Below are 72089 nucleotides of genomic sequence, written 5' to 3'. Positions count from 1 at the left end.
TATTCATTAATATGCATTTTTCAAATTTGAGTATGTGTATACATGAAGCCTTATTTTGAAAATGGCTCCACTGGAAGTACTCATATATGTAGTCATATTCATTTTTCAAATCAAAATAGGTTAGTGTAGAAAATAAAATAAATAAGGGAATAAATAAATGCATTTTGTTTTTTTATGTAAAACTAGTTGTTTTTTGTTGCAACATGCTGTGAAAATCAACATCGGTGATAATTTTTTTTTTTTAAATTAATTTGTGTATGTAGATGAATCATAATGGAAATAATAAATTCTACAAACACTCATTTTCATTTTTATCACCAATTTGAAAAATTGTTTGAATATCATTTTTTTGGCTTGCGGGCTTGATGAAATTTTTGAAAAAACAGTCGGGACAGTCATGTTTTGAGGGACCAAAAGGGAATATTTTTAAAACCTATTTCTATCCTAAGTAGCTCTTGATTTCTACTTTCCAACCCAATTTTAATCACTCAATTTGGATTTGAAACGAGAAAGTTAGAACCAAAACATTGATAGGATGTCTAGTGGGCAGCTCAGGAACAGAGTTGGGACAGTCGGTTTTTGGAGGCCTAAATGAATGAATTTTTTAAAAAAAATTCTATGGTAGATTCCCCTATGAATCTAGTTTACAAGGAAATTGGAATCACTCATTTTTGATATTGTATGAGAAAGTTACGATCAAAATGTTGACTGTCTATCGTAAATCAGCACTCTTAAAACTCTGTCTTTTCGACTGTTCCTTAGAGTATTTGACCTATCAATTCTTCTTGTCTTCAAAACATGTTTCTATTGGAGATAAATAAATGAATCTACTTTCATTTCCATTTTGAATCACTCGAATCTAACATCAAACGAAGAATCTATGCTTAAAACATTCACTGTTGTTCTAAGTGGGGTAATCGAAAATGACTATGTTATGCAGGTTGTTCTAAGAAAAATTGGCATATCATATCATTGAATTTTTAAAACTTGTTTCTGTTGGAGATACACCTTTGAATTAGCTCTCATTTGGCTTTGGAATCACTCAATTTAGATGAAAAACAAAGACGTTGTGATTAAAACTCTGTTTGTTAATATGGTCGACCACTGCTCTCCCGCAGGTGACAAATAAATTTTACTTTGTTATTTTCTCAGTGGATTTGTTATACAAGGTAACTACTTGTTGTTTTTTTGCATAATTCTTGGATTAGGGGAGCCTGATCACCTCTCTTTCTCCATGATTTAATGTTTTATTGCAGGTAGACACTCGTTTTTTTGCAGGTCCTGGGAAAATAAAGAAGGTCAATTTATGGACAAGTGATTCTTGAAAGACATTTTATGAAACAAGGGAATTTCATCCAACTCATTACCCAACAGATTCATAATAGAAGAAATGAAGAATTGATTTACATTTGAGGATTCATGTCTTGTCACTGTTGCCAAAACATTTTTCAAAGAGATCATTTTTTTTAACATAATATCATAGTTGTTGTAACTTAATTTATTTATTTACATACTATTTTTAAATAAAATGTTGTTTCTTTTCTAATTTCTCTTATATTTTTTGTTTCAAATGTTGCTTCATTCAAACTGTAACCCATCCTCAACATCAATACCCTGAACAACTAATTCATTTTTTTGCGTGTTTGCATTTTATGATTGTGCATTTTGCTGTTCTTTTTCAAAGGAACAACACTTTCATGTTTTTGCTGTTCCTTTTTTTTGAAAATAACTTTCACGTTTTTCTTGTTCCTTTTTAAAGGAACAACACTTCCACACTTTCACGTTTTTGCCACGTTTTTGTTGTTCCTTTTTAAAGTAACAACACTTCTGCACTTTCATGTTGTTGTTCCTTTTAAAGAAATGACACTTCTGCACTTTCACGATTTTGCTATTCCTTTTTAAAGGAACATCACTTCTGCACTTTCACATCATTGTAAAGGTACTACACTTCTGCACTTTCACGTTTTGTTGTTCCTTTCTGAAAGGAACAACACTTCTACACTTTCACATTTTTGTTGTTCCTTTCCGAAAGGAACAACACTTCTACACTTTCACATTTTTGCTGTTCCTTTTCAAACGAACAACATTTTCGCATTCTTTTGTTGTTCCTCTTAGGGAACCACACTTTTTCACATGCATTTTTTTGTTGTTCCCTACAGGGAACAACACCTTTTTCGTGTGTATTTTTTCTTTTTGGTGTGCATTTCCTTCGTTGTTCCCTTCAAGGAACAACACTTTTTGAGTGTTTTTGCTATTCCTTCAAAGGAACAACACTTTGGGAGTATTTTCGAGAGTAACCCTTCCTTCCTCTTATGGGATTATTCCTAGTTCATCTTAATCACATTTTACTGATTCTCTTTCATGGCATGAAGTACACTACTTTTATGAGGACAAGAATTATGGATTCTATTGAAACGAGTTAATATCATTCACGTTATGATCTTTAACATGACAGCTCCTTGATGATAGCTTATTTTCAAAAGGGACACAATTATTTATATACTATTTTACTGCATTGTTTTCTGCTGTACATGATACTGATTGATCATCTTAATACCATGCTGGTTCCACCCTTCCTGGTTACAATCTTCTCTGTCTGTAATAAATGAGATTATGGGTATATTTTTTTCTATTGACATGTTCAACTTCTTCCACCATCCCTGCTCTTAAGGAGTACTGAGCCTCCCTCTTTTTATCATAAAAATTTGTAATAACAACAAAATTTTGTTCGCAGATAGAGGATAGGGGGTCTCATTACGAGCCATCTTACCATGTTCATAAGGCTATAACAAAATGACATTCCCATTATGGCCACCACACCAAGGTTATGATCCATTGGATAGCCAAATTATCCTTGGAACAGGAGGTCTCATCACGAGCCGGCCTGATCACTTTTGCTACATCCCAGTGAATGGCAATGTGGTTATCTAGTTACCACGTCGGCAAACTGATCTCTTCTATAGAATAGCATTGGGACTCTCCATTTATAAATTGAGGATCCTTGCTCATATGGGTTAAAAATCAACCCTGCCGAGGCTATGGACGCGTGCTAGCAACAGAGGTTCTGTTTATGGTATTGAAGTTATATCTTATCTTCAATTATTATTATAATACCCTTTTCTTATTTTTTCTTTTTATCGGAGAAGTTATTTCCTTAATTTTTTTTTCCTATTTTGAACTTTTACACATGAGAAATTATTTTTTGATCAATCATATCATTTTTCAGTTAGAATACCGTCATCAAAGCATATTTTTAGCATATTGCTGTCCTTTTTCTTTTTCGCATAACTTATCATCAATCCAAAGCATCCTAGATCTTTTATTCATAACTATCTTTACACACTCTGCTCTCATTATAACCATAACTCTCGATTTCCTATCATTGATATGTGTACTCTGTTTCATTTACTGTTGTATTGTTCATTCCCTTGCCTTGCCGTCAGCACAACACCTTTCATATGCTTAATGGTCATGGAATCTCTTTTCCAACTGGAGGGGGAATGTATGCATTATGGGATTGCATGCGATATGATTACTGCACTCTGCCATCACTTGTTGATTTGATAAAATATTAGTATTTCATGTATACAAAAGTTTTTCTGATTGAAATTTTTGCATGCATCTTAAACTGTTGCTATTCAAAACTAACACTATGGATTCAAGAATATTGTATGCAAAATAGTGATTTGTTTACAGGAGAACAACAAGTATGCAGGGGAAAATCTATTCGCATCATTGCAACTAACAGAAGAGGCTCGAGCAACTCGCGAACGTGAACAACTATTCAAACATGTTGTGCTTGCCGAATTCCACCTTTTGCATCACTTTCAGCACCAACTCTGCCTACATCAGCTTCAACAAATGGCAGTATATATATATATATATATATATATATATATATATATATATATATATATATATATATATATATATCATTCTGGAGGTAAAATAACATAATTTTCTGATTTATTACAAATTTAGGAGAATTTAATGAAAATCCATTTTGAGCATCATTTATCATCCTTCATTTCACATTTTTACCACTCCCCAATTTTCAGCGGCATATCATCTTTCGGTTTGGGGGAGTGTCGCTTTCATTCATTTCTTTCTTATGACCATGTCATTCATATTCTTTATCATCCATTGCTATTCTTATTCATTCTCAACACCTCCCTTATTCCATGTTGTTTTACACCAAGCATAGCATTCAATAGATGGTAGCAACCACCTAAATTTGTTTTCTAGCATCGCATGAGGGCATGCTAATTCTTCAGAGTGGGGGAGGAATTGCTACGCATGATGGATGTTTTCTACTTTATTTCTCATTTAAGACACACAATTTCATTTTTACACAGTGCAGAAATTGATTTCCATAACATTTTTAAAACTATGAACTCAATTCTTGTGATTTCTGAAAAGCACAGACGTATCATTAAAATATACAAACTCAGACAACTTCAAGTTATATTAGTTCATAATATTTCGGAAATCATGCACTATCACCTACAGCCATTTTGTTTATATATCATGATCCATGCATCAAACCGATCTGATTTTTGGATCATAGAGGCATTCATATATTATAAATTCACTTGCAACATTTCAACAAAATCTGGTTCGTAGTTTTTGGGAAAATGGTTAATGAAGGTTGTTGTCACTTATATCATATTTTGCTGCAACTTCATATGCACATAACTTGAATGTCAATGTAAAAATTGTTATGTCTTCATCAAGATTGCTAAAATTGAATATTCATTAATTAAGGAAGAATTCATTTGTTCCATCCATTTCATGAGCTGAGATGAACAAATTTTTTATTGCTTGGTTAACACATGGGTTTTGTCTTTGGGTTGCATGAGGACATGCAATATATTTAGTTTTTTTTTTGCATGAGGACATGAAATATATTCGGTGTAGGGGTGTGTCGAACCGTGAATACGACCACTTTTTAAGCACTTATTTCATCCATTTTTACTCTTCTTTATCATGTCATTTATTATAATTTATTATATAAATCCATTTTATAATGATTTATGCTCTTATGGATGAATATTATTTATTCTCTTTTATTTCTAATAAATTGATGATTATGCATGATTTTATCAATGATAGTTTTAATAAATTGGTTGTAACATTATTCACCATTTTTAGCCTCCAATATAATTTCTAGATTGAAGATTTGATTATTAAATATTCCAACTCAGAAATTCGCTGGAATAAGAAGTGACAGTTTTGCGATTGCGATTCTGGGCAAATGAAAAAGAATCTGAAAAATCCGGAACATGGGTTTTGTCCAGAACGAACCAAATTAATGTATTGAAGGACGGTTTGCCCAAATTCAGCTTGTATTGAGAGAAACGCAGGGTTCTTTGAGCATGATTTTCTCAGATTTGTTGTGTGGCCGTTTTCCAAATTTCAGCTGTAAAGCCAAATTCGCCTTGCTCTTGTTGAAACATGGATGGAAATATATTTTCTTGTTAATCAACTGGTTAGAAACAATCCAATATTGTTATGAGAGATCATATTTACTATTTGATTTCTCCTCTTTATGATTATAAAATGAGAGTATGTATGATGGATTCAGAATAGAGGATGGCTGAGAGAATGAAAAATTATGATTTGAGAATTAGAGATTCAAAATTAAGGATTCATGATTCATGATAGGATAGGAGGAAAAAGGGATTGTTGCATGTTGTAATTCTCAAGGCTTTTGCTATTGTAATGCCAACCAAGTTTAATGATTAATATATCATTTGGGAGTTGTTCATTCTTCTCGTCTGAAGTAGCAGCATCCGCTAGCGGCTAAGGGCCTAGCCTCTGGTGGATTAAGCTGCTGCTGTATTATATCTTTACGATTTATGTTGTGTGATGGTTTGATTTAATTCTTCTTCCTTTGAATCACATTGCTTCACAGTTTCATGTTTTTACAGCGTGCTGTTATAGTATTTTATGAAATTGTTTTATTGCACAAGTTGTGATTGAATCGCGTCGCTGTTCTTTTCCATCATAACAGAGATTATTATCCTTTTCAATGTATATTTTTATGTTGTTCATTTCAAATGTAAAGCTTCGCTGTTCATTTCAGAGTTTGATATTCATTACAGATTGTTGGTTATTCGATTCCATTAATTAGTGTTTGTTGTTCATATTTATTAAATATGATTCGTTGTTTAATTCCTTTAATTACAGTTTGCTGCCCATTTACTTTGCTGTTCATTTTTGATTAATTGCAAAGAGTTTGATTTTAAATAGTTTTCCTAATTTAATTTTAATAACAGCTTTAGTTCAATTTTCATTTCCTTTTAATTGCTTTAAAGCAGGACTGTTAACTGTAGATAACATTGGTTATTGCTTCTTCATTCTCAAATTGATTGTCTTGTTCCAGTTTGATTTCAATTGCATCAATCTCTAGAGGAATGAGTTATTGCTACTATATCCTCGATTGATGTTTGCTGAGTGAATAGTTGGATTTCAGAGCATTTGAATTTATGTTGTTGTAGTTAGATTTCTTTTTCAAGCATTCATTTATTTTTGTATCTTAAGCACTATACTGCAAAACATTACTCTTGAGTAAATAGCCGCCTCAGACTGAGTACACTCTTGAAATAAAAATTCGTCCCTGGGTTGACAATTAATGTGAAGATAATTAGGAGTTAAAAAGACACCTTTTATCGCTCAACAGCAGATGGAAGCACCTTCTTCGATGACAGTCCGGTGGATGGTCTTCTCATTGATGATTACCTGAATAAGAAAGGAAATCTGATGAGGGAGGCACAAAACATGGTTCTCTAGATCAAAACATATCAAATTGGAATCGGTGGGATCGATACCCCAGATAACTGACAACAAAGATTTCCACTGTGAGGGGCAGCTTTGGAGCACCTCGAAAGCCGACATATCTGACGGCGCCTGAGCCAAAACCTTAATAATATTATAATGTTGAGTGGCTCGAGCGTTAGGATTTTACGACATTTCCACAGCACACCTCGAGAGAGTGACCGTATAGCAGAATCAGGGTTAGGGCGCTCAATATGAAGAGGGCCAGAACTCGGGGTAGAAGAAGGAGGTGCAACTTCTTTCTCTTTCCAAGCTGCCGAAGCAGGCATTTGATAATCTTTCGATCTAGTAGCCACATTAATAGGTGTACTCATCATGAACACTTGAGATCTTGAGGAAATAGATGATTGGGGTTGGTCTACCATTTGGGTCTGCTAAGACGGAAATGGCTCTTTGAGGACAACGGGGGTCCGTTTGATCAAGCGATTAACTTCGGATCATCGAGGACAATCCTTAGTGTAGTGATATTCCTCGTAAATGAGGCAGGGATACTTGGGTTTTTGTTGCGAAGATTTGCCAGCAGACGATTTGGGAGGACCCTGTTTTGGAGCATCGACTTTACCATTGCATTTTCCTTTCTTCTTACCCTTCGAGGATTTGTCTGTTGTAGTAGACTGGCTAGCGTGGACCTTTGAGGTTTTACCAGGGCCAGGAAAATTCTGGGACAAACTATTAGGAACAACATTTCAGACTATCTTCTGTTTGGAAGAAGATTTAGCAGGGGTTTGGGATACTGAACCAATAACTCCATCGACATGAGGTACAACTTGTGAATTTGATGCTGCGGGATTGAATGATGGCCACAGTGCATTGGGTAATAAATCATACAAAGTTCCAAACTAAGAGTAAACTAGATCCAAGTACTAGGCACGAGCGATGGCTTGCTCTTTAATAACGCATCCAACCATAGCTATATTGCGAGAAATTGGGGCCACGAATGATTTGGTGAACCATTCAGTGAGCAACTGATCAACAATCTAAAATTTGATTATGTGATGTCTACGTCTCCATTCATGGATATGAGCAGAGATGTGTGTTGCATTATCTTGCTTAAGCAATGTGAGCATATAGGTGCCAGTTTCATAGCAAACCAGCAACAGAAAATTCATGAGGATAGCCATGGCTAAAGAGTTAAATTCATGGTAAGTACGTCAAGGCACCTCGATGCACTACTTGGCTGCAATGCCCGTGAGGGTCCGTTGGAAAAGAAGGAGACGAATGGAATCGTCAACATATGAGTTCGACAAGCACCATTGGTGATATGTTATCACATGGGCCTGAGGATCTTATTTTGCTTTCCCTTCGAACTTTGGGGAATCGCTTGGTATCCTGGACGGCACCAGAGCCTAGTATGGCGAATGAAGGATTTGATCATTCGTAAGGTGAGATACATCTGGCAACTCAAGTGTGGCCAAAAATGGCAATTAGGTATTAAAAGGCATAGGAGGTCAATAAGTGGGTCCAAATGGAGGAGCCCATCCATGTTGGTAAGGATTTTGGCCCCATAGTGGGGGATTTTGACCTTGAATACCTTCGAACTATCCAGTCATAGGTTACTGATAAGAAACATACAGGCTAAAAGGATGTTGAGACTGTTGACCTTGGACATATGGATATGGGACCTGTTGTCCTTGAACATATGGGGGATGAACCTGTTGTCCCTGAACAAGAAGATTTTGGACCTGATGTCCTTGGGTATAAGGTTGATACACTTGTTGCCCTTGGACATAGGGATTTTGTACCTGCTTCCCTTGACCAAAAGGATTTTGAACCTGTTGACCTAGGGCATTAGGGTTTTGTACCTAATGCCCTTAGCTAGAAATATTTTGGACCTGTTGACCTTCGACATTAGGATTTTGGGCCTGCTCCTGTAGGACTTGACCTTGGCCCTGCCCTTGCAAGGGTTGCCCCTGATGATATGTATACAAAGGTTGTTGTTGCCTTGGTTGGTTTTGTTATTGCAAGGGTTCACCTTGCGTTTGCAAAATGTCCTAGACGCTGCATAGGTTGGCCCTTCGAGGACATCGATTGGGAGGTGTGCGGAGCATATTCCATCTGATGCTGCACGGTTTGTTGCAACTGTTGCAAGGGTTGACCTTGCAGTTGTTGCAATTGATCTTGCTGCGGGATAATTTTCCCTTGCAGTTGCGCGGATAGCCCTTGCTGCAATAAAGGTTGGCCTTGCGATAACAAAGGTTGCCCTTGTTGTTGTAGAGGTTGTCCTTGCTATTGCAAGGGTACTTGAATAGTGCCCGGGAAATTATCGAACTGAATTTGGCCATAACCACCCTGGAAGGTGGATGAGCCAGGTTGAATGTACTGCCCAAACTGAAGGGTGTAAGGTTGATTAACCATTCCTTGAGAACCATATGGAATGTAAGGAGTTTGGTATTGAACTTGAGCATCATAGGGTTGCTGATACTGAACATTGCTCAACTTAGACGAACCAATGGAATTCTAAACCTTTTGGTATTAGACATTGCTCGATCCAGTAGGATCAACAGGGTTATGAATGACACCGCAAGAAGGCTGGTTCATACAAACCATATGAGCTTGTGAGCCACTCGTATTGGTGGCACCTGAAACCGTAGAAACATTCAGGTTTTTCCCCTGAGCAGTGGCACAGGGTGGCCACTAACAGAGACATTCTTTGAAACTGTCGATTGTGCCTGACGTGTAACTAGGATTGACGATACAAGTGTCTTCGAAACGGTGGGTTTCACCAGGACTGAGGTAACAACCTGTTGGGAAGTCATGTTCACAACGAATGGACCTGAAGTAGGCATGGCACATGATGCCCAAACAGGGTTATGGTAAAGTGATGAGGCACTAGGTGCACCTGAAACCAACTGTGCCAAAGACACATAGTTGGGTGCCAAACTGGCAGGAATACCCCCGGTATAGGGGAAACCCTTAGGAGGAAAAGGCTGCTCTTCCTCCTCAACATGTGTGGAGTGGAAACTTTGAACTCATACAGAGAGATGACTGGAGCATCGCCTTTGGGTTCCATATCTGGAAGCAAACGACGACGAATGGCCGAAGAAGTACAAGGGGATTGTTCCAAAGGAACACCTGGATGGTCGTATAGGCTGTAAGGACGCTACGGTGATATCACAACATGGTCAAACAGAAGATTCAGAGGGTAGATAACCAGTCCAAGCTGACCATCAGTGGTCGACAAGTTCTTAGGGTTTGAACAGGGTTGTCCGGAGATTTCGGGCTAAGATCAGCAGCTGACCTAGTATCAAAAGTAGGCGGAGGATGAGATGACAAAGATTGAATTCTCAGAACAATTCTGAGTTCAACATATTGGTCCTCGAGTGACTTTGCTAACTCAGGAAAAGGCTCCTCAGACAATCTTTCAGATGGAGGAGAAGAAGAGGAACTAGGTGAGCCAGATGGTTCAATCGTGGTGACCTGTCTTAGTCGACATAAAAATTAACTTCAAGGCTTTAAAATGTTCTTTAAGGGAAACTCATGATTTGGTCTCAAAAAAGACTAACAGGGTGTTATCAGATTGTGGGCAATCAATTATTAAGACACATAAAAGACTAGTGCTCTTTCATTTTTTAAGAGTTGAGAAAGAAACAAAGATGACTCTATCACTTTTGATTGGAAATGAGCTCGAAAGGACAAGTGCTCGAATGATCTTTTAAGTTTAATAAGTCAAAAAGATAAAATTACTACTTTGGATGATCTAGGTAAACAGGATTACCAGGCAACTGTGAATTGCAAAATACCTCACGGCGAACTGAGAAGTATGAGCATGCAATCTCCCTGAATGATGTGTTCGGTGTATCACGTTTGTAAGGCGGCCAACTCGGCTTCCTAAGGATTAAGGATTGCAGCCTAGAGGGGTCTCCCGTTATATACTCAACGGTATGAGGAGCACAAATCCGTACTAGCGCTGTCTAATGCCAAAGCTAACGACAACTGCTAGGTTTAAAGATGCCGGAACAAGTCTCTAGCCTAGAAGTTCTAGATATGATCGTAAAATGTCAAATTTGCCTTAGGTTAATTGAATTCATTTTAAAGTTGATCTTGAGTTATGTTTCAGTTTTCAAGTCTTAGCGATGTGACTTGAAAAACCTTAAATGCAACTAAATGAAAAAATACCCTTTCAATTCGATGAAATGCCTACACCAGAGAGGGTAGAAACTACACAATCAAATGCAAACAGACAAGCAACTAAAAGCGAAATGATCTTTCACTACCTTACTTTTTCAAAAAATAAACTAATGAAAAATGCATTCCAATTCCTAATTTCCTGACAAGCACATATCTAACAGTCCTTTCAAAAGAAAAAAGAGTTCTTTTCCTTTTTCAAATACCAATGGAGTTCTAGTCTTTTAGTGATGCAAGCTATCGTAGCACAATGATGCAACAAACTAGAATTTCATACTTTTTTCATGAAAGAATGGAATAAACTTTTTGCATACAACACTTCAATGAAAACGTTTTCGAGACAATTAGTTCTTCAAGAAAATGAAAACATGAAAAAGAGAGGCTCATTTAGACTAATGGAGTACTTACTTTACCAACAACAAGACAAACAACGCAATCCATGCTGGAAAATCAACATTTAGATAAGAAAACGAAAAACTTTTCAAACTTGTGTAATAGAAGTCAAAGTCGTAAAAGGACCGCAAATGAAATGCAAGGAGTAAGTACACATACAACTTGACTTACTGAGTTCACAAATAGCTGAATGGATGACAACCTAGATGCCCTAGTATCACTAACCACCCAATGCCTCAAGAAATCAAGCAGAAAGATGATAAGTCAACAAGAAAACAAAACCAAATGAAATGCAGCTTTCTAGTGAGGGAGAAAATGGTTTAAAAGGCTTACAAGATCAAAATCATAAGAGCAAAACACACTGGCCAAGATTGGGGATAGACCCTAATATTCACTTATAGCCATCAATGTAACTTCCTAACTGAAAACAAGCGCTAGAGGCTGGTCGGCGCAACTATTTCTCAGCAACTCGCGTTGATTGGTGCGACTATCAGCGGATTAAGCGCACTGATCAAGGGAGCCAAAAAAAAAAAAAATTGAAATAGGGACCAGATCTGCTACTATGAATTTCAGACTCAACCCAGTAAGCAGGAGAAAAGACAAAGAACCAAAGGGAGAAAGTGGAACTAGGAAAGTTCACATGAAATCATGAAATCCAAGACAAACAAAAGGATTGGTATCCCTAGTGGAGTTGCCAATTTGTGGTGAAGTAAAATTATAAGTGCAGACACAAACAAATTTCTCTAACTTGATAATGGGTCTAGCCACAACTGATACATTCTATGGAAGATTTCCTTAGGTTAGAACCAATTAAGAGGGCCTACCTGTTAGTATGCTTATCCCGTTTGATGATGTCCTTGCTTTCTCGCTCCAGATATCTCTCGCTTCCTTCTTCAAGCACCTGAAACAAGTAAACAACAACAAACAACAACAATGTTAATAGACAAATTGCAATTCAACATACTTAACAAGTTAAGAAAAATTAATCCATGAATATGTAAGATGAAAAATCATGTAGGAAATCAATCGATAGTTGTATATTAAATCCAAGAGAGATTACAACTATTGCCTTGACGTTGCCATTCTCCTTTAACAAAACTAGGTTCCCACACACTTCTATTAGCATTCCATGATGGCCTCAATCAACAATAGTTTTAAGGCTCTTCCCTTTAGGCCTCACTCCAAATCAAAACACACTTCTCCCTCACACAACTAGAGACCTACAACTATGAATAGCTTGTTTGTTCACCCCAAACCAAAATAGCACTAACACACCAACATCAACACTAGCTTGTGCTTGGGAAGAAAAGAGGTTTATATAAGATGAATGGATGGGAGATGGATCCTCTTCTCATGAGAAAAGGTCTTATCCCTTGAGTTAGTTCCATCATTATAGGGGAAAGGAGCCAAAACTGACATCCTCGACCCCATTCGGCCAAACCATTTACCAGACTTCAGTTACGAAGCTTCTAGAGTTGGAAGCTTTGGCTCTTAATTTAAAAAACTTTCCATAATAGGACCGGCGTGATTGGATCACATCTCAGTTGCTCTGGTCGACACTAGGGACTGTGCTAATCTCTTCACATCGGCACCAGGAAGATAAGGGTCATTAGCGCCGGTCTTGTAAACTAGGAAAAACAGAAGTTTCAAGGGAAAAGGTGCAAAAGGAAGTTGATCTGCTCATGAAGAGGGACAGAATGAGGGTTTCTTCATAAAGAGAAAGCATGTAGGGTTCACTGTAGAGGACCTCCAAGATCAAGGAACGGGGAGTATAGGGATAGTGACAAAATGTTGTGTAATACCTCCACTGGGTCCACATAGGGTTAGTTTTCCCCTTCCCCTTTTCCACACCTTGGGTAGGGTATGGAATTATTGCCTAGAGGTTGATGCAACTGAAAAGAAAAGTAAAAGCATAATTGGCCATGTTCAATAGGAAAATGTACCACAAAACGCAAAATATGGCTAGGACAAACACATTTAGCATGTGGGAAAAATTCAGTACATGAGCTCTACCCCATGATTATGTCCATCCGACTGGTTACTACAGGCCCTAGATGAGTCTCCTTTATCATTTAGGAACCCATGATTGTCCCAACCCCTAGTGGGAAATGAACCACCCTACCTTAAAGGAGGTATCCACTGCTATATCTCGCACATCATGCTATTACGCCTTTTGCCCCGAGCAGTTAATTAAAGAAAAATCAAAAAAGGAAAAAGGAATATAAAGAAGCTAGGTAGGAAAATCAAGACCAGGGCACCTCATGTACCATGATTTCTCCCGCTTATACATTATAAACCCAAGTGTGGGCTTCCATTTTACTAGTTAACCTTGTACCCCAACATGTGACCCAGGGTTGCCCCTTTTCATTTCCTACTCCATTCATCTCTTATCACATGCCACCACGTTTTAAAGGGTGTACCTTGGACATACTATCCCATTTAGAAGTAGAAACCACCTAATATGATACTTGGTTAACCCCATTTAGAGCTCGGAGACATTAGCACATGCCAAAGACCATTATTGAAGGGCATGCCATTATGAAGTCCCCACCTATTGTTCATAGTTTGTAAGCTCTTTTACTCGATTTCTTTGATGACTTGATGAACTGGAAAGCTATGGGACACATTGGACCTTATGAAGGATTACAAGTGGTCTCCATCTTGGGTTTGGTCTCCCTATACGGGATCTTCACCATCCAGAGGGCTACATTGGAACATGTAGGGTGTGTGTTGAGAGCCATGAGCCTCCATAGCAGTAGGAAACACTTCATGGATCCCCAAATATGTTGAGAGATTGCTCGAGGTTCACATATTGAATGAGGAAGATCCACTTGGTTCACCTTTGCCCAACTGGCCCCATAGTTTCACCATGCACTTAGCAGATAACCAAGGACTTGTATGCTGATGTGGCATCACTTACACAATAATTTGAGCCTTTAGAGATAGTCTAGAGGCATCTTCCACCTAGTTGGAGACCCATGAGGTCACTTGTGTTCCTTCACACCCATTGGGAACACCACAGGTTTATTATGTGGAGAACAAGGGCCAACCCCTTGTCCATTACATTTGGAAGTCCTATTCATTATTATGGCACTTATGAACTTCATTGGGCTTCTTAGAGAGCCCAACGATATGTATTATTGATCATTCGATCTTTTGATAGGATTATTATGTTATTTATGAGCTAATTTGGCGAGCTTGTCACCAAAAGTTAGTTATTTTTAGTTATTTTCATATTATCTTCACAACCTCCAAAATTTGAGAGTCCTCAAATTGTTCGAATTTAAACACTTGACAAAACTCCCCGAAAACTTTTCTTCCCTTAAATGTCTACAAGTGTTGCAAATAATTTATTGTGATGGTTTCGAAGAATTACCCATGGATTTGGGGGAGTTAAATCAGATGTCAAGCCTAACTATTGAAAAGTGCCCCAAGCTACGGGAGCTACTCGGATCAATTTAAAAGCTTAAATATTTACAAATATTGCGGCTACCTCACTCTGTCGGTTTAACATAATTGCCATAAGTTTTTGGATCTCTGCGCTCTTTGTGAAATCTTGATTTGAAAGGTACGGGTTTGAAAATGCTCCCTAGCAGTTTTGTGCAGCTTTCTTCATTGAGCTAGCTAAACCTAAGTTCGTGTAAAAAGCTTCAGGATTTGGGCAAGGACTTTCATAGTCTTCCATCGTTGCAATATGTGGAATTGAGTTCGTGTCCGATGTTACAAGGACAATGGACAGATGTGATAAAGAAGGTGAAAACCATTAAAGAGGTGGACATTAGAAAAAGCCAAACCCTGCTTCAAAAATGGCAGGGCCTTACTGATCCGCCAAGGACTTTCTAGTGAAAATGAAATAACGAGGAAAATCACATGATGATCATTGGGAAAGAAAGTGCACTAAATCTAGTTGTGTTGTGCTTAGTTTCTAGATAGTTCGTCTTTCTTCTGTTCTTATATGCACATAGATATAGTTTCTATCTTTTTTTTGTTATTATATGCATATAGATATAGTTCCAGTCTTTTTTCTGTTCGCATATTCATATAGATATAGTTTCAGTCTTTTTTCTGTTAATGTGTTCCATGCATATAGACATATAGTTACAACCAGAAATTTGAAAGGTCTTCTCATGTTAGCCTTCACATTTTCTGCCCGCTCTATATATTTTAGGAATAGGAAAAAGTTAGTTAAATGTATCTTTCGGGCCTTGTTTAAACACATTTTGTGTATTAGGGTGTGCTGAAAATAATGGAAATTCTGTTAAGATTATGATAAAATTTGATAGAAATTTTCGAGTTGTCAAAATTTAAGATTTTGCATGGCCTCTCGATTTTTAATGATGCTGAATCTATTTTCAAAAAAAAACTTTTCAAACATTCCAACCATCTAATTTTTTTTTTTTAAACCAAATTCTAACCAGAAAAGTGTCGTCTAACCAAATTTGTTTTTAAACCAAATTCTAACCAGAAAAGTGTCGTCTAACCAAATTTGTGGTGTCAGCAAAGCAAAGAGAAAAAAATCTACCGATTTGCATTTACAGGTTGTTTATGGTTTTCAATGGGTATTTGCATTTACAAGTTGTTTATGGTTTTCAATGGGTATATGCATCAATCCATGTTTGTATGCAATACCACCACCCAGTGTATGATTGTGAAGACCGATATGAGCAGCGTGCGCACTATGCATATGATTTCTTTAGCTGGAATTGCTGTGTACAGGGGCCATGGATTATACAGTCTATCAAATGCTGCATTGTTTAAAAACTTACAGAAACCCAGCGTCTTAAAAATAATGTTTCAGCAAAGGTTTTGTAATGGATCCAAATGCACACTTAATTTAATGTCGCAATAAACACTTTCGAATGAGCACTTAATAACTAACTAAATTTAATGTCGCAGCAAAAACCTCCGATTCAACACTTAATAACTAATTGACTCTCTCTTGGATTGGCTTTTGTAGTTTTGGACTCTATGTTGGTATGAGTGCAGTTTGACACTATTGAAATGCATTATACAGATGAAATATGTCATCTAAAATAACATTCTAATTTATAATACAAAAATATTATTTTATCATAATAATTAAAGATTATAAAATAAATTTATATGAAATACTTGGTAGAGGGAATTTAAGGCAAAAATGTATTATTAAGTTTAATTAATAATCTCATTTTTTTCCAGTAATTCTCTTCGCCCTATTGAGCTGATAGTTAGGTGTAGGAAGTTATTGGCAAAATTATATTATTAGTTAATATAAGCGATATTTTTTTGCCAGTAACTCTCATATAAGGGCCAAGTGAGAAAAAATGTTAGCAAACATGTATTATTAATATAGGGAAAAAAATTAATCATAATAATTCAAAATTATAAAATAAATTTATTTTAGTCTCTATTACTATTAGGTTTGGATACACATTACTACACAAAGGAGACTTTTAAGACAATATTTGTGACAATTTTTTAGTAAATTGTATTTGAGACAACAACAAAAAACTTTTAAATTGCCTAAAATTTGTCTAAGCAAATGTCTCAAATTATTGTTTTAAAAAATTGTCTTTATAAAGACAATATAGAACATAGGTATTATTGTCTCATAAGAGCCAATTCATTTTTGTCTGTTAAGAGACTATAACTACTATTAAAGACATATTGTCTCTATATAGACAATGTCTGTTTAATCTCAATTATTGTCTCTCTAGAGACAATAAAGTATACTCTTTAGAAACAAAATATAGAATGTGAATATTTTTGTTTCTTCAAGGATTAATTCATGTTAGGGCACGATGAAATTGAACCACCAACTTCTCACTTACAAGGTAGGTGCTCTTCAATTAAGCTAGCACTGATGAGCCTTAATATTGCAACAAGAATGTTGCAACTCCCAAGGCTACAATCTTTAATTATCAACCTAGGGTTTGTACAAACTTAAAAGGTGTCAATGCTATATGATTTGTAGGTTAAAGCTCTACTCAAGTTACTCTAAGGAAATAGACCAAAGCAAAGTATACAAAGACCACTCTATCAACTGAATCTAGATTTGCAAGAAAAGGATATTGCATAAAAGGAAAGTTTTAATCTACTTGTAGGAATGGAAATGCTACTCTACTTAGCAAAAATGTAAAGGCTACTCTACTTGCACAAATGTAAATTTTGCATCAAAGGGAAACCTACTCTATGAATAATAAATAACAATGCTTGAAATGGAAACCCTAGCTTAATAAGCATAGAACAAAGAAAGGAAGCCTAATCTAACTCACATTAAGTAAAGCTCATGAAATAAACCTTCAATCACCACATTCAAGAGAGATTATATCCTTTCAATGAAGTTCATTAAGTGCCTCATAAATTAATAATGTAAATCATCACTATCCTATCCAATTCATGAACCTATTTACTAACCCTAATTACAAAAATGAATTACAGTGGTAGAAAGGTAAGTCATAAGTGGTCTTTGGTCTTCCTCAATCATAGTTTCAGAGCCTAAGGGTCATCATTAAGGGCTAGGAGGAAAAAAATCAAGCTTTAAGGACAATTCTGGTAAAGTTTGGAGAGCTTCTACATAGTGCTACATGATGCTACAAGATTGCATATTTTGCTACAAGATTGAATCTGTGAGCATTTTGAGGGCTAAAAGGGAGATTTGAAGGTGTGAAAGGGTAATGGAAGATAGAATAAGGTTGCATGAGGTCCTTTCCAAACTTAGTACCCCTTAGGGGCCCATCTTGCACAAGGAGAAATGCATATAATGGCCTTCAATAAACCAGAAATGAACTCTCAGTGAACAATGTTTTGAAGGAGTTGTTACGGGGGAAATAAAGGAGTTGGTGGTATGATGAGGAGTGAAAATGACAGTATTATACCCTGGAACCACAAAAGTTACTTAATCTTTCCAAACATCTAGAGCATGTTAACAGTGCAAATTGTAGAAAATTGAAATATCAAAGAAAAGAAATCTTACTATTGTATTAAAAGGAAATCTATCTTGTAGTCCCTGCACAAGACCTACAACCACAAGAGGTTATGCTTCCTATGCTTAGAGAAAAATGCTAAACCAAATACCAATTTGTAAAAAACCTACATGCAAAAATAAGGCTAATCAAAGACCTAACTACTGTAGAAAGGGAATAATTATATCTTTTTGGCTTGCCAACACAATATTCTCCAACCACACTTCCCACAAGAGAGGTGATTAACATACCTACACCAATTTTTTTTCCCATAAACAAATTCTGCTAGAAAGGAAAGGAACTATTACTAGGGAAGAAAATGCATGAATATATTACAAAAAGAGAGAGATTGGAGCCTCAGGGTTGGGCCCTAACCCAAGGCGACTCAATCCTCTAAAGAAAACTCAGATGTAGGTGTGGTAGCAGCTACAACCAACTTCCAAAACTTTTCCTTCACTTTGTTTTGGAGCCTCCCTCCTCAAAATGTTAGCAACTTGCCTTGCACTGCCCAAGTACTTGTGTTCTCATTTAAGTTTATCCTTCACTTTACAGCTCATGTTTGCTTACTTGCTTTGTTTTCTAACCACAAACTGACCCGCGTGACTTCGTTTGCATCTAGTTCTTTCACTGCCTTACCAAACTGCACAGCCCTAGAGGGAAGCTACCCTTGCCCTCAGGAATTGCGTAGTGCAACCTAGCAATGAGCTTGGGCTCTAGAACTGCGCAGACCCAGATAACAGCTCGTCTTCAGTTAGGAAATTGTGCAGGGCATGAGAGACAACTAGAGCCACTTAGCCTAGGAATTATGCAGAAGCATTCCTTCAGTAGCTTCTCGATGCATGTTCCGACAGGTTTCCATGTTCCCTTTAGAACTACGTAATTCCTCCAAGCATGCATGGAAGCCCTTCCTTAAAAAGCAAAAAACCAAAAAAGCAAAACACATCCCTAAAAAATAGGGGTCTATTTTTAGCAATAGGACTTACACTTGAGTCAATTTTAGAAAATTGTCGCCACTTGTCTCTTTTCCCTAGATTTTTGGCATGCGTGTCATAAACTCTAAATCAATCAAATATATTTATTGGATGCTGCCATAGCTCATTTTCACATTCAATCTTGGACCTTTGGCATTCCCTAGGCATATAGGAACCTTCGGCACAATCGACACAACTTTTCTGGGTAAGTTTTTCTTTTCAAGTCTTTTTCTTCTTTTTTTGTTGCTTTTGTTTCCTTGGCTTGTGTGAGTGTTGTTTAACATGTTTTATTGAACGACTGCTGGTGTTTTAGTTTGTTTTAACATGTAGAATTGTTGCTTCAAGTTTTTCATTTCCTTTCTTAAGTGCCGCATGCATAACTCGGTTTTTGCACTGATGGTCGTCATTGCGAAGACTCTCCCCACAAGCTTCGTTCTTCGTCCATTTGACTGATTCCTTCTTTTGTCTTGATTGCATGCATGATAATTCACACATATATGCATCATCCTTCATTCATGCATTCATACCTACTAGTTTTCAAGTTTCCCTTGGGTAGATCTGGACTGCTTTGGCCCAAATCTAGGTCTTCTTGGCATGCACTGTGCATTTTGGAACTCAAGGCTCTGCCTTGGCTCCAAGAATTGCGTAGAAGCTATCAGTCACTAGCTCCAACTGCGTTCTAGCAATTCTAGGAGACAGTCCCTAGTCTTTCCCACTGGGACTGCATAATGGGCAGTCCCAACCAGCACCAAGCTAGACTGAACTGCGCATTGCATAGTTCCAATCCACAACAAGCCACACTAGACAACACTTTGCATAGTTCCATTCATTAGTACCTCTCACTGGTAGCTGGGACTGCGCAATGCATAGATCTAGTTGACAGTCCCTTGGCTCTAAGAGTCACAACTGTGCAATCTTTCCCAACAATCACCCAGTTTGTTGCATGATCGATCCTTGAAGTGCTTTGTGTTTTTATGCTGACATTTTCTTACCGTGAATGTCCTCTCTATCTCTAGGTACATTAATTGTTGAGCAGTACAGGCATCATGGTTTCCAAGAGAGTTGGATCAAAGGATATTGTAGAGAGCTACACTGGAGATATGGTTGAACAAGTGTCAATGAACTTGCATATCTATGCAGACACGTAGTTGTTCGTAGAAAAGGACATGAGTATTACATGGCTACAAATAAAGGACATATTTGTAGGAAGTTTCAAAGAAGATCTAGAAGATCGACAAGTCTATGTCAAAATCCACAAGTCAAGCTTATACAGGGTTGCATGCAGGTATCCCGCCTTCTCATGCACAGATATCATTCATTATATTGTCTCACATACCGATCCTGAGATGATGATAGTGAGTAGTTCCAGTGGAACACATCTTGCCACCTTTAGGATCAAAAACTACAATCACTTGTATCACTTGCCAAGTTGCCACAACTGGTGAATCACATGTATGCATTGTTATATACTCTCAAAAACAATGCGCACACTAGAAACATCATGAAGCATTGGGTAAAAGAGCCATCGAAGTTCAGAGAGACACCCAACTAGGTCTACAAGACAAAGTAACTTAGGAAGGCCTACCAACTCTTGGTCATCTTTTCATGTCGTTTATATGGTCAAGAGAGCACAAAGACCTTTTCGCAGAGTTTGGTGGTTATGTTGGATCAGTTGGAAAATGAAGGAAGACCTTTCAAATGGTCAGCCATGTTGGATCTTCAGATGAAAGTGCATGTGTCTAATGTCGGGAGTCTACCTAAGGATGAGTTAGCAATATTTTATATGTCTGCATACCTACTCGATGCAATCTGTTCCCAACAGTAGCTACCTGGCATGGGTTGGACATGGACACAATCAGATGATGTTGTGAACATCTATTGCAAGTTTCTCTCTGAGTGCAGCTACCAAGGAGTCATGGTGAGGTTGTCTGACCACTTCATCACCATGCTTTACAGGATGATCTTCGAACATGATGCACCTTGCATGTCCCAAGAAGTGATGCAGACATTGCTTAACATTGCAGATTGGTATGCCTCACCCGATGACACCTTCATCAGAATGTTTGGCGGAGAGAAGCCTTCACATGAGCTACCAAGGTTTTCCACGGACAAGATGGGCATGCAAGAGGTTGCATAGCACATCTCAATACGATTATCAGTAGGACTGCACAGGAGGAAGAAGGCACCATGGCCTACTCTTCCTTTGTGGATTGGATTGTACGAGATCCGTACTTTGAAGGATGTGGATGCCAAGGTTGAGGACTTGAAGAAGTTTGGGTTCAACACCAACAGTTTCAATCTGTATGATCCCCACTTCATATGTAATAACCATAGTGTGAAGGTGTACTACCCATGGATCCAAGGGGCATGTCAATGGCTAGAGGAAGATCCTTGGATTTATTGCTACAACTCCTCTAGGTTCAATGAACCGGTCAGCATAGCGCTAGAATGAAAGTAGCACTGCGGGCAGTAGCACCAAAAGAAGCAATAACAATAACAACATTGAGAAAAAAATCGGAGCAAGACAAAGGTAAGAGGAATATTGCTGAGAGCACAGAGGCTGTGTTATAGACATTTTTGGGCACTACAACCCCAAGCATGAAATGTCCATAAACCAAGGGCTCTTAAGTCCCTAAAAGTTTTGTTCTAACCCCTAAAGGAACAAGGTCAACAGATTACAGCTTCTCCCAGAAGTTCTCCATGAAAAACTGCTCAAAATTGGTCAAAACAGGATCATTTCAGCTGCTCCACTGGCCAAGTGCGTTGCATCTCACCTAAATACACTGTGTGGGTGCGTTGCATTTCAAAAATCCCTTCTATGGGGTGCGATGGGCGAGAAATGACAAATGGCAGTGTCATTCCGTGAGGTGGAGAGGCAATGGAAGCTTCCAGAAACTTCTCCTGTGACACTTGCCTCATTGAATTCGTCCAAGGATGAGTAAGAGATCATCAATCTCCAAGTGGAAGAAAGAACTATCAGAGGGAAGACACTAATCAAATCATGAGCTGACTCATCTCCATTACAGATATCTATATATGGATCCCTCATCCCAGAGATCCAAAGGCTGGAATTTTGCATATTGTAAGGAATTGTTGTTGGGTTCTTGAGACAAACATCAGATTGTTGGGTGATATAAGCTTTGTTTGAGGTGAAGAGGGGCTTCTTTGCTGGGAGGTTGATGCTGGGTCAGAACAACTAGTTGTAACTCCTCTTGGCTCTTTCTTGTTTATCAATAAAAGCTATTCAAGTTTTCCTTGATGCTCTTGTGTCATTGATGTTTGCTACATTTGCATGGTCAATTTACATCTGATCCTAAATTGTTTATGATTATAGATCCATGTCTTTGTATAGTGCTATGCTACTGTGATATTATAGGTACTTTGTGAAGCTGGGAGTGCAAGGGAGCAGGTAGCTAAAGACTATCAAAGAAGAGAGGAATCAAATCAGGAGATTAGCGCAAGACAGAGGTTGGTCTTTCTGTTCCTCTCTATCTATAATTCATAAAGGAAAAATGAAAGTAGCTTTTCTCTGTTTGTTTCTAAGGCAGCTGTCACACCTTAGTGGGATAGAGCAGTTCTATATAGACACTTTTCCCTGTAACAAAATGGCGACTCCGCTGGGGATAAATTAGTTTGTTTGTTTATCATTCTTTGTTGTCTATTTCATAAACTTACAGGTAACATTCGAACTGCATTTGTCATAACAAATGCAAAGTAGATAAATGCTACTTCAATCCATCTACTGGATCTGTTTATGATTTAAACAACTGATTCACAAACTATCTGATTGCCCATGTGATAGCTCTTAGATCCTCCTTAGATCTACCCCTGATTGTTGCATTACTGATTGCTTTTTGCTTGGCCAAAACCCAAGAACTGAACTGCAAACTGTGACCCGGAACCCAAACAAAATCTCGTTTCTGGCCCAGCGCAGGTACTGTTCAGAGAATCTGAACTTCAGCGCACTTCCCGAGTGGACAAGGTGCACTGCATTTCAAATTCTTTGTGTTACAGGTGCACTGATCAGACTAGGCTCTGTGCAGTTTTGGTTTCTGTGATTCATTCTTTCCAGTTCTATTCCTGAATTTTGCTGCCTGTGATCAGTAAATGTCTGTTTGAAACCCCTTTTCCTTGCTGTTATTCCGCCTCCTTTGTACAAAAGAACTGTAAATGTTTTTGTGTGTTTGTTGAGTCATTTTCAGTTCTCCTTTGCAAAAGTAGCATAATCGTACTGTTGTCCTTTGATTTGAAACTGTCGCAAGTGTCGATTTCAATCGTAGGAAAGAGTTTGATTGCTATTGATGGTCGATTATCCTGTTACTATTTTTTTTGGTCTGAATCTGTAATTTTCCAGTGTCAAGAACAAGTATTCATTTCAAAATCGTAAGGTGTTGTGATCGTCTCCATTTTTGATTTCGAAAAGAAACTTGTTGATATTTATTGCTTGAAAAGAAATTCAGATTTGTGCATCAACTTTCTTTTTAGCATTCATATACTAAGAAAGTCGAAAACAAATACATGCATGTACATTTGCATATAGACAGTCTGATTGGCTTGATTTAGGAAAGTTCATTTAGAGTGTGCTCTTTGCTCTTTGTGAAAAGATTCTGTCTTTCTTTCCTTAGTAGCTAGGATTTTCATTGCACAAAGAAGATAAAAGTTTGTTTATCATCTTAGATTGCATTTTAGGAATTACATCTACATCTCGCGGTGAACCTGAAAGGCAAACTTCATAAACAAGATCAACTCAAAATAAATTCAATGAATCTAACAACGCTTTGGAACTTAACGCACAACATTTAGAAGTCTAGGTTAAAGACGTATTCCGGCGTCGTAAAACCTGGTAACTGTTGTTCTCACTGATGGTTGGGTGATTCCTCCACTTTGAGGCGATAAGTGCCAGTACGGACTTGTGCTCCCACGTACCGTCGAGTATATTTTGGGAGACCCCAATAGGCTTAACCATTTATCCATAGGAAGTCGTGTCTGCCGCCCTATCGATCGCAATGCACTGAACACAGCATTCGGGAAGATTGATTGCCGTACCGTAAAAAGTATTATGCAGTTTTGTGATTGGTTTGGTAATCCCTCTACTGTTATAGACATTTTTGTGCCTTACAGCTCTAAGCAAGAAATGTCCATAAACCAAGGGATCCTAAGTCCCTAAAAGTGTTGTTCCGACCCCCAAAGGAACAAGGTGAACAAATTACAGCTTCATCCAGAAGTTCTCCACCAGAAACTGCTCAGAATCAGTCAAATCAGGATCATTTCAGTTGCTCCACTGGCTAGTTGCGTTGCATAGCACCCAAATACACTAGCTAGGTGTGTTGCAACGCACCTAAATGCACTACCAGGGTGTGTTGAGCGGGAAATGACAAATGGCAGTGCCATTCCGCGAGGTGGAAAGACAATGGAAGCTTCCAGAATCTTCTCCAATGACACTTGCCTCACTGAGTTCGACCAAGGATGAGTAAGAGGCTCTCAGTCTCCAAGTGGAAGCAAGAACTGATAGAGAGAAGCCACTAGTCAAATAATAAGCTGACTCATCCTCCTTGCATACATCTATATATGGATCCCTCATCCCAGAGATCCAGAGGCTGGAATTTTGTACATTGCAGAGAATTGTTGTTGGTTTTGAGATAGATATCAGAGTATTGGGTGATTTATGCTTTGTTGGAGGTGAAGAGGGGCTTCTTTGCTGGGAGGTTGATGCTGGATCAGGAATCATCAGTTGTAACTCCTCCTGGATCTTCTTGTTATATCAATAAAACTATTTGAGTTTCTCCTACATGCTTGTGTATCATTGATGTTTGTTACATTTGTATGTTTAGCTTAAATCTGATCCTAAGCTTTTTGTGAATATAAACCCATGTATTTGTGTAGTTTTCTTCTTCTGTGATCTTACAGGAACTTGGTGAAGCTGGGCAAGTAAGGAAGCAGGTAGTTGGAAGCTATCAAAGAAGAGAGAGATTGGATCAAAGGACTAGCGCAAGACACAGGTTGGTTCATCCTATTCCTCTTTGTTTATAGTTCATAAAGAAGAATACAAAAGTAGTTTTCTCTGTTTGTTTCTAAGGTAACTGTCACACCTTAGTGGGATAGGGTCGTTCTGAATAGACACTTTTCCCGTTAACAAAATGGCGACTCCGCTGGGGACCGTGTCTAATTAGTTTATTTGTGTTTCTCTTGTTGTTTGTTTCATAAACTTAGAAGTAGCAATCGAACTGCATTTGCCATTAACAAATGCAAAGTAGACATCTGCTACTTCAATCCATTCACTGGATCTGTTTATGATTTGAACAGTTGATTCACAAATGATCTGATTGCCCTTTGTGATAGCTCTTAGACCTCCTTTAAATCTACCCTCTGATTGTGCATTACTGATTGCTTTTACTCGGCCAAAAACCATAGATTAAACTGCAAACCGTGACTCAGAACCCTGATAGAATTCTCGTTTCTGCCCTAGCGCAGGCACTGTGAAGAGTTCCTGCATTGCAGCGCAGTTCCCGAGAGGGCAACCTGCGCTGCAATCCAGTTTCTCTGTGTAACAGGTGCGCTGATCAGCCTAGCCTTGTGCAGCTGAGGTTCTTTGCTTCATTTTTTTTTTCAGTTTTGTCTCTGATTTTTGCAGCCTGTGATTAGTGTATGTGTCTGTTTAAAAACCCCTTTTCTTTGTCGTAATTCCGCCTCCTTTGTACAAAAAGACTATAGATGTTTTTGTGTGTTTGTGGCGTCATTTACAATTTTCCATTGCAAGAAGTAGAATAGTCATACTGTCGTCCTTTGATTTAGATCTGTCGCAAGTGTCGATTTTGATCATAGGAGAAAGTTTATTTGCTATTGACAATCGATTATGCTTTTACTTTTGCCTTTGGTTTGAATTTGTGAGTTTCTAGTGTCGAAACGAGTATTTATTTCAAAATCATAAAGTGTCGTAATCACCTCTACCTTTTTGATTTCGAAAAGAAGCTTGTTTGTGTTGGTCACTTGAAAGCAAATTCAGATTTGTACATCAACTTTCTTTTTAGGCATCAATATTAAGAAAGTGAAAAACAAATACATGCACATGTGCATTTGCATATTGACAGTCTGTTTAGCTTGATTTAGGAAAGTGCATTTACAGTGTGCTCTTTGCTCTTTGTCAAAAGATTATGTCTTTCTTTTCCCTTTGTAGCTAGGATTTTCATTGCTGAAAAGAGATAAAAGTTTGCTTATCATCTTTAGATTGCATTTTAGGAATTACATCTACATCTCGTGGTGAACCCAAAAGGCAAACTTCATAAGAAATATCAACTTAAAATAAATCCAATGAACTTAACAACGCTTTGGAACTTAACGCACAACATTTAGAGGTCTAGGCTAGAGACGTATTCCGGCGTCGTAAAGCCTGGTAACTGTTGTCCTCACTGATGGTTGGGTGATTCCTCCACTTTGAGATGATAAGTGCCAGTACGGACTTGTGCTCCCACGTACTGTCGAGTATATATTGGGAGACCCCTATAGGCTTAAAACCTTTTATCCATAGGAAGCCGTGTCGGCCGCCCTACTGATCGCAATGCACCGAACACAGCATTCGGGAAGATTGACTGCCGTACCGTAAAAAGTATTCTGCAGTTTTGCGATTGGTTTGGTACTCCCTCTACCTAGATCTCCAGAGCAGTCCCTTTCGTTCCTTTTCAGACTCCTTAACGGAAAAGGTCCATCTGAGCACTTGTCACTTCAGGCTCATTAAAAATCGAAGGAGACTAGAGTCATCTTTTGTTTTTTCTCGACTCTTAAAAACTGAAAAAACAAGTTGTGTCAAAGCGTCTAAAAATTTATTTTAAACGGAATATTCATTACCCCTTTCCTACGTTGATCTTTGGGTTGAGAAAATGGAGCCTACCAACCAAGGAATTCCCCTTGGTGGAAATCCTAGTCCTTTCTCCTCTTGGGGAGATGTTGGTGCGCCCCATATGGCCACATTGTCGCTTCCAGGACTGACAATTGGCTTGCCAGTATGGCTCTTCTCAACCAATTTCGTTCAGAACACCACTATTCCTGAACAATCGAATCAGCAATTAGACGATTCCAGAGTTGCCCACCAACCTTCTACTTCCTCTAATTCTTCCTCTCCTCCTTCCTCTTCGCTTGATGGGGTTGGCAAAGCCAAAAGTCAAGTTCCTAAGGAGAAGAAGGAAAAGAAGAAGAAAGAGAAGAAGAAGAAGGAGCCAAAGGCGAATGGGGGAAAATGAGTGTCGTCTAACGAAAATCCACACACTGCACCGACCAGGCCTAAATCGCCATGTGTCATTTGCAAAGGAGACCACTTTCACAGAGATTGTCCTTGCATCCCCCGGATACTAAGGGACTGGTCTCCTCGTTTGCAAAACCCGGTGTCGTCAACCTCTGGTGATCATGTTGAAAGCACACCGTCAACTAGTGAAAGTGAAGCCCCAGGACAAAAAGGGAAAGCCAGATTTCCTTGTAAACTGTGCGAAGGCAATCATGCCGTCCACCGTTGTCCCTTCTTAGACGAAGCTAAAAGAGTTTTGGATGATCGTCCGGTTTCACCGTTAGGACTCCCTCCTGGATATAAAAAAACTCTTGCCGAGTCCGTCACTAGTTGAGAATCTAGCTGGCCCGCTCAGGTGGTCGGCTGAAGCACCTATCATTGAAGATAAACCAACTGAATCCATACTTGACGAAAGTCAAAAGGTCGAGGCGGCAGTTGACCCGGTCTTGCCTTCAGAGGTTTTATCTTCAGATGATACAGTCACTGAAGAGAACAAGGATGACACCGTCCAAATTCTCTTCATCAACACAGACTCCGACGAACATAGGGGCAATCTACCCATTCCTTTACCGCAGGAAGGAAGTTCGTCAGAGCCATACCCGGCCGTCTACTCGGTCCCACCTCCAAGCAACCTAGTTGTCTCCTTCGACTGGAATCAACTAGGCAGACCCCGCCTACCAGCAAGTGTACCATTCCGAATTATCGTTCAAATATATAGAATGGTCATGGCTGGTACCATCATAGATGAGGGGGCTTCTGTGAGTATCCTTTCCTCTATTGCTTGGAAAGCGCTTGGTTCGCCATCGCTTTTGCCTGAGATGAGAAATCTGACAGGCTTTGATAAAGGAACCAGTCGGCCTTCAGGGATCCTTCCCGATGTGCCCATAACATTGAGAAGGAAGACAGTTCGCATGAACGTCATGGTAGTTCAAGGACCCTTGGATTATAACCTACTCCTTGGACGAGACTATATTTATTGCATGGGAGCCATTGTCTCCTCACTCTTTAGAGTAATGTGTTTTCTGCACGAAGGAAGAGTGGTCAAGCTCGTGGACCAGCTTTCATTTCCCGGATCACGCATAGCAAATAGTCATATACCGTCCCTAAATGGTCTCTTCACGCAAGAAATGTCTCAATCCCCAGTCCGTCCTCCCGATGAGCGCGAGTAATTCGGAGGGATATGACTGAAACCCAGGGGGCATGCGTCCTGGTCTGCTTCGGCAAGAAAACTTCGGGTATAGGGTAGGTTTCTGCGGGAGAATATGACTAGTCTATACCCCGTCCGGCGATGGAAGAGGGGCTATTCTAGAATAAGATTCTCTTGTCAAAGTTATGTCCGTTGGCGGACGTCATCACTCACCTTTGTTTATCTCGGTAGACATCGCCAAAGAAGTGTTTTGTTTGCACCGCGAATAGAACAATCTTTGGGTAACCTGTAAGAGGTAGGCCTCTCCTGATAGAACAAATGTTTTGTCTGCAAATTGAGGGGTAACCTTGAAACCATATTTTATACCTGGGGGCATGCAAACCTTTTGGAGTGCAAGCGAAGGGTGACTATTTATTTTTTAAATTTTTAGGACCTCTAACCCTTTAAACTCGTAGGATTAGTCGTCACCTAACTTGCATAAAGAAAGGATGTGGGGCAAAAATCTAAAAATTGCCATTTTTATGAGACATTCTTATCATATGACTGGATTAATCGAGCAGTTTTAGCACATAGTTCAAGATCGTTAAAAAATAAACATAAGATATGAGCAAATGTTTCCACCCGCGTTTAAGCTCGTTAAAAATGAACTATTCCCCGGTAATTAACCACCGTGAATGTAGTACTTCAGCCATTAAAGCCTTGGTTGTGTTTTGCACCGTCACCTCCACTTTTCATTGGCCGATCATTCACCTCCATTTGATTGTTTACCCTTTTTGAGGAACAGCTGCGAAGAGTGATTTCACTAGCCATCCTTGTGACACTGTCGTGATTGGAAAATTCCAAACCTTACCTGGAATCAGCTGCTACCCATTTTATCACTCGTTCCTCAAAAGACGAGTCTTCTTTAAGCTCTTTTCAACTGACTCGTAAAATATGAAAAGATTGCCGAGTTTTGGCCTTCCAGCTCATTAAAGCGACGGGAAGTGCTATCCCTCCTCTAGATTTTAATCTTTTTGGACCTGAGGGATTATTGCACAAAAAGATCGAGCGTTTGTTTTGTTCGGCTCGTTAAAACTATCGAAAATTCATCCCTTCTGTATTGTTTTATACTTTTTCAGACTTAAGGGATTAGATGACGAAAAAGGAATTTTGGAGTTACCTTTACGTACCTTTTCAGACTCTCTAAAAATGAAAAGGACCGAGTTATCTTTGTCGTTAGACTCGTTAAAAAGATTAATAGCGACAAACTTGTCTTTAGACGAGAACGAGTTTCACTATCGCTAGGCTCGTTAAAACCTAGCGATGGGTTTGCCCGAAGGGCAAATTATAGAACAAGCATATGTTATCCTCCTCAAGCTTGACAAAAATAAAGAGGTACAGGTCAGCAATGACTGGGGAAAATTGGGAAGAAAACTCAAAGAATCTTTATTGGTAGCAAGTCGCTCTTGAACATGACACTTCCACTCCGTGTCTGAGTCGGGTTGGGTTGTTTCATTCGCCGGTCACATCACCATGGTCACGCCATACCATCCACATTTGGGGTAAATGCTACCAATCCATCACATAAGTGTCGCCGACATGTTCAAGAGAAGTCATCCAGAAAAGTCACCTGTGTCCCATCCACTACCGTACATTATACTTCATTCTTGCATGACCGCCATCCTGAACCATATATCATCAGATCGTTTTCACCTCCATCAAAAACATTTGCTCCGTTCCGTGTCATTGATGTGGGATTCATTAAGGCCCTCCTTTGACGGATCGCTTCTTGTCGACATCAGCTCATTATCCAAGAAGTTGATCTAGGAACACCCCATTCAGTACTTTGAAGCTTGCATGCCTCAATGGCAAGATTCTCACTTCCGGCGACAGGTATACATCAATGACCTTCGACCGAAAGATTTTGCGTGGTGTTCGACGCCAAGTCCTTTATTCACACCACGTGAATTGTACTGCAGTACCTTGAGGGTCATCATCATTATCGGTGATTCCTCTCGCGCTTGTTAATAGTTTACATCATTGACTGGTAATCAAGCGATGTCTTTCCATGTTCGACTTCAAAACATTTCTCACATGGATCGACTTGTACTTCGAGTGAAGATCGGACGAGATTGAAGACCCCGGATCTAGTTTCATCCATCCGGGCTGCGATATATATTCAGGAAAATAAAGACATTGAAATGTACAGCATTGCAGCACAGATAATCATCCTACCAAAAGGATGATGGCTCTATCAGAATCGTCAGTCTACCATCAGACGATTGTCTGTCCTATGTACATGAAAATGAATTTATAAAGCTGAGCATGGGAATTCCCGCCTCAGCTAGATCATGAAAACAGTATGAAGATAATGTATTGTATTGTATCTTATTACAGGTCTCCCCCCAGCATTGAAAGAACTTCGGATCCTCCTAATAAAGCATTTCACCCGATAAACGGCCTCATACTTTAGGGGGCAACTGTTATAGACATTTTTGTGCCTTACAGCTCTAAGAAAGAAATGTCCATAAACCAAGGGATCCTAAGTCCCTAAAAGTGTTGTTCCGACCCCTAAAGGAACAAGGTCAACAAATTACAGCTTCTCCCAGAAGTTCTCCACCAGAAACTGCTCAGAATCAGTCAAATCAGGATCATTTCAGCTGCTCCACTGGCTAGCTGCGTTGCATAGCACCCAAATACACTAGCTAGGTGCGTTGCAACGCACCTAAATGCACTACCAGGGTGCGTTGAGCAGGAAATGACAAATGGCAGTGCCATTCCGCGAGGTGGAAAGACAATGGAAGCTTCCAGAATCTTCTCCAATGACACTTGCCTCACTGAGTTTGACCAACGATGAGTAAGAGGCTCTCAGTCTCCAAGTGGAAGCAAGAACTGACAGAGAGAAGCCACTAGTCAAATCATAAGCTGACTCATCCTCCTTGCATACATCTATATATGGATCCCTCATCCCAGAGATCCAGAGGCTGGAATTTTGTACATTGCAGAGAATTGTTGTTGGTTTTGAGATAGATATCAGAGTATTGGGTGATTTATGCTTTGCTGGAGGTGAAGAGGGGCTTCTTTGCTGGGAGGTTGATGCTGGATCAGGAATCATTGGTTGTAACTCCTCCTGGATCTTCTTGTTATATCAATAAAACTATTTGAGTTTCTCCTACATGCTTGTGTATCATTGATGTTTGTTACATTCGTATGTTTAGCTTAAATCTGATCCTAAGCTTTTTATGAATATAAACCCATGTCTTTGTGTAGTTTTCTTCTTCTGTGATCTTACAGGAACTTGGTGAAGCTGGGCAAGTAAGGAAGCAGGTAGCTGGAAGTTGTCAAAGAAGAGAGAGATTGGATCAAAGGACTAGCGCAAGACACAGGTTGGTTCATCCTATTCCTCTTTGTTTATAGTTCATAAAGAAGAATACAAAAGTAGTTTTCTCTGTTTGTTTCTAAGGTCACTGTCACACCTTAGTGGGATAGGGTCGTTCTGAATAGACACTTTTCCCGTTAACATCTACCTAGATTTCTAGAGCAGTCCCTTTCGTTCCTTTTCAGACTCCTTAACAGAAAAGGTCCATCTGAGCACTTGTCACTTCAGGCTCATTAAAAATCGAAGGAGACTAGAGTCATCTTTTGTTTTTTCTCGACTCTTAAAAATTGAAAAAACAAGTTGTTTCAAAGCATCTAAAATTTATTTTAAACGGAATATTCATTACCCTTTCCTACGTTGATCTTGGGTTGAGAAAATGGAATCCACCAACCAAGGAATTCCCCTTGGAGGAAATCCTAGTCCCTTCTCCTCTTGGGGAGATGTTGGTGCACCCCATATGGCCACATTGTCGCTTCCAGGACTGACAATCGGCTTGCCTGTATGGCTCTTCTCAACCTTTGTCGTTCATAACACCACAATTCCTGAACAATCGAATCAGCAACTAGACGAGTCCAGAGTTGCCCACCAACCTTCTACTTCCTCTAATTCTTCCTCTCCTCCTTCCTCTTTGCTTGATGGGGCTGGTAAAGCCAAAAGTCAAGTACCTGAGAAGAAGAAGGAAAAGAATAAGAAAGAGAAGAAGAAGAAGGAGCCAAAAGTGAATGGGGGAAAACGAGTGTCGTCTAGCGAAAATCCACACACTGCACCGACCAGGCCTAAATCGCCATGTGTCATTTGCAAGGGAGACCACTATCATAGATATTGTCCTTGCATCCCTCAGATCTTAAGGGATTGGTCTCCTTGTTTGCACAACCCGGTGTCGTCAACCTCTGATGATCATGTTGAAAACACACCGTCGACTAGTGAAAGTGAAGCCCCAGGACAAAAAGGAAAATATAGATTTCCTTGTAAATTGTGCGAAGGCGATCATGCCGTCCACCGTTGTCCCTTCTTAGATGAGGCTAAAAGAGTTTTGGACGATCGTCCTGTTTCACCGCTACGACTTCCTCCTAGATATAAAAAAATCTTGCCGAGTCCGTCACTAGTTGAAAATCCAGCTGGCCCACCCAAGTGGTCAGCTGAAGCATCTATCATTGACGACAAACCATCTGAACCCATACCAGAAGAAATTCAAAATTTCGAGGTAGCAGTTGACCCGGTCTTGCCTTCAGAGGTTCCATCTTCAGATGATACAGTCACCGAAGAGAACAAGGATGACACCGTCCAAATTCTTTTCATAAGCACAGACTCCAATGAACATGGGGGCAATTTACCCGTTCCTTTACCGCAGGAAGGAAGTTCGTCAGAGTCGTACCCGGCCGTCTATTCGGCCCCACCTCCAAGAAACCTAGTTGTCTCCTTCGACTGGAATCAACTAGGTAGACCCCGTTTACCAGCTAGTGTACCATTCCGAATCATTGTTCAAATATATAGAATGGTTATGGCTGGTACCATCATAGATGAGGGGGCTTCTACGAGTATCCTTTCCTCGACTGCTTGGAAAGTTCTTGGTTTGCCATCGCTTTTGCCTGAGATGAGAAATCTAACAAACTTTGATAAAGGAACCAGTCGACCGTTAGGGATCCTTCCCAATGTGCCCATAACATTGAGGGGGAAAACCGTTCACATGAATGTAATGGTAGTACAAGGACCCCTAGATTATAATCTACTCCTTGGACGAGACTATATTTATTGCATGGGAGCAATTGTCTCCTCACTCTTTAGAGTAATGTGTTTTCGGCACGAAGGAAGAGTGGTCAAGCTCGTAGACCAGCTTTCATTTCCCGGATCACACAGAGCAAATAGTCATATACCATCCCTGAGTGGTCTTTTCATGCAAGAAATGTCTCAATCTCCAGTCCGCTCGCCTGATGAGCGTGAGTGATTCGGGGGACATGACTGAAACCCAGGGGGCATGCACCTGGTCTTCTTCGGCAGGAAAACTTCGGGTATAGGGTAGGTTTCCGCGAGAGAATATGACTAGTCTGTACTCCCATCCGTGATTGGAAGAGGGGGTTATTCTAGAACAAGATTCTCTTTTCAAAGTTACGTGAGTGGAGTAGCCTCCTTCACTCACCTTTGTCTATTTCGGTAAACATCGCCGAAGAACTGTTTTGTTTGCGCTGTGAATAAAACAATCTTTGGGTAACCTTTAAGAGGTAGGCCTCTCCCTGTAAAACAAATGTTTTAACGGAAAAAAGAAGGGGTAACCTTGAAATTCTGTTTTATACCTGGGGGCATGCAAGCCTTTTGGCGTGCAAGCGAAGAGCGACTATTTATTTTTTAAATTTGTAGGTCCTCTAACCCTTTAAACTCGTAGGATTGGTCGTTTCCTAACTTGCATAAAGAAAGTATGTGGGGCAAAACTCTAAAAATTGTCGTTTTATGAGACATTCTTATCACACGACTGGATTAATCGAGCAGTTTTAGCACATAGTTCAGGCTCGTTAAAAAATAAACATAAGACATGAGCAAATGTTTCCCCCCGCGTTTAAGCTCATTAAAAAATGAACTATTCACCGATAAATAACCATCGTGAATGTAGTACTTCAGCCATTAAAGCCTTGGTCGTGTTTGCACCATCACCTCCACTTTTACATTGGCCGATCATTCACCTCCATTTGATTGTTTACCCATTTTGAGGAACAGCTGCGAAGAGTGATTTCACTAGCCATCCTTGTAACACTGCCGTGATTGGAAAATTCCAAACCTTACCTAGAATCAGTTGCTATCCATTTTATCACTCGTTCCTCAAAAGACGAGTCTCCTTTAAGCTATTTTCAATTGAATCGTAAAATATGAAAAGATTGTCGAGCCATTGGCCTCTCCAGCTCGTTAAAGGGACCGGAAGTGCTATCTCTCCTCTAGCGCTTGTTTTGTTCGGCTTAAAAGTATCGAAAATTCATCCCTTCTGTATTGTTTTATACTTTTTTGGACTTAAGGGATTAGATGACGAAAAAGGAATTTTGGAGTTACCTTTACGTTCCTTTTCAGACTCTCTAAAATTGAAAAGGACCGAGTTATCGTTGTCGTTAAACTCTTTAAAAAGTTTAATAGCGACAAACTTGTCTATAGACTAGAACGAGTTTCACTATCACTAGGCTCGTTAAAACATAGCGATGGGTTTGCCCGAAGGGAAAATTATAGAACAAGCATATGTTATCCTCCTCAAGCTTGACAAAAATAAAGAGGTACTGGTCAGCAATGACTGGGGAAAATTGGGAAGAAAACTTGAAGATTCTTTGTTGGTAGCAAGTCGTTCTTGAACATGACACTTCCACTCCGCGTCCGAGTCGGGTTGGGTTGTTTCATTCACCAGTCACATCACCATGGTCCCATCATACCATCCACATTTGGGGTTAATGCTACCAATCCATCACATCAGTGTCGCCGATATGTTCAAGAGAAGTCATTCAGAGAATTCACCTGTGTCTCACCCACTACCATACATTTATACTCCATTCTTTCATGACCGCCACCCTGAACCTTATATCACCAGATCGTTTTCACCTCCATTAAAATCATTTGCTTTGTTCCATGTCATTGATGTGGGATTCATTAAGGCCCTCCTGTGATGAATCGCTTCTTGTTGACATCAGCTCATTATCCAATAAGTTGATCTAGGAACACCCCATTCAGTACTTTGAAGCTTGCATGCCTCAATCGCAAGTTTCTCACTTCCGGTGACAGGTTTACATCAATGGCATTCGACCGAAAGATTTTGCGTGGTGTTCGACGCCAAGTCCTTTATTCACACCACGTGAATTGTACTGCAGTACCTTGAGGGTCATTATCATTATCGATGATTCCTCTCGCACTTGTTAACAGTTTACATCATTGGCTGGTAATCAAGCGATGTCTTTCCATGTTTGACTTCAGAACATTTCTCACATGGATCGACTTGTACTTCGAGTGAAGATCGAACGAGATTGAAGACCCCGGATCTAGTTTCATCCATCCGGGCTGCGATATATATTCAGGGAAATAAAGACATCAAATGTACATCATTGCTGCACAAATAATCATCCAATCAAAAGGATGATGGCTCTATCAGAATCATCAGTCTACACTCAGACGATTGTCTGTCCTATGTACATAAAAATGAATTTATAGAGCTGAGCATGGGAATGCCCGCCTCAGCTAGATCATGAAAACATTATGAAGATAATGTATTATTGTATCTTATTACAGGTCTCCTCCCAGCTTGAAAGAACTTCGGATCCTCATAATAAAGCATTTCACCCGACATCAAAAGATTAACGACCTCATGCTTTAGGGGGCAACTGTTATAGAAATTTTTGGGCACTACAACCCCAAGCATGAAATGTCCATAAACCAAGGGCTCCTAAGTCCCTAAAAGTGTTGTTCTAACCCCTAAAGGAACAAGGTCAACAGATTACAGCTTCTCCCAGAAGTTCTCCATCAAAAACTGCTCAGAATTGGTTAAAACAGGATCATTTCAGCTGCTCCACTGGCCAAGTGCGTTGCATCTCACCTAAATACACTATGTGAATGCGTTTCATTTCAAAAATCCCTTCTCTTGGGGTGCGATGGGTGAGAAATGACAAATGGCAGTGTCATTCCGCGAGGTGGAGAGGCAATGGAAGATTCCAGAAACTTCTCCTGTGACACTTGCCTCATTGAATTCGACCAAGGATGAGTAAGAGATCATCAATCTCCAAGTGGAAGCAAGAACTATCAGAGGGAAGACACTAATCAAATCATGAGCTGACTCATCTCCATTACAGATATCTATATATGGATCCCTCATCCCAGAGATCCAGAGGCTGGAATTTTGCATATTGTAAGGAATTGTTGTTGGTTTCTTGAGACAAACATCAGATTGTTGGGTGATATAAGCTTTGTTTGAGGTGAAGAGGGGCTTCTTTGCTGGGAGGTTGATGCTAGGTCAAAACAACTGGTTGTAACTCCTCTTGGCTCTTTCTTGTTTATCAATAAAAGCTATTCAAGTTTTCCTCCATGCTCTTGTGTCATTGATGTTTGCTACATTTGTATGGTCAATTTACATCTGATCCTAAATTGTTTATGATTATAGATCCATGTCTTTGTATAGTGCTATGCTACTGTGATCTTACAGGTACTTTGTGAAGCTGGGCGTGCAAGGGAGCAGGTAGCTAAAGACTATCGAAGAAGAGAGGAATCAAATCAGGAGATTAGCGCAAGACAGAGGTTGGTCTTTCTGTTCCTCTCTATCTATAATTCATAAAGGAAAAACGAAAGTAGCTTTTCTCTGTTTGTTTCTAAGGCAGCTGTCACACCTTAGTGGGATAGAGCAGTTCTATATAGACACTTTTCCCTGTAACACTGAGCAAAGCTACAAGTTCAGAGAAGATCCACTTGTTGAGAAAGTAGCATTGGGGATATAGGCTAATAGGTGACAACGCAAAAAGAGAGTATAACAAAGGAAGAGAGAGAGAATCAAAGGTTGGAAGATGTCGAGAGGAAGTTGCAAGAGACGGAAAAGAAGTTGAAAGTAGAGCAAGAGCTACAGAGGAGAGAAAGAGAAGAGAAGCAGAAATAAGAACAAGGCGCACTGATAGAGAAAACTATGCCTATACAAGTTGAGGAATCAAAGCATCCAACATATGAAGAAGAGGGTGAGCAGGTGCAGGTTCAGGAACTTGCTCAGCAAGTTGAGTATATGGTTGAGGCAACAAACATGGATACGGAACAGGAGCTATAGGACCAATACACTTATCTCATACCGAGAGCATCCAAGATCGCACCATAGTCTCTGCCACCTCCAGAATCACAACCAATCCAGAGCGAGCAAGGAGAAGTTGTTCTCCTTGATGATGATCCAGAGATGGATGATCTGGAGATGGAAGTTGTTCTCCTTGAAAAATTTCCCTCCAAAAATCTTGTTTCAGGTATTTTACTCCAAATTTTTCTTGTACAATTTATTGAAAAATTTTAACCAAAATTTTCTTATGAAATCAATCTTTTAAACCAAATCTTTAAATTAAAATTGTTATCTAAATATTTTACCTAAATTAATTTTTATCTTAAACTATATAGCATTTACTAGACAATTGAATGTTTCTTTTAATTTTTATTATATCTTTTATCACACATTTAAAATACATTCCTATATCACCATGACACGATTTATATGTGAAGTTTTTATAATAATAAAAAATTAATACCACATTCACCATGCAGTAAAACAACTCCGTAATGTTTGCTTTATCATAATTTACTATATCGCCATAACAATATTTATATGTTAAAGTTTTTATAAAACCAAATTAATACCACATTCATTGTGCTTACCCGACAGCCCCATGGCAGGAAAAAGGTCACTATGTGCGCAGTGGCGTGGTGGGCCCAGCTGTGCCGCCACCGGCATCCACCCCGCGGCCCAGCTCACCAAGGGTGAGGGTCAATTTTTAGAAACCCTCACTCGCCTTATCAAGAACTTGACAACATAAGTGTCTTATCTTAAACAAAAAAAGGTGAACACGTCTGCAATAAAGCACCCACCCAGACAGAGACAAGGAAGCATGTCATCAGGTAGTAGTCATCTCCCTACAAAAACTGCACAGAGCTCTGTGTTCCAGATTGAATGGTGTGTGAACCCCAAATTTTGTTCATTTCATGAAGATGGTCACCCAAAGAATTCTTGTTCAGACTGGAAGTGAGTCGTAAGCTCAGTATGCAGTCGCACATTTGACACGGAAAATAGTATGCAGGAACAACAGGGAGATACGGATAATGACGAAGATGTTGTACTTGATGAGGCATCAAGTTCTGGGCATGTGATAAACATGTATCAGTGCTCGCAAGCAGCGCTAAAGGCGAACACCGAGAAACAACCCCAAAAGAAAAATAATCATTACAATCTCAGGAAAAAAGGGGACACCCTTACAGGTTGGGAAGCGCAAGAAAATATGAGACTGTTGATGAGGAAGGGTGATCCACCAGTCGTCCTAAATCAAAAAACACAAAGAAAACCTTGGAAGAGAGCGACAGACAAGCGAACATCCATGAGCAACAAACTGCATAATACTCTGTCGGACAACACGAACATCAGTCTTTCCTCGGATACCTAGGTGAGTCTTACCCCTTTGGATTGCTGCATATTGGATGACATGAAGAAAATTCATGCAAACATCAATTTGTTCGAGTTAGCTAAGATTCAAAGTCAACGAACATCCTACAACGCGCACTGGGACAAATAACAATAGATAACACAACATCCACTAGCAAGGGAGCAAGCACACCTCCTAGATCACTTTCAGTTGTGTTAAACTCACTCCATATGGAAGAAGCAAACTTACGTTGCCTTCCATTCCTGATCTCATTTGAAATCTTTAACTGTAATGTTCACAACTACTTGGTTGATTCCGACGCGGCAACCAACGTCATGCCGCTCTCCATTGCCAAAAAGATCAATGCACAATGGAGCAAGACATCCACGCAGACCATCCAACTTGATCGAACATATGTACCGGCTATTGGTGAACTTCGAGACGTGATCATCCAACTATCTCACGATAGTCGATTCATCCAATGCATCAACATTGTTGTTGTGGACATACCAGAAGCATATGGCTTACTACTCAGCAGAGACTGGTCCAGCAAGCTGAATGGATATTTCGCTACAAACTGGTCACACATGTGGCTTACCCGGCAGCCCCATGGTAGGCAAAAGGTCACTATGTGCACAGTGGGCGTGGTGGGCCCAGTTGTGCCCGCCGGCGAACCCACCCCCGTGGCCCAGCCTACCAAGGGTGAAGGCCAATTCTTAGAAGCCCTCACTCGCCTTATCAAGAACTTGGAAACATAAGTGTTTGAGCTTAAATGGAAAAAGGCGAACACATCTGCAAGAAAGCACCTGCCTAGACAGAGACAAGGAAGCATGTCATCAGGCAGTAGCCGTCTCCCTACAAAAATTGCACAGAGCTCTGTGTTCCAACTTGAACGGTGTGTGAACCCCAAATTTTGTTCATTTCATGAAGATGGTCACCCAGAGAATTCTTGTTCAGATTGGAAGTGAGTCGCGGGCTCAATATGCAGTCGCACATTTGACACGAACAATAGTATGCAGGAACAATCGGGGATATAGATAATGACGAAGATGTTGCACTTGATGAGGCATCAAGTTTTGGGCATGTGGTAAACATGTATCAGTGCTCGCAAGCAATGCCAAAGGCGAATACCGAGAAACATCCCCAAAAGAAAAATAACCATTACAATCTCAGGAGTAAAGGGGTCACCCTTACAGTTGGGGAAGCACAAGAAAATATGAGACTGTTGATGAGGAAGGGTGATCCACCAGCCGTCCCAAAGCAAAAAACACAAAGAAAACCTGGGAAGAGAGCAGCGGACAAGAGTATGTCCATGAGCAGCAAATTGCAGAATACTCCGCCGGACAACACGAACATCAGTCTTACCCCGGACACCTTGGTGAGTCTTCCCCCTCTAGATTACAGAATTTTGGATGACATGAAGAAAACTCGTGTGAACATCAGTTTGTTTGAGTTTTCTAAGATTCAGAGTCAACGAGACATCCTACTATGCACACTAGGATAGATAGCAAAAGACAGCGCATCCTCCACTAGCAAGGGAGAAAGCACATCTCTCAGATCATTTTCAACTGTGCTAAACACACTCTAGATGGAAGAAGCAAACTTAGTTTGCCCTCCATTCCTTATCTCATTTGAAATCTTTAGATATAATGTTCAAAATTGCTTGGTTGATTCCGACACGACAACCATCATCATGTCGTTCTCCATTGTAAAAAATATCAATGTATAATGGAGCAAGACATCCACGCAGATCATCCAATTTGATCAAACATATGTAGCGGCTATCGGTGAACTTCAAGACATGATCATCCGACTATCTCACGACAGTCGAGTCAACCAATGCATTAACATTATTGTTGTGGACATACCGGAAGCATATGGCTTACTACTCAGTAGAGATTGGTCTAGCAAGTTGAATGGATATTTTGTTATGGACTGGTCGCACATGTGGCTTCCATACAAGGGTAAAAACAATCAAATTCGAGTGATATCCGAGAGGTATATGATACAAAATGTCACTCCCATTAATGGTGAAAATGAACCATTGGCCTTCGCAGAACTCATTTTTGGCAACTACCTCTTGGAAACAATGTTGGGGTGTCATCCTGCACGACCAACTCCAACCCCACCAGACACACAGTTGGGTCTCCTTCCTTGCCCAACTGACGGAAATGAAACATGTACAGTACATTGTACCAATAGCAATAGTAGTAGTAGCAACAACAGTAGTTGTAGTGCAAGCGCGTTGAACGGTCCGTGTATAGACGAGTTGTGGACCATGTATTTCGACGGATCAAAGACATAAGACGACTCAACAGCTAGTGTGTTGTGATCGACCCAAACTATAGGAAACATCTGATTTCGAGTCGCTTGGAGTTCGAGTGCACAAGAAACGTTGCTGAGTATGATGCACTCATGTTGGGCTTGCAGAAATCCATTAGGTTCAACATGGTCAAACTCAAAGTGGTAGGTGATTCAGAGATAGTAGTACGGAAGGTACGTAGCAGCATTCACTGTTTATCACCACATCTCAAAGGTTACCAACAAGAGGTATGGCGACTGATCTCTAACTTCCAAGCATTTAATGTCACTGTTGTACCATGTATGTGTAATGCAATTTCCAATGCTCTGGAAAACGCATCCTCTAGGACGTCACCGATTAGGGAACTATTGAAATTTTGTATAGACCATCTATCCCAGATAACATAACTAACTTACGCATGTTTGATGATGATCAACAGATACTGCATTTCATGGCCAACACTGACACCTTCAAGGATGCAGCGATAGACAAAGATGAGCACAAGCAATATTTGCAAGAAGAAGCTGGTAGCAAGAAAGGCCACCTCATCCCTAAGGGAGTGGCATCATTGGAAAAAAATTATGAATTGCAAGAACGTTTTAGGGGCTAAGGAATAGCAAAACCCATAGTTCCTTCATGATGAATGAGCTAATCAAATTGGGAATAGAACAAGATCTGAAGTTCGTTAATCTCGGTACGTGTTGCACACAACAAGAGCGGCAAGACTTTTTCCACTTGTTCAAACAGTACCGGGATGTGTTCAAGTGGATGTATGATGATTTGAAAACTTATGACACATGAATAATCCAACACATCATCCCAATCAAGGAAGGGGTCAAGCCATATCAGTAGAAGCTGAGGAAAGTACATCCATCTCTTGAACCCCTCATACAGAAAGAGCTCACCAAGCTGTTGGATGCACGGATCATATAAAAATTTCTTCATTCTACTTGGGTTTCGAACCTTGTTCCTGTACGCAAGAAGTCTGGGGAAATCCACTTGTGTGTTGATTTCTGGAATGTGAACCACGCCTTAGACAAAGACAACTACCCCATGCCGTCTATGCACCACATTTTGCAAATAGTATCTGGGGCACAAACGTTTTCCTTGCTCGACGGTATTTCAGGATACAATCAGGTTCTGGTGGCAAAACCTTACAGACTCAAGACTACCTTCTGTACCAAGTGGGGTATGTTCGCATACAAACGAATGTCGTTTGCAGGCGCAACCTTTCAACGCGCCATCGACATCGCTTTTCGTGGACTCATTAGAGAGAGCTTAGTGGTATACCTCGTAGTGTTATAATGTTTTCAAGGAAACGTGAGGACCACATATGCCATCTGAAGAAAATTTTGAGCGATGCCGAAAATATGGCATTTCCTTGAATCCCAAAAAGAGTGTATTCGCAGTGTCTAAGGGGAACATTCTTGGACACAATGTTGCCAAAAGCAGAATCAAGGTTGATCTGGACCGGGTCTGGACTATCACACAGATCCCTCACCCAGCCAACAAGAAAGCCATGCAATCCTTCTTGGGCAAGATAAACTTCCTCTGAAAGTTCATCTCGGATTATGCGCAGATAGTCAAACCCATGCAGGACATGATCAAGAAAGATGTAGTCTACATCTGGGGCAAGAGGGAAAAATACACGTTCACCTGTGTCAAGCAGGCTATTGCAAAAGTGCCTGCACTCTACAACCCAGACTTCAAAAAGGATTTCCTGTTATACACCTTCACCTCCGATAATTCGCTCGCTGCAGTACTCACTCAAAAAGACAAGATGAACGGTGAACATCCCATCTCCTTCATGAGCGCAAGAATGCAGGGACCCGAACTCAACTACCCCTACATTGAAAAACAAGCATATGTAGTTTACAAGGCAGTGAAACACTTCAGACCCTACTTGTTAAAGAACCACTGCATAGTCTACATCCCTCACCCAACGGTCTGCACACTGCTTATACAACAAGAATTGGGTGAACGACATGTGAACTAGATGATAGTATTGCAAGAATATGATCTTGACATCAAGCCAGTTCACACGGTCAAAGGTCATGGGCTCTGTAGACTTGCAACTAAAGCAGTACACGCGCAAGAAGAAGAAGAAGAAGAGCTTGTTGGCTCGGAGCAAGAAGTTGAAATGTAGGATGTAGTGCGACCAACACCCACTGAAGACATAAACTCTTGGTATGTAAATGTACCCCAGTACCTTGAGCACATCACCGTACCCTCTCACTTTTCCATTAGATAGAAGAGGGCGTTGCACCTCAAATATTTTAGTATATCAGTTGGTGCACGGAGTGCTTTACAAGAAGCACAACAACAAAGTTTTGCTCAGGTTCCTACAGGCACATGAATAAGAGAAGGTACTATAAGATCTGCATGGCGGACTCGCCGGGGGTCACTTTGTGGGAAACATCACAGCACACAAAATTATGTGAGCCGGTTTCTACTGGCACACATTATTAAAAGATGCACACGCTTATGCCCTCAAGTGCCTAGTCTTTCAATGATGCACCGACAAAATGCGAAGGTCAGCAGCCGCACTGCACCCTGTTGCAATGACCGAACCGTTCCAACAATGGGGCTTGGACATCATTGGGGATATTTTCCCACATTTGTCAAAACAACACCGCTACATTCTGATAGCAACTGATTACTTCACGTTGTGGACAGAAGCAGTTCCACTCAAGCAAGTGAACGACCAGGAGGTCATCAGCTTCCTCCAACAGAACATCATCTCATGCTTTGGCATTCCGATATCACTTGTTTTTTATAATGCAATGTAATTTTCATCTTTGAAACTTTATGATTTTGCATTACAAAATGGTATTGTGTTGAAACACTCATCTAACTACTACTCACAGCAAAATGGTCTCCCAGAATCCATGAACAAAAACCTTATCCGCATAATCAAAAGGATCGCTTACTCTGAGCAGCGCAACTGGCATTATGCCATGACGAATGCATTATGGGCTAACTGTGTAACACCCAAACCCTCTCTGAATACCTCACCATACTTCCTGGTCTATGGTAAAGAAGTCATCCTTCCACCCAATATCTACTTGCCTGCACTTCAGCTATCCCAAGAATCCCAAGGTAAGCCTTGCCAGCTAGTTCAGCGTAGGATGGACACACTCCATAAGCTTCAAGAAGAAAGGATGAAAGAAAAAGAAAAATTTACACTCCACTAGAACTGTATCAAGAGATGGTTCGATAAGAAGTCTACAGGGAAAGCTAACTTCGATGTTGGTGACTTGGTCTTAAAATGGGATAAATCCCATGAAGACAAAGGCAAGCATACAGAGTTCCAGTCCTTGTGGATTGGTCTGTACACAATCCATGAGAAGCTTGGCCCACACACGTACCGTCTGCAATCATTTGACGGGAAGATTGAAAACCTTCCTGTTAATGACCAAGATCTCAAAACACTATTTCCAGTGGGTCGGATTGCACCCTGCGCCATGTACATAGTCTGCTTTCTCCTTGTTGTTTTCATTTTTGTTTGCCTTGCTTACTATTTTGTGTTTTCATTTTGTTTGGTTTTCTTAATACCTTACTATTTTTATTTTCCGGAAATAAGTGCTACCATCTATTGAGTTCTAGCTTTTGAATGAGTATGTGGCTGAGATATGAAGAGACTTGTGACATTGCAGCACTTGGCCAGTCTTGTGTCCATCTTCTCTATGCTTGGTTATAACCTTCGGCCAATGAAATATTGACGGAAAATATGAGCCATTTGCAAGGGGAGCTTTGGTCTAACCATGAACCTGTGTCCACACTAGGAAGCCGCATGCTCGTACTCAGCCTTCTGCTCTGTGTGTTCAAGCTCATCCAACTAGTAGAAATGGAGAAGGGTAAAATCTAAATGAGAAAACTGTTGGCATTATGATGCATGTGTTGTACTTGATGGCAACCCTCTCATAGAAGAATATCTCACTTATGTATAACTGGGTGAATCTTCAGAAGAGATATCAGATGTGACTGATGGAGGACAGCTCAAAGGAATCAGATGATGAATCTTCAGAAGAGATATCAGATGTGACTGATGGAGGACAGCTCAAAGGAATCAGATGATAGTTCTAAGTGTGACAAGTTAGCTTTGCCATCAAGTCCAAAGGGGGAGATTGTTGGCATTATGAGATAAGAGTTGTCCTTGATGGCAAACCTCACTGATGACAAATCATAGTACAGAAGGTCAGCAGCAAGGAATTGATGATCAGACTATAAGAAGAAGAGAAAGTTCATACACGCAGGTTCGTTAAGCCCAAGTCGCGTGTACACGCTGGTTGGCTTCAGCAAAAGCGCGTGTATGTGGAAAAGTACCTTTGGTCCATGGCGGTTATTCCTTGGAAGTTGTGCCTATGGTTTTGGACCTTGGCGTCTCGGCGGACGTGTTGATCCCTAGTTTTGAAGTTGATGGTATTGGATTTCTATGGTTTTGGCTCTTGGTATTGAACAAGGCCTAAGGCTATATAAAGGGAAGGAAATCATTAGGCAAGTGTATCTGAAATGTCTTGAATATCTGATGAAGCATTAGATCCAGTATGCAGGGTTATGGGTTGATGATGCATTGCTTGATCTGAGCTAAGGAGAGATCTCACCGGTTGATGGAGAACTAGATCTAAGGAGAGATCGGGATCAAATGGTTTGAAATGAACTATCTTTATGATGCTTATTCTAGATCTACATACTGACGCATGTATTGTTCTATAAATGTTATGAGTATGACTGATGTCTGTTACATCTGCAAGTTATGAGAAATTATTTTTAGATCTGTACGCGGGTTGTCTTTGGCAAAAGCGCGTATACACGCGGGTTTGATTCATCGAAGTAGCGTATACATTGTAAAGCTTGATATTTGAAGTTGCAGATGGATCTGATGGTTATTACAGAGTTCTGTGTCTGCTCTGTGTTCTGGTGACTGTTGTTAACAGGGTTTCAGTGATTCAGAGTTTGATGATTGTTTTGAGCTTCAATGATAGTTATGGGTCCAGTATGAAAATTGGATGAAAAGTGGCCTTGCAGATTATGTGTTGTGCTTCAGTGTATCCAGTCTGAAAATTGATGAAACGTGGTACCTGGAGGTGAGAAGATTGTAGGCAAGCACCTACGTACTAGTATCTAAGCTAGTACAAAAGCTAAAGGAGATCTTTGGAGCATTGTAGCAGGTAGTAGCCTGCGTACTAGTAAATGGATCGGCTAGTACAAGAGCAAAGGGGGTTGTAGCTCCCGTACTGGTATAAGACTGCACCAGTACAAATATTGTAAAAGGATTTTCTTATTAAGAAGAAGATTGAGATGACTTGCAGCAGGTGGTTTTCACCCACATTGGGTTTCCACCTTATATCTTTGTGTTCATGTGTGTGGCTTTTGTGTGATGATCTGTTCTGTTATACTGCACCTGTTTACTGTTAATATGCTTAATAATGATCTGATGCATTTACTGAAGATTAAGCTAACTGAATTATAAGATCTCTGGATATACGCGAGTTTCATTAGACACAGTAGCGTGTACACGCGGGTTCACTTAATTGAAGTAGCGTATATGTTTTTGAGCATTGAAAAAGATTGATTGATCTGATAATACTGATTCACCCCCCCCTCTCAGTATTATTTCCAACAATTGGTATCGGAGCAGGTCCTTTGGTAGAAGCTTGATCGCTTGAAGGAGATCCGTGGAACAATGGGAAAGAAGCTTAAGAAGAAAGCTCATAAGAAGAAGAAGACATCTCAGAAGGACTATGACAGTGGGAGAGTCGATTGGGGATTAGGTATAAGAAGCTCTTCAGATTCAGAATCATTATCAGGTATGAATGTGTTATCCTCTGATGTTCCTGCTATATTTCCTTGTGAAAGTGATGGAAGTGATAGTGAAACTACTGAACATGCTTTTATGGGTGAGCAAGAAAAGTGTCAAATAGAGGCAGTGTTTAGAAGGCTTGCAGACAAAGTTAAAGATCAACAAGATCTATTGAACAAAAGGGAATGTGCTTTCAAAGAAGAAGTTACCAAACTAAAGGCCCAAATAGAAGAAGGAAACAAGGTAAGAAAGCTACTCAAGGACAAGGAAGACCAATGTCAAAAATTGCAGCATGAAGTGACATCATTAAGAAAAGAAGTCAACGAAAGAAGCACAACCATCAAGAAACTCAAAGATAGATCCAGCTACTATGAAAATCTTGAAGCTACAATCCCCTCACTAAAAGGAGATCTTGAAGAATCAAAGAAGCATAATACAGATCTACTCCAAGCTATTGCAAAACAAGAAAACGAAGTCACCAGCTTAAAATCTCAACTAGAATGTGCCTTCCGAGTTCGTCAAATGCAGCAGGATCTGAATGAAGAACAAGAAAAGGAGATTCTCAAACTAAGGCATCAGTTGGAAGAAGGAAGGAAAGATGGAGAAGACATGAAGAAGCAATGTCTAGAAAAGGAGGAACAACTTCAAGTTGAGGTAAATATCTTGAAAGGTAAAATAGAAGAAAAGGATAAGCTTTTACGATTTCAAGATAGTTCTAAAGTCTTGGATGATATTCTTAGTAGTCAAAGGTCCCCTGCTATAAAGACTGGTCTTGGTTTCCATGAATCTGTTGAAGGTGAATCTAGCTCACAAGGTGAGGCAAGGAACTCTAAAGAGAAACCCAAAATGATCAACAAGGAGATGAAAGGTCAATCTCATCATCAACCAAGGAAAGAAAGTCTTCAAAGAAAATCTTTTACTCCTCCTATGAATAATATTGAATGTTATGTATGTCATAATCTTGGACATGTTGCAGCTAGATGTAGAAGAAGAAGAGTTCAAGACTATTATGCGGACAGGTCATCTCAATCAAGGTACTTTAATGGATATTGCTTTGCTTGCAATATGTATGGTCACAAAGCTGCTGATTGCTACAGAAGGAACATGAAACATGTTAGATGTTATGCATGTAACAAGCTTGGACATATAGCAAAGGAATGCAGGAACAAAGGATGGACATCACACCGAAAGGAGAAAACCTCATCACACTTGAAGATATGGAGGAAGAAGGAAGTACAGTCAGCACAATGTACTGAGACACAGCACAGCACAGACATATCAGACTCAGGGGGAGCTGAAAGTGTAAACCTTCAGTGTCCTGAATCTCATACGCAAGTTCCTTAAAGGGAAGTCGCGTATATACGCGAGTTCGACACTGCAAAGTCGCGTATATGTCAGTCTGAAGAAAAGCAGTGGGGACAGGCTCAGAAAAGGGATCTGATATGATTCAGTCCATTATTTGCTCTATTGGTTAATAGCTACAGTCTGCTGAGGATGTGTGGAAATGTTTTGTTACTTGTATGATGTCTGGAAGTGTTTTGATCCTAACTTGAGGATGAAGATGTTTTGATGCTTACTGCTGATATATGCATGATCAGATCTAACAAATGGCACTGGTTGAGGGGGAGCATATGCCTTTAGTAATTCATTGTTGGCATTATGGTTAATAATCCTTGGTGATGATTCTTATATGGATAAATGATATATCTTGCTATGATATGATGTTGTGAGTTGTCTATGATAAACTCTCATATGATTCTTGAAGTTACATAGAAGATGTTCAGATCAGATTTATGGTTGATTCTTTGATGATGCATGTATGGTGCTTACATGGTGATCTTCATAAGAACAAGGAGAAGTACAAAGCTTGAATACACATCTTCCTCACTTGATGATGAGTCACTTATATACTGCTGTTGTCATATGCATAAAGATCATACAGTTATGATGCAGGCACTCATGTGGATAAGGATTGTTGCTGTTGATTATATCAAGAAGTTTTGTCAAATGAGCTTGAGCTCAAGATACATAGTGCTGACACATGGATGACTACTCAAAGTTGCTTTATTGGAGACATGGTGATGAGTTCTTATCTATATGATGATAGGTTGATACTTACATATGATGATTGATGCAGATGTTCCCAAGAAATGATACTTGGAGCTTGTAGATCTTGACGTTGATGTAATGGCTATGGTGGTTTCACATGTAATGTGAATGATTTCATGATGATGTTTAAAAGGAGGAGTTGACATCTATGTTCAGACATACCTTGCTGCAGGACATTTACAGGTTGTTGATATGGAAATTTGTGTACGCGTGCTGTTTAAAGGATATTCGCGTGCATACGCGGTTTTACAAGAGGATAGTCGCGTATATGGTATACGCGTGTTGCGTAAGGGATATCCGCGTATATACGCTTGTTTATGTGTATACAGATGCGTATATGGAGTTTTGAAGAAAATCAGTAGGGACAGATGTTGGTTGCAGAAAGTCTGATATGGGTCTGACAGAGATCATCTGGCACAGGTTCAGGGGGAGCAGATAATCTTCCAATGATGCATTGTTGGCATTATCTTAAAGTTTTTGGTTCTGGTTCACTTTTGTTGTTGGTTTCAGATGGAACAAAGGCGAAAGGAGAACAGAAGGATCTCTTGGTTGTTGATCTGAATGGTGATTATCAGATGCTGCTGGTGACTTTCATAAGTCTTGGTCTAGTTCTTACGTCTCTATGTCATATATCTCTTTTGTGGTATCTCTTTCATGGTGTCAAGGTCATGTAACGGCCTATTTTGGTTTCCCCACTATGCCTGGGATGATTGATGCAATGTGTTTGGTTGTCATATGTAAATTTTTGATGTATCCCCACTGGATGAGTCATTTTCTTGTTTATCCTCACTTAGTTGAGAGATGGATGTATGTATGAGTCCTAAGTGATAGGAAGGTCTTTTATGATGTATAGAGTCATGTTCTTCTTGAAGAACATCTTTTGTAGACCTTGCTTACAGTCAGGGAGAACATGATCAGCACACTTCAGCAAGAACAGAGATTCAGCATGTACTCAGAGGGAGCATGGACAGATTGGTACACCTTGGCATATACAAAGGGGGAGACTATTCAGAGATTTCAGCAGGTACTCAGGGGGAGTATGGACAGTGGAATGATTCAGCAAAGGAAGAGAATATCTTGGTCCACCCTTTGCCCTTGATGTCAAAGGGGGAGAGTGATTTGGTGTTGTTGCCATCAAGTCCAAAGGGGGAGATTGTTGGCATTATGATGCATGTGTTGTACTTGATGGCAACCCTCTCATAGAAGAATATCTCACTTATGTATAACTGGGTGAATCTTCAGAAGAGATATCAGATGTGACTGATGGAGGACAGCTCAAAGGAATCAGATGATGAATCTTCAGAAGAGATATCAGATGTGACTGATGGAGGACAGCTCAAAGGAATCAGATGATAGTTCTAAGTGTGACAAGTTAGCTTTGCCATCAAGTCCAAAGGGGGAGATTGTTGGCATTATGAGATAAGAGTTGTCCTTGATGGCAAACCTCACTGATGACAAATCATAGTACAGAAGGTCAGCAGCAAGGAATTGATGATCAGACTATAAGAAGAAGAGAAAGTTCATACACGCAGGTTCGTTAAGCCCAAGTCGCGTGTACACGCTGGTTGGCTTCAGCAAAAGCGCGTGTATGTGGAAAAGTACCTTTGGTCCATGGCGGTTATTCCTTGGAAGTTGTGCCTATGGTTTTGGACCTTGGCGTCTCGGCGGACGTGTTGATCCCTAGTTTTGAAGTTGATGGTATTGGATTTCTATGGTTTTGGCTCTTGGTATTGAACAAGGCCTAAGGCTATATAAAGGGAAGGAAATCATTAGGCAAGTGTATCTGAAATGTCTTGAATATCTGATGAAGCATTAGATCCAGTATGCAGGGTTATGGGTTGATGATGCATTGCTTGATCTGAGCTAAGGAGAGATCTCACCGGTTGATGGAGAACTAGATCTAAGGAGAGATCGGGATCAAATGGTTTGAAATGAACTATCTTTATGATGCTTATTCTAGATCTACATACTGACGCATGTATTGTTCTATAAATGTTATGAGTATGACTGATGTCTGGTACAGCTGCAAGTTATGAGAAATTATTTTTAGATCTGTACGCGGGTTGTCTTTGGCAAAAGCGCGTATACACGCGGGTTTGATTCATCGAAGTAGCGTATACATTGTAAAGCTTGATATTTGAAGTTGCAGATGGATCTGATGGTTATTACAGAGTTCTGTGTCTGCTCTGTGTTCTGGTGACTGTTGTTAACAGGGTTTCAGTGATTCAGAGTTTGATGATTGTTTTGAGCTTCAATGATAGTTATGGGTCCAGTATGAAAATTGGATGAAAAGTGGCCTTGCAGATTATGTGTTGTGCTTCAGTGTATCCAGTCTGAAAATTGATGAAACGTGGTACCTGGAGGTGAGAAGATTGTAGGCAAGCACCTACGTACTAGTATCTAAGCTAGTACAAAAGCTAAAGGAGATCTTTGGAGCATTGTAGCAGGTAGTAGCCTGCGTACTAGTAAATGGATCGGCTAGTACAAGAGCAAAGGGGGTTGTAGCTCCCGTACTGGTATAAGACTGCACCAGTACAAATATTGTAAAAGGATTTTCTTATTAAGAAGAAGATTGAGATGACTTGCAGCAGGTGGTTTTCACCCACATTGGGTTTCCACCTTATATCTTTGTGTTCATGTGTGTGGCTTTTGTGTGATGATCTGTTCTGTTATACTGCACCTGTTTACTGTTAATATGCTTAATAATGATCTGATGCATTTACTGAAGATTAAGCTAACTGAATTATAAGATCTCTGGATATACGCGAGTTTCATTAGACACAGTAGCGTGTACACGCGAGTTCACTTAATTGAAGTAGCGTATATGTTTTTGAGCATTGAAAAAGATTGATTGATCTGATAATACTGATTCACCCCCCCCTCTCAGTATTATTTCCAACAAAAACCTATGTCAGAGGTATTACATGCTTCTCTGAAAGAACAACCTCTTCTTCTCTCAATAGGTTAGGATCTCTCTTCCACCCCAAAAGTAAATAATTTCCTATGCATAGTCCTCTTCAAAAAATATACAAAGGTGAAAGAAGAGAAAGGCTTCATGTGCAGAGAGGTGAAGCATGCAACTCCAGTGGGGTACTAACCAGGCTCGCTGGAAGTGGAGCAATGCTTGTGTTCCTGCGTGACTCTGTCGGGGTACTGTCTAGGCCTGCTGGCAGTAGAGCAACACCAGAGATGAAAACTTATACTCTGAAAATCTTCAAATCGTGAGCCAATTACCCTTCCTGATTTCGAAACATTGTGATCAAGCTGAACTTTTGTTGTGTTTGATTGAGTTGGCAAAAGGTGAACCATGTCATCCATGGGATAAGTGTGGAAGTCGAAATAACCTGCACGACGATGCAATACTCCACGAAATACCAAGGCCTGTGCTGTCAATCAACCAAAATTGAGAAGATGGAGTTCTACCAGTGTGTCGCCAAGTGTTGTAGCACCTGCAACACCCTCCAAAATTTTTGCCCCCATGTAATTTCAAAGCCTCCTTTGATAGTTTTAATTGATGTCTGCACACACTTGAGTTCACCGCGTGAGCTCGTGAGAGTCTTCACACCCACCTTTCTTGATCTTTCAACAGACAACTTTTGCATGTGGGTAGCAATGTCGCGCTTGCGACCATGTTTTGGTCGTGCACAAGGTCTCAGCTTCGTGTGTACATGTTGTGTTCTCTATGTAAACATCTCTCGCGCTGACACACAGAGTCATATACATGGTCGCGCAAGCATCATCACGATCTTCCAACGATCAATCACAGGTGTCGCGCTTGTCGACTTTTACCGTTAGTCAGTCATGCTGAACATGTGTTTCTCGATGGTTTGAGTTGTCTAGTCATCAAGTCATGTAAATGTGTGTCTGCAAGTTCACGTATGCGACTTTTCTCTCGCTCACACACTTAGTTGTTTTGTTGAAGTTTTGACGATCAGATCACCCTTTAACAACTAGACCTTCAGCTCGCAATCGACTAGATCGACTGTCACCTAGAACAACGTAGAAGCACCCAGCAAGTCATTTCAAGCTACGCTACCCGCAAGTTGATCAATCAACCCACTTGTTGGTCAACCAAAGTGTTTGACCTGACAGTCACTCTGGTGCTGACTCCCCTAAAAAATTGTGCAAAGGTTACAGACCATGCCCACTCAGCTAACTGAAAAAATTGCGCAGGCAGGTCGGATAGACACTTAGTACCCGTCCCTGTCTCCCTCAGAAAACTGTGCAGTTTTCCAGCCAGCCCGCGAGTCAGTTGGCCAACTGCTCACCCAGAAAACTGCTTAGATTTCATGAGAAAGCCCTTTGCTACCCAGCAGTCCGTTCAGCTCAGAAACTACGCAACCCACTTGTCATATGAAGAGTCATGTAAATTTTAAAGGTCATGGAAGTCAAACGGTCATGAGGGAAATCGAACAGTCACAAGGGTCAGTTTCACCCTTGGCTATAAATACCTCGTCATTTGTACATGCAAAGGAATTTTCACCTTGGCTCCTCCCACATAGCCTTGAGAGTCTGTAATATTTTCTTTCAGGAGTAAGTAGTGGCTCCAATGCCCCACCCATGAGGTTAGTGATGTATGGTGTATCGATGTGTCTTGGAACTTTCACTTAATTTAGAAGCTTGCTAACAGGCTAGCACATTTTCACACATGTTGTAACTGTTTGTAAGATTCATCTTGAACACTTGTAATGCATGTTGTTTTAACCTATGTTTAACACTTGGATTCATTCAATTGTTCTAATACATATATATTAATGAAAATGTGTTGTATATGTTGTTAATGTTGTCCTGCCCGTGTTGGTAAACTCTCGGAAATGAGACAGAACCTTTCACATAAACTTGCAATAACAACCGTTGCACTCGCGCTAATTTCCCGCTGAGTGTTGTACGTGCTATCTTCCCTTGTGTGTTGTGACTGCCGCATCCATGTGGATTCCTCCTCTGGACGTTGTGCATGTCCTCTTGTGTTGTGTGTTCCTAATAGAGTTGGGTTTTCTCCCATCCCACTTGGGACTCACTCCCACCCTTCCTCTCTTCGATGAAAGAACCTTGACACAAGTAACATTAGCAATCACCAGGCACAAAAACCTCACTACTCGAATACAAAGTAGACCACTCTCCTATGCTGACCAACAAGAACTAAGGCAAACATTTAAGATAATGGCAACCAGACCATCATCCCAGATGGGACTCTCACACCAAACGGTGTGAGGTCTGGTTGGTACTTCATACCAGGGTGATCCCCTGAATGTTGGCAGGTCCAGCACTGTCAACAATATCATTGTATTAAATTATTTTACTTTATCTACTCAATCACAAAGTTTACATGAAAATACAAGAATAAATGGTTAAATTGTTGAATGAAGATAGTTGGGATGATGTTGTACACAACTACCCAGATTCAAGTTCTACATCAACACTAAAAGATTTTAATATTACATTTAAGAAGGTATGTTGACTTATACATTAATTTTTATTCATTTTTATACTATTTTTATTTTATAACTTATACATATATTTGTTTATTTTATTAAATATGAGAAAGGATGCAAATGGAGCACCATATAGTTTCAAAAGTTTTATTGAAAAGATTAAGATTGAAAGACTGAGAAAGCAACATCTTAGGAAAGTTGAACTTGATCCAACTCTTACTAATTTCATTTGGAATGGGCTTGACACTAGTCAATATCAAGTAATACAAGGTGACTGTGAAGACATTCCTAAACTCATACCTAAAAGGGATTATTCCCTAGTTATTGCAGATATTCCCCATGGTTTCAATATCCCAAACATTGACTATGATAGTGACCCTTATACTTATCAAGCTCTTAGTAAAATGGTTGCGGGATTTGTAGAAGTCACATCATCACCATTATGGAGATTTGTGACATTTCATTCAGACACACAATTGGCAATGTTATTGACAAGCTTCAAGGGGAAAACAAACTCAAGGATGCAGTTTACATGGTAAGACGATTAATGTTAAAAAAATAATTTATGTACAAGTTAATTGAACTTTTTCTAATTCATGTTATATACAAAAGTCAATTGTGAGTTCATCTATATTGACAGTTGGACAAAAGATGATAGTTATAAGTCTATGCTTCTTAATCAGGTAGATGGAAAGACTCATAGCCAAGTACTGGTTTATGATGGTGTTGTGAAAAAACTAAGATATGAAGATAAAGAAGCAAAAGGAGAGATAGTTAACATTTATCAATAGCCACAGTCATTGACTAAATGTCTTATACACTTATGTTTAAATGAAGGAGATTGGGTTCTGGATTTATTTTCAGGCTCAGGTAAGTTTTATTATGTAGAATTGAATTTCAATATCTTATTTTATTAATTTATATGTCATGATACTAATTTACTTCGTTATTTGTTTTGTGCTTGATAATTAGGTACAACACTAGCATGTTGCCTAAAAAAGGAAGAAATTACATTGTCATTGAAAAAGACTTAGTACAGTGCGAATTTATTCAACAAAGAATTAATGTTGTTCAATTTATTCCAGATGCAATAAAAGAATTTGGGTTGAGGAATGGGGATTTTAATGAATCACCTGTGGAAAAAAAGGGTAAACGAACCTCAACCGCCATTAGATGGAATGATTGGAAAGGCATACAATGGGAGATTCACAGAAATCAAAGATCCATTGGAAGAGGAAAATGAGCAAAATGAAGCAGAAAATATTGTGGAAGAAGACAATGATGAAGCTCTAGAGGACGAAGAGTTTGGATTACATTATATCGTTGATCAAATTTAAGTTATGTTTGGAAATCAAGCTCTTTTCTTGTAACTATTAATTAGCTATACTTGTAATGTTTTGAATTTGATATTTTATGAGAAGAATAAGTATTCAATTAATGTTATTGTATGTTCACTATTTGTATTATGTCATTTTCGCTTTAATTTTCATGTGAATCATCATTTTTGAAAAAAAACAGTGATTATTATTATTTTTTAACATGAAATTCATAAAAAATTATTATTTAACCATTTTTTGTTAATTTTTTCCTATAAAACTTGTGATTTTGACATGTCATTTTAGCAAAAAATTATCAAAATGTGTAATTTTTTAGTTATATTTAAGTTTAAGGTGTTTATTTTTATGTCAATTGTTAAAAATTATTGTTTTTTACAGACAATTATTTGATGTGCATTGAAAAATTAATTAACGATATATAAATATGTAGAATATCGAAACTTTAAAATATTGAACTTCTTCTTTAAATATGAAAAAAGATAAAGACCTCATTACAAAAAAAAATGTAAAAGAAAAAGAAGAAAATATGAAGAAGACCACTTAAAAAATTGTTAAATTTAGAAAATAATTATTCACATTTAATACATTAGAAAATTTAAAGTCAAAAAATAAGCCTTTTAAAAAAAGGGCCTCATGCAAAATCAATACTTTCTAAAATCAGCATGCAAATCACTAACATTCTAAAAACTAATGTACATAAAAAATTAAAGTGTCAAAAACTATGCTATGTGTGTGTGTGTGTGTGTGTGTGTATTCTGCATCACCACTTTTCAAAATCAGTTGATTTTTTTGCTACCTCAACGAAACGGGTAATCGTATCAGTTCTCGTTTCAAATTTTACGTTGTTTTTTGTTGTTGGACAATGGGTGCATCAATCATCAATCATATGATAGGTAACAAAAATCTACTTTCTTATCTTGATGCTCCCATAACATCATAAATTACTCTTGGACATCGTTCTTGTATTAAAGCTGAAGGGAAAAGCACTGTCCTTGTTCTTACTAAACAAAATAAGCAGAAATGCATACCTGATGTTTATTATGTTTCACATATGAAGCATAACCTCATTAGTGTAGGCCAATTGATGGAACATGGTTATGATGTAATATTTCAAGGGAGCACATGTTATATCTATGAAAAACCTCCTAATAGAATACTGATAGCAAAGGTTGAAAAACCAAGAATAGGATGTTTCCATCGACTCTTAGACGTCAAAATCTCTCACATTCTTTTATCCACAATGTGTCAAGAATAGATGAGTCTCAGCTATGGAATTCTAGGTATGGCCACATCCCATTCAAGAGTCTAAGTCCGCTTCAAAAACATTCAATTGTTATTGGTCTTCCTGCTATGAATGAAAAAAAAATGTACTTGTGAAATTTGTGTTCTAGCAAAGCAGAAAGGAGCCTTTAGAGCTAGTCCATATAGATATATGTGGCCCAATGCAGACATAATCCATTGGTGGTAGTCTTTATTTTTAGACATTCATTGATGATTATAGCAAGAAGATATGGATGTATTTTCTCAAAACTAAATTAGATACATTCTCAAGGTTCAAAGAATTCAAAGAAGAAGCAAAAAAACAGAGTGGAAAGCCTTTGAAAGTACTCATATCCAATAGAGGAGTAGAATACAACTCCAACGATTTCAAAGTTTTTTGCTAGATGTATGCTTCGTGAGAATATGTTGTCAAATAACTATTGGGCTTAAGCAGTTTCGACAATAGTGTATGTTCTCAACAGATCTCTAATAACCACTCTCCAAGATACATCACCTCAAGAAGCATGGCATGGTAAAAATGTAAATATATGTCACTTTATAATTTTTGGATTAGTAACATTTTCACATGTTCTTAAGAAGCTAAGAAATAATCTTGATGATAGGAGTGAAAGATGTATTTACAATGAGCAGTCAAAGGCCTATAGGCTTTACAATCCAGTTACCAAGAATTTTGTTTTAAGCAGAGATGTTAAACTTTTTGAAAATAAATTGTGGTCTGATCATATTGATCAAGCTTCAAATTAAAATTGTTATCCACCACAGCCACCAAGATTGCAGGTTTAAGAAGATCAATACCATTCTAAAAATGGTATATCTTCAAGCAGTGAATCCACTACTGATTCAACGTCTTCAGAAGAGCGTCAAAAAACAAGAATCATTAGAGAAATATAAGAGTAGGAGCTTGAGTTTAACCAACAGAATATGTTTTCATTTCTTTCATCTCAACCGGGCTGATGCAATGAACCAAGAAATTGCTACCATAGAGAAGAACCGGACTTGGGAATTAGTTGATCTCCCAAGATACAAAACCAGAATTGGTGTAAAATGGGTATACAAGACCAAGTTGAATGGAAAAGGAGAGATTGAGAAACATAAGGCAATGTTGGTTTCCAAAGATTCTCAACAGTTTGGTGTTGACTATGGTGAAACCTTTTCTCTAGTAGCAAGGTTAGACACTGTCAGAACCATTTTATCCACATCAACTCAACACAAATGGAAAGTCTATTAGTTTGATGTAAAATTTGGCTTCAAAATGGTATATTGCAGGAATAAGTTTATGTAGAGAAGCCTCCTGGTTTTGAAGTTCTAGGACATGAGCATAAGGTATACAAACTGAAGAAAGCTTTGTATGGTTTGAAACAAGCCCCAAGAGCTTGGTACTATCTCATCGACACATACCTCATGAAAAGTGGATTTTGTAGAAGCAACCATGAGCCAACTTTGTATACCAAAACTCATGAAGGTAAAATCCTTATTGTATATCTTTACATAGATGATCTCCTTTATACAAGAAATATGATGTTAAAATATTTCAAAGCAGCAATGCAAATAAAGTTTGATATGACTGATCTAGGAGTCATGAAATACTTCTTAGGCATTGAAATTCACCAATTTTCTAATGGAATTTTTGTTGGTCAACAAAATTATGGCATTGACATCATCCAAAAGTTCAGAATGGCCAATTGTAAACCAGCTAATACACCACTTTCTCAAGACACCAAACTAAGCAAAGAAGATATAACACCACCAGTTAATCCCACATTGTATAAAAGTCTAGCTGGTAGTTTGATGTATCTCACTGCAACTACACCTGATACCATGTTTGCAACAAGTTTTCTCTCCAGGTTTATGTGGGAAACACATCACTCGAAAGAGGGAGGAAACAGGAGCTCCCATGACGTAAACATAGTCATGACCAAGGAGTAGATTAAAACCTAATAGGCCTTGGAAAATTGTCATGTCTATATAGACAATCTTTCCTTCCAAGGTAATAGGTAACTTAGGAAGGATCCCTAATGGTTGACCAGTTATTCTGTTAAAAGCTAACAAATTCTGGGTGACGGGGATAAGCTGAGGAGAACCTAAACCTTGCAAAGCAGTTGAGGATAGAATGTTAATAGATGTGCCCTCATCTATGATTGTGCTAGGTACGACCATATGGTAAGCTTGTAGTATAATCTAAAAAGGCACATAAGACAGAAGATGATATCCTACCAGTCAACTCCAATCAAAAGAAGTGACTAAACTATTTGGAGGGGGTGTCATAGGAACATTAGAATTGTTCTTTTTCTCTATGAGAATAGGAGAACTAATCTCATTCACCTCGGGAATAGGAGGATTTATCTCCAGTTCATTCGAAACTGAAGAAATGAGAAGAACCTGAGGAGTATGAAGTTCACTCTCTATTGGAAATGTACGGTTAACTGAAGGTGGAGTCAAGTCTACCTTTTTCTCAACCAAGGGTTGGTCGAGAACGGACTTAGGAGACTCACTTTCAGAGAGAGTAGGGTTGACCAAAGATGAATTTTGATCAATCACTGGATCAACTAGTGAAGGATCAGGGGAAAGCTTTCAATACCTGGTCGGAAGATGATGTTGAGAAGCTGTATGGTTTTCCAACTCTTTGGAAGCTTCATCCATTAAAGGAAAAAGGTGAATGGGATGTTTACCTTCACACAACTTACAAGGAAATTTGACTTTTCCCTTTTTCCCATGAGCTTTATTGTTACTAGTTGAGGGTTCATCACCAACATTCTCACGAGAGGCTGATGACAAAGGTTGATGTGAACCTGTGACCACACTTCTAAGACCTTGGGAATACCAAGATAATTCCAAAGGAGGTGGTCACCCTTACATAACATGCAAGGGAATTTTACTTTCTGTGGTTGGTTGGAAGATTTTTCTTCATTACTTGCATCGGTAACAATAGTTGTTTGGTTGCCCCCTTACTTATTTTGCTTCTTCTTCTTCGTCCTCTTCTTCTTCTTCTTAGCCTCCTTGTTACTAGAATCCAAACTTTCACCAGGCGAAGGGGAAGAACGGGGTGAAGAAATAGGCGAAGAAGGTGAGGGGTCAAATTTAGGATCAACATGAAGTTGATGTTGTTCAGGTGGAGGAGAACTCGGTTGAAAAGCAGTTTGTACACTCGAAATCATTGAAGTCAAAAATAACCAAACTAGCAGACTAATGGTCAATCCAAGAAGGGACACCGTTGCCATATAAGGAACACCAGTATTTCCAAAAGAAGGAAAAGGAATAGGATTTCTGTCAGAGGGGTTTCCTTGACTGGTAAACTCGGGAAATGTTTCCATCGGTATCAACCTAAGATCTACTAAGGAGTATTTCCACAGGAAGGATTTTGTTCCGTGGTCAATTAATTTTAGAATTTGAAACAAAAACTTTGCCTTTTCATTTTTTCAAAGTCAAGAAAAGGACGAAAAGGTGACTCTAGTCACTTTCGTTGGTTAGCGAGCTTGAAAGGACAAGTACTCGATGACATTTTCAAGTTTAACGAGTCAGAAAAGATCAAAATGATTACTTAGGATACTCTAGGCAAAAGGGATTACCAAAAAACCGTGAACTACAATATACACCTCAGCGAATAAATTTACCAAGGACTTGACGTACGTGCAGGAAATCTTCCTGAATGCTGTGTTCGGTGTATCACATTTACAGGGCGGCAGACTCAGCTTCCTATGGATAAAGGTTTGCAACCTATGAGGGTCTCCCTTTATATACTCGATGGTACGGGCAGCACCAGTCCGTGCTAGTGTTGTTTAATGCAAGATTATTACGAACGATGGCTGCTAAGTTTTACAGACGTCAAAACACATCTCTAGCCTAGGCCACTAAGTATGAACGTTAATGTTAAAAATGCTCCTTAGATTAATTGATAGATTTTAAAGTTGATCTTCAATTATGTTTCAGTTTTGGGCTCAAAACGATTTCACCTAAACACCTATGATGTAACTATATGAGAAAAGGAAAACTTTTCGTTTCTATGAAAGCTAGACTAATCAAGGGAAGAAATTTCAATCAATAATGCATCAAACAAAATGATCATGCAAAACGCCTTCCACTAACTTTCACAATGCAAAATGTGAAAACAAAATATAATCTTTCATTTCACTAAATGCAATGCCAAGATGTGATCCTATAAGAAATGAAAATCACTTTCCTTTCACTTTTGTCTTCCAAATGCAATGCCAAAAGTAAAAATGATTTTCAGTTTTCATTATCCTAAATGCAACTTTTCGAAAACAAAATAATTTTGACTTTACTACAATTCATTTACATGAATCATGCTTTTCTTTCCATTTTTAATGATTTGATGCACCTAATACAGGTGTTAGCTTTCAATCACTGAAAAATGTGATCTATTTTCAATATGAATCTCAAAAAATAATTTTTCAATGCAACTAATTTAATCTTTATTTTCGTTGATCTTTATTTGGATACATAGTTTAATTTAATAAGGTTTATTTTTTTTAATGTATTAATTAAATTTATACTTTTTAATTAATTTATATTATTATTATTTTCTTAATTTTAAATTGTAAATTTTAATCTCTATTTTTAAAATTAATATTTTCTGCTGGTTTTAAGGAGTTATCGTATGTATGATACTCTAGTGTGGTATTAATTTATTACCTTAATTTATATCTCCTCCTATAGTAACTAGTTTACATATAGTGCGATACATGCGGATCCATGCATACGTAGCTATCGTATGGAGGTCTCGTATGTATGCTAATACTTGTATTTTATTTATAGGCGGGTCATTACATATATTCCCCCTTCCAAAAACTTCGTCCCAAAGTTAGGATTATACTAAAATATATTAGAAATTGATGTATATTTCATTTTATATGGGTATTTAAAAATTTTGATTTCTTAAATATTTTACGATTTTACAACTATAATATTCATGTCCTACCTCCGTTGATTTTTATTTTTATTATTATTATTTTAAGCTACTCTAGAATCATCCTATCTTTCCTAATCTCTTCCGCTTCCATCCTATCCATCCTCTACTACAGTATGCCATGGTGTCAGCTATACTGATTAACCATTCATAGACTCTCAAGGGTGTCAGTGTTGATTACATCAACCGCAGTCATCATCACATGTGTAGGGGAGCATGATTCGCACAGTCCTCCCATGACTCTAGGTTTTTGGAGGATAAATGGTGGGAAATACCTCCACCCCTCCTAGTGGGACCAAGGTTAATGTTCTTTCATAGAACCTTATTGAGTCTTAATTGTACTGAATTTTTGTCATCACGTGACCGTTTTGGTAACAATACTAGCTGCAATGTAAACAGTTGTCCATATATTATAACATGTGCATCAGTGTATACATAAAATAAACAATTTATGTATAGCTTATACATGTTATCTCTAGTACAACATATTTCGTCATGTCCTACTCATGTTATCAACTTTCATATTGAAATTGTAATCATTCTTTTATTTCTATCTCATCAATATGCATAAATAAAGCAAAATTTATACCATCTTAATTCCTATCAGAATTCATGATTTAAATTTTATAGAAATATTAATCAAATATTAAACTTTACTTTGATATCCATAATTCAGTAAGATTAATTTGAATGACATATTCCGTCTTGGTATCCACGTACCAGTGGAATTAAGAAGATAACATATCATAAAAATTCACGTTTATATGTGATCATTCCAAAATGGTTTTGAGTATTTGATTTAAAATAAAGTAAATATATACAAAATAGTTTCATTTCATCATATGCATTAAATAAATATGGGCTAGAAGCTCGCAAAAAAAATGATTTTAGACAGGTAGAAATGGCCTTAGGAGAACTCCAATCCGTAGATTTAAGTGTGGATCAATGTAAAATTGATCTAGGGGTCTGTTCGACTAAATTGAAAGTTTATGTTACAACCCTAGGAACTTATGATCTTGTCGTAGGTATGGATTGGTTAGAATCTCATCAAGCTTGGGTAGACTGTTATGGGAAAAGAATTCTTGGTATAAATGATAAAGGAGAGGTGATCCAAATTCAAGGTATCAAGAGAAAAGTATCTTTACGCTACATATAGTAATGAAAATGAAGTGTTGCTTAAGGAAAGGTTGTCAGGTATATATAATTCAAGAAATAAGTAAAGAAAAAGGACCGTCCTTAGAACAATATCCGGTGTTAGTCGAATTTCTAGATGTATTTCCAAAGGAACTACCAAGATTACCCCCCGAAAGAGAGCTAGACCTCACAATAGAATTGAAGCCTGATACTCAACCAATCTCTAAAACACCTTATAGAATGACAACTCCAGAACTAAAAGAATTAAAAATTCAATTGAAGGAACTATTGGATATATGACACATTCAATCCAGTATATCACCTTGGGTTGCTCCTATATTTTTTGTCAAGAAGAAAGATGGATCCTTAAGATAATGCATAGATTATCGAGACTTGAATCGAGCTACAGTAAAGAATCGATATCCTATGCCTCGCATTGATGACCTCTTCGATCAAATGAAAGGACTTGCTGTCTTTTCAAAAATTGATCTACGACCAGGCTATCATTAGCAAAGGATTTCTGAATGCGATATTTCTAAGACTGCATTCCAAACACGCTTTGGGCATTATAAATTTACTGTGGTACCATTTGGATTAACTAATGCACCAGCAGTATTCATGAACCTTATGAACAATGTTTTTCGCAAATATCTTGATCAGTTTGTACAAGTTTTCTTAGATGATATTCTTATCTATTCCAAGAATGAGAAAGAGCATGAAGACCATTTACGAATAGTATTATTTTGCCTCAAAAAACACCAATTATATGGAAAGTTATCCAAGTGTTCTTTCTTTCAAAAAAATCATTACTTAGGTCATATCATATCAGGTGAAGGGATCTCAGTAGACCCTGAGAAGGTAAAGCCAATCATGGAATGGCCAATACCAAAAAATGCACATGAAGTACGAAGCTTTATGGATTTAGTCGGTTACTACCGAATATTTGTGGAAGGATTCTCTAAAATCGCAAAGCCAATTACAACTCTTCAACGTAAAGGTGTTAAGTATGAATGGACTGAGGGATGTAATAAAGCATTTTTTGAACTCAAAATACTACTGACCAGTGCACCAATCTTAAGAGTCCGTGATATGGACAAAGTTTTTACTGTATGTATTGATGCATCCAAACAAGGGTTAGGTGCAGTATTAATGCAAAATAGAGGAGTAATAGTGTATGCCTCAAGAAAGTTAAAGCCTCATGAAGAACTCTACGCCACTCACAATTTAGAATTACCCACTGTAGTACTAGCTTTAAATATATGGAGACACTATCTAGTAGGGCGAAGCTTTATGCGTAAAATTGACCATGAAAGTCTACAGTATTTATTCACCCAAAGAGACTTGAATGCTAGACAAAGACAATGGAGCGAATTCCTAAGTGAATATGACTTTGGAATATCATATATTAAAGGAAAAGAAAATGTAGTGGCAGATGCTTTAAGTAGAAGACCCCGAATATTTTCCCTCATACCTATCAAAGCAGACTTAAGGCAAAAAGTACAAGAACGTCTCATAAAAGATAGTTGGTATTTAAAGGTAAGATCTAGTCTTGATAGTAAAAATCCAAAAGAATCTAAGTTTGAAGGATATGAACTAGAAGATGATGGGATCTTACGATTTCATGGAATGATGTATATTCCTGATAATATGGATCTTTGAGACACCATCATTAAGGAAGCTCACAGAGTAGTATATTGTGCACATCCTGGAGTAAAGAAAATGTATACTGATACCAAGAAACTCTTCTTCTGGTCGGGCATGAAGCGTGATATTGTTCACTTCATTGCAAGATGTTTGGAATGTCAACAAGTAAAAGCTGATCATTTTCATCCAGTAGGTCTCCTACAATCTCATGACATTCCTATGACTAAATGGGAGATCATTTCTATGGATTTTATCACTGGGCTACCTCTTACTTCTCAAAAATACAATGCTATTCTGGTGGTAGTGGATAAATTAATGAAAAGCATCCATTTCATTCCCGTAAGAGATACTTACGAAGTTGCTGACGTAGCTCGAGTATTCATAAATGAAATTATCAGATTTCATGGAGTACCTAAGAAGATCATATCAGATAGAGATTCACGATTCAGTTCAAGATTCTGGACTTGCATGCAGTTATCCTTAGGAACTCAACTAAATTTGAGTACAGATTATCATCCTGAAACTGATGAGAAAACAGAAAGGGTAAATAAAGTACTTGAAGATATGTTGAGAATGTATGTTATGGATAAAAAATCGCACTGGGGAAATTACTTATCCTTAGTTGAATTTGCATACAATAACAGTTACCACAGTTCAATCGAAATGCCTCCTTTTGAAGCATTATACGGCAGACCTTGCAGAACACCATTAAGTTGGGACAGATTAGAAGATCGAGTGATAGTAGGGCCAGAATTAATCCAAGAGATGGAAGAGGAGGTAAAACAAATTAGACAATAGTTAAAAGAAGCACAGGATAGACAAAAGAGTTATGTTGATGCTCACAAAACTGATAGGAAATATGACGTAGGGGATTGGGTTTTCATTCGCATCAAACTAAATAAAAGAACTATTCAATTTGGAAAAGGAACAAAGTTATCACCCCGATTTATTAGACCATTTAAAGTCATGGAAAGAGTTGGACCTGTTGTCTATCGTCTTGCACTACCACCTTACTTGCATAAAGTTCGTAATGCATTTCATGTATCTGTATTAAGGCATTACATAGCTGACAAATCTCATAACCTTCAATGGAAGGAACTGCAGGTATCAGATGAAGGAATCATATCGGTCGAACCATTACATATACTGGAACATAGGGTTCGACAACTCAGGAATTGTCTGGTGGATCAAGTTAAGGTCCAGTGGGACAAGTATGGTCCTGGATCGGCTACTTGGGAAGATACGGAAATCATATGTCAAAAATACCCCAACTTGTGTCAATTTTGAAGAACTTTAAACCATATTTTGTATATATTTACTTTACTTTAAATCAGATACTCAAAACCATTTTGGAATGATCACATATAAACGTGAATTTTTATGATATGTTATCTGCTTAATTCCACTGGTACGTGGATACCAAGACGGAATATGTCATTCAAATTAATCTTACTAAATTATAGATATCAAAGTAAAGTTTAATATTTGATTAATCTTGCTATAAAATTTAAATCATGAATTATGATAGGAATTAAGAGAGTATAATTTTTGCTTTATTTATGCATATCGATGAGATAGAAATAAAAGAATGATTACAATCTCAATATGAAAGTCCATAACATGAGCAGGACATGACGAAATATGTTGTACTAGAGATAACATGTATAAGCTATACATAAATTGGTTATTTTATGTATATACTGATGCACATGTTATAATATATGGACAAGTGTTTACGTTGTAGCTAGTATTATTACCAAATCGGTCACGTGATGAAAAAACTTCAGTACAATTAAGACTCAATAAGGTTCCATGAAAGAACATTAACTTTGGTCCCACTAGGAGGGGTGGAGGTATTGCCCACCGTTTATCCTCCAAAAACTTGGAGTCATGGGAGGACTGTGCGAATCACGCTCCCCTAGACATGTGATGATGACTGCGAGATGCCTACTGGGCAATCAAGTTGATGTAATCAACGCTGACACCCTTGAGAGTCTATGAATGGTTAATCAGTATAGCTGACACCATGGCATACTCTTGTAGAGGACAGATAGGATGGAAGCAGAAGAGATTAGGAAGGATAAGATGATTCTGGAGTAGCTTAAATAATAATAATAGTAATAATAAAAATAAAAATCAACCGAGACAGGACATGAATATTATAGTTGTAAAATCTTAAAATATTTAAGAAATCAAAATTTTTAAATACCCATATAAAATGAAATATACATCAATCACTAATATATTTTAGTATAACCCTAACTTCAGGATGAACTTTTTGGAAGGGGTAATGTATGTAATGACCCGCCCATAAATAAAATACGAGTATTAGCATAAATATGAGACCTCCATATGATAGCTACGTATGCATGGACCTGCATGTATTGCACTATATGTAAACTAGTTACTAAAGGAGGAGATATAAATTAAGGTAATAAATTAATACCATACCAGAGTATCATATATATGGTAAGTCCTTAAAACCAATAGAAAATATTAATTTTAAAGTACAGATTAGTATTTACAATTTAAAATTAAGAAAATAATAAAATAATAATACAAATTAATTAAAAAGTATAAATTTAATTAATTCATTAAAAAAAAAACTTATTAAATTAAACTATGTATCCAAATAAAGATCAACGAAATCAAATGAGAATTGATTTCATAAAGTAAACATAACCAAATTTTTGACACAGGGATGAGGAGAAAGCAGTGGATGAAGAAATAAAAGAAGAAGGGAAAAACCAGTTTGGGGGAGGCAGCAGAGTTGAGAATAATTTTGGATACGAGTCTTGATTATACTGATGTTTTTGGGAACGGGGAAAACAAATTACTTCAATTGAAAGCTTTTTGAGACTGAGTACCTAGGTTGTACTCAGTTCGGCAGGGAGGTTTTGGCTGTTTTAGTAACGCAACCGGACAAGAATTGTAGTAGAGCAGACAGATTGTCAACAAAGCAGACAGGTTGGAATTCAATAGATTAATTATTTAAATTCTGTAAAATTATGTATATAAGATTTCATGTTCTTCTATTATAAAATCTGCGGATAAATGGGTTCTTACAGTTTGGTATCAGAGCAACAAAACAAACATCTCAATGACACCAACAAGTAGTAAGTGATGACCATTTGACTAGAAACCCTAGAACTCAATCAGATTTCACTTCAAAGCCAATGAGACAAATTTTGCAAATTAATCAAGACAATCAATAAAAAAGACCATAGACACTCTGGAAAATCACTGATAGAGGACACAAAGGTTGAAAACAAGAAAAAAAACCCTATTTTCTCTTATACCATGGGATCATCGCACCTGTCATAGGCAAAAGAAAGATAATCACGACTGTATTTAACAAATCCGCGATGTCATCGCGACTGTCAGGGAAAAACCCACGATGGGTGAGAAAAAATGAAGAAAAAAAAAGAAGTCTTCAAGGCCAGACAAAAATCAACATCCTCAAGCAATCAACAACAAGTGAAAATAGTTATAGAAAAGCCAACAGGCTAGAAAACTAACGATTGGTCAAACTCAACAAAAAGCACTATGAAGGATTGAATGGAAAGGGTTATAGCTACCTAGCGGAGTCGCCATTTTGTTGTCTAGGTAAATTCTCTCTACGGATAGAGACGATCCCTCTAGCCCAACGAGTGGGTCTAGCAACCTAAGCGACAATCTACCAGACTCTTTCCTAAGATACAATTAGAAAGAGAGACGAAGAAGATGGCCTACCTCGTTCTGATACTATCTCAATCTCCTTCATTGAGGACCTTGAATCACTTGCATCACAGGCTCATTCCTACTGCTCGCAGCATTTATGCACTTGCACAAGAGATCAAGACACAACAAGGCATGTAAATACAAATAACATATTCAAAAGTAACCTACTTAACTGATCAAGGAATGTTAAGCTAAATGATACATGAGCATACACATTTAGGTAAAATGAATCAGCAATTGTATATTAATAGAAAATAAGGCGAAGCATACAACCAAGCCTTGATGTTGATAGGCTCTCCTTGAATGAATATCCAAGTCCAAGCTAAGCTCTCCAAGCACTCCTTCTCCAAACCAAATGTGTAACATATAGGCACAATCATAGCATGAGGGTGCAAATAGACATATACCAACCATTTGGGAATGGGAGAGGATGAATATATAGGCTAGGAGAGGGATTTAAGATCTCTCCAAAGATAGGAGTAGACCCTCATCTCAAGGAGGTAGCTCACAGAGATAAGACCAAGAGGCCAAGTTGGGAGAACTTGACCTCATTTACATCGAACAACCTCCAGCTCGTCGCTCTGGAAGCTTCTAAATTACGAAGCTTCTCATCCTCTTTGGGAAAATTTCCTTTTTGGGATCATCGTGGGTATAAAAGTAAACAAAGCGATGTCAATGCGGGTCGAGTATGATACAACAGGTGACCATTGCGGTTTTTAGTCTCATAAGAGAAATGACTCTCAAATTAGGGTTTAAGAGTTATTTCCTTGAGGGGAAGCTCAAGGCATTTTCCAATCAATGTCTTAGGGAGGATTTGAGCTACATATATGAATGAGTACATTGCATAAAGTTCATTTTTTGGGAACTTCAAGATATGTCATAGGGAAGTGGAGGAGGTGTGACAAAATACTACGTAACAACAACCCACCTAAAACATGGATTGTTTTAATAAAAGTGAGTAAATTTGTTAGAAAAATTGCAAACAGGAGAACAAAATGTTGAAATTTTTTACAAAATGCATATATTTTGTAAAAATTGCAGTGAATTTAGGTATGATACAAAAGAAACCAATTACGATAGGTTCCTCATCTTCTGATAGGTTCATGTCCATCTGATAGGTTCTGACGAGATGATAATTTATTTCTTCCCTATCGTTAGACTACTCCCTCTGCAAAGGTCTCTTAGCAAATGTCTCGAAGCAATTACCTGAAAAAGAGTGTCTCGCAATGAATGTCTCAGCAACAAAGGCTCCGGAAAGCAATGTCTTGACAACGAGTAGTCTTGGCAACAAAGGAATTGAATCGCAGCAAGGCACGAAGACAAGAAGCACGCTCGAGCAACTACTATGATAAATCTAGTTCCCACTTGCTCAAACATCAATGTTCTCTGGTATTACCTAGCAGGATATGATTCAAAGGATTCCACCCTAAGTGAAATCATCGACTCACATAGGGAGTCTATGATTCAATAGGTGAGACAATCATGTCGCCTTAACTATTTACATTTGAAATTTGAATTCCTCATGAGTCATCAACAATCCAACCTATTGCATTAATAATTCAGCCTATTGGTAGGTTGAAGTCCCGACGATTAGAGCAGGTGCATGCCCAACTGTAACGTCGCCTGGACGGTAACAGAACATATGGATGAAGTGCAAAAGGAGACGCGACAACGGGGTCTTGAAGCTATTAATAGAGATAGGCCCACAGGTCTCAGGTTTCCAGGAAGAGGTCGTCGTCCGATGAACCGGCGCATAGCTCGAGGAGTGAAATGTTGACTCGTTACACTACTCCTATCGCTTAGTATTTCACATAAAAATAATATACAACAAATAAATAATTTGTTTCAAAATGTGACTCTTATTATTTCACACATATATATTTAACCTTCAAACTCACGAATGTTATTAATATTATGAAGTTATAAAGTTTAAACACTTTAATTTTGAAATTTTGTTTTATAAAAGTCTATAAATCCATTAAATAAAATTATTTACAGTAATTTTAAATAATATTTTAATGAAATTTTGTGTTTATTTATTTTTCTATTTTCAAACAATTCAATAATTTAATTTCCTAAAATAGTAAATAATATTATTATAATAGTAAATATTTGCATGTTATAGAAATTAATTTTTTAATTTGAATTGAAGTTATCGAATTTTGACTTATTATTTATAATTATTAATAATATTTAATAGTTTTGACTTATTAATAATTATTAATAATAATTAGTTTAATGTATTAAGCACTTAGCGCCTGCTGGTTCCGCGTGCACCTGAGCCGATCACAGCAGCGCAGCGAAGCGGCCTGGGCCTTGGCCCCAGCCATGGCCCCTCCGGATTCGCCTCAGGAGGACCACGATCCTCAAAGAGCCTTCTCGGATCTGGTAAAATCTCTCCCTCCCCAGCAACCCAGACCAAAAATTTCAACATTTGTTAAAAAACTTGACATTCTTCAGGAAGTTCAGCTGCCTCCAACCCTTCCTTGCATGGCAGCGCTATCTTTTGCCGAGAAAGGACTCATAGGTCAGTTCACAGGCCTCTGGCCTTCGCGGAGAACAGTTCAGAAATGGGTCAAAGGAAATTGGTCAGATAAGATCTCAGGGAAGATATCAATCAGATTTTGTGGAAGAGGGTATTACACCTTCCATTTCGAAACCAAAGCAGACAAGGACCTTATCTTCAAAAATGGGCCGTATTTCATGGATTCCAGGGGTCTCTACCTCAACAAATGGACCCCAGACTTCGATCCAGAACTAGATATCCCTAGTGTTGTTCCAGTTTGGGTCTGTCTCCCTCACTTACCTCTCCATTGCTGGGGAGATGAGTCGGTTCGGGCCATAGGGAAAGCTGTTGGTAAATACATTGATCGTAGCGAGCCCAAGGACAACATGCAAGCCTGTGCAAGGATCTGTGTCGAAGTGGACCTAGGTCAAGGACTTCCGGAAGCAATAAAGCTAAAAGTGGATGATTGGAGCCATATACAACAACTGGACTATGAGCAGATACCATTTAAATGTAAGGTATGTCACAAATACAGGCATTTCGCTAACAAATGCACTAAAATTGTAAATGCAGAGAATGAAGAGCAAGACGGACAATGGGAACCTGTTAAAAAGAAGAAATCAGGCCCCCCCCCCCCCATTAAGCCTTCCAAGGATTCTAGCAATCCTGGTCCTTCTATTCAGCGTCCTTCCTCCCCCTCTATCAACCCTTCTGAATCCCGCCTTCCCGATCCTC

Source organism: Pinus tabuliformis, chromosome 7 (assembly GCF_031772625.1).
Source record: "Pinus tabuliformis cultivar Carrire ecotype Pingquan chromosome 7, CPIR1, whole genome shotgun sequence".
Lineage (NCBI taxonomy): Eukaryota > Viridiplantae > Streptophyta > Pinopsida > Pinales > Pinaceae > Pinus > Pinus tabuliformis.
The sequence above is the reverse complement of the archived record's forward strand: the minus strand, read 5'-3'. Positions refer to the sequence as shown.